At 33.9% G+C, this 56,830-nt stretch overlaps 4 protein-coding genes across 4 annotated transcripts; 2 read left to right on the top strand and 2 right to left on the bottom strand.

Moving 5' to 3' along the window:
* Positions 1–5,094: 5,094 nt before the first annotated feature.
* LOC112001886 (monothiol glutaredoxin-S2) lies at positions 5,095–5,805 on the bottom strand. Its single transcript, XM_024034052.2, has one exon. The coding sequence runs from the start codon at positions 5,638–5,640 to the stop codon at positions 5,332–5,334; it is 309 nt and encodes a 102-aa protein (XP_023889820.1). The 5' UTR covers positions 5,641–5,805; the 3' UTR covers positions 5,095–5,331.
* Positions 5,806–28,217: 22,412 nt separating this feature from the next.
* LOC112001890 (monothiol glutaredoxin-S10) lies at positions 28,218–29,060 on the top strand. Its single transcript, XM_024034057.2, has one exon. The coding sequence runs from the start codon at positions 28,552–28,554 to the stop codon at positions 28,858–28,860; it is 309 nt and encodes a 102-aa protein (XP_023889825.1). The 5' UTR covers positions 28,218–28,551; the 3' UTR covers positions 28,861–29,060.
* A 17,533-nt stretch (positions 29,061–46,593) lies between these two features.
* LOC112030860 (polyubiquitin 11) lies at positions 46,594–47,614 on the top strand. The gene has a single exon (XM_024063527.2). It carries the CDS (start codon positions 46,773–46,775, stop codon positions 47,460–47,462), a length of 690 nt encoding a protein of 229 aa, XP_023919295.1. The 5' UTR covers positions 46,594–46,772; the 3' UTR covers positions 47,463–47,614.
* A 1,984-nt stretch (positions 47,615–49,598) lies between these two features.
* Positions 49,599–53,984, bottom strand: LOC112030858 (MLO-like protein 12). The gene is made up of 15 exons (XM_024063525.2): positions 53,716–53,984; positions 53,539–53,596; positions 53,198–53,439; positions 52,565–52,681; positions 52,434–52,494; positions 51,952–52,040; positions 51,783–51,857; positions 51,599–51,693; positions 51,371–51,420; positions 50,883–50,923; positions 50,618–50,791; positions 50,499–50,534; positions 50,336–50,403; positions 50,197–50,257; positions 49,599–50,059 (listed from the first exon to the last, which is right to left on the bottom strand). The coding sequence occupies exons 1-15, from the start codon at positions 53,836–53,838 to the stop codon at positions 49,637–49,639; spliced, it is 1,713 nt and encodes a 570-aa protein (XP_023919293.1). The 5' UTR covers positions 53,839–53,984; the 3' UTR covers positions 49,599–49,636.
* Positions 53,985–56,830: the final 2,846 nt, after the last annotated feature.

The following is a 56,830-nucleotide window of genomic DNA, read 5'->3' as shown; positions in this document are numbered from 1 at the left end:
GGATGTAGTGAGGTTTTGATGTATCTTTTCTTTTCTATTCTTTATAGATACATTGATCTTGTATATGAGGTCCTTTGACCATTTTTTCATACATTGTATTTATTTTTCTTTATATATGTGGATGTATGTTTTTTTCACCTCTCTCTTCATGTATTGTTTCTTCTCTATCTTTATACACATGTTCTTTATACTTGTATGCAATCTATTATTTCTATTTCACACAAGATGCCTTGATGACTTTTGTTTAAAGTGTTTTAGAAATACAAGTTGTCAAAGTCTACTTGCCATAAACTCTCTTCTTGCAAAGTTTTTCAAGAGTTTGTGTTAGGATAGATTTTATTGTATTCAACAAGTGAATATGAGTTTAGTGATTTATGACTTCTCTCATATGTTCATTTGTTTGTTGTGGTTTTGTCACGGATTGCCAAAAGAGAAGATTGTTAGAACATATATGTTTTCACTTGTTAAGAACATATGTCACTTATTTATGTAAATTGGCTAATCCATTGACAAAACGCACTCTACTTGTAATTGGATAGTTCTAGGTGTTTTTAATACTTCAAGAAATAAGGTTTCAAGATCAAGTGTTGAAGTCATCAAGTCTGTCCAAGAAAAAGCAAGCTGAAGTGCAAATTTATTAAAGCTCGACACCTGCTCGATAGCTACCTCGACACCTGCTATCTGTCGAGATTTAAAATTTCAGATTTTCTGATCTGATTTTCTTGGGATCTGTCACTTATTTATGTAAATTGGCTAATCCTTTGACAAAACGCACTCTACTTGTAATTGGGTAGTTCTATGTGTTTTCAATACTTCAAGAAACAAGGTTTCAAGATCAAGTGTTGAAGTCATCAAGTCTGTCCAAGAAAAAGTAAGCTGAAGTGCAAATTCATTAAAGCTCGACACCTGCTCGATAGCTACCTCGACACCTGCTATCTGTCGAGATTTAAAATTTCAGATTTTCTGATCTGATTTTCTTGGGATCTGTCACTTATTTATGTAAATTGGCTAATCCTTTGACAAAACGCACTCTACTTGTAATTGGGTAGTTCTATGTGTTTTCAATACTTCAAGAAACAAGGTTTCAAGATCAAGTGTTGAAGTCATCAAGTCTGTCCAAGAAAAAGTAAGCTGAAGTGCAAATTCATTAAAGCTCGACACCTGCTCGATAGCTACCTCGACACCTGCTATCTGTCGAGATTTAAAATTTCAGATTTTCTGATCTGATTTTCTTGGGATTCGTGAATATGCTTTTGGGCATTCTTTTCTCCAAACCCTAAACATATAAAGAGATTGTTTTAAGAGCTGTCAAGTGTGACACAAGTTGCAAAAGTATTGAGCAATCTCTGTTCAAGCAAATTGTGATCAAAAGACGAAATTCTTGACCTAGTTTATCTTCTTTGAAGAAGTTGCTGTGTATTTTGCATTAAAGGGTTTTGTGACCAAGCATCTTCCTAATCTTCATCGTGTAGGATAAACTGAAGAATTTTGCAGCCAACCTCTCCTTCTAAGTTGGTGTTTTGAAGTCGCGTACTGGGATCCGCGCATTGGTTAGTCACGTACTTGGGAGCCGTGCATCAAAGGTGGGAATTGTCACTACAGATCAAGTCCAATTGGGTATTGGGGTAAGAGTTCAACCGTAGGTTAGTAAGATACTTGAGATTCCTTTCCTTGTAACCGCTTGATTTGATAATAGTGGAGTTTCGGGAGTGGTGACCTGAAAATCACCCGGTGGAGTTTTTGCCGCAAGGTTTTTCCCCGTTCGTAAACAAATCACCGTGTCATTTAATTTCCACTGCATATATAGTTTTTTGTGATTTGTTTGTTCTTCCATGCAATTGCATGATAAATTGATTAATTAATAATTTGGCTAATTAATTAATTGATTTAATCACAATGGGTCATTCAGTTTGTGGCCTATCAGTCAACATTTTAAAGACTACTCAAAAGAATTCCTCCTTATAATTGCATGATGAGTGAGAGAAGGGAACTACACGTTATCACAAAAACAGTCAAGTATTTGAAAAGCTCTAAAACATTGCCATCCTAACATGACATAAGCATAGGCGGATAGGCCATATACTGATGGGCCTCTAATTTCCTAAAAAGAAAACACAAAACTGAGTTTTAAGTGCCCAATTGGGAATGTACAGCCATGTTGAGATCAGGCCGAGGACCAATGGCCTGCCTAAAGATTCCTGATCAAGCCCAGTTCGCTCCCAACTAATTTCTTTGGGCTGAAATTAGCCCCTTTCATTTTCAAAAGTGGTTTGGACTGAGTTTTGGGCTAGCCCATGATTGATTAGGTTAATTTTAGTTTTATTTTTCCCTCAAATTAATTTTTTCCTTCTTTTACTGCCAGCCTATTGCTCGAGTGAATTTTTATACAAAAAAAGAAAAAGAAAAAAGTCCAATGCATTAATTATATATACATTTGCCATATGCATGGGATGTTGATTTGTGGCATCTAATACATATTTGACATTTATGAGTCTTATACCTAAAGGGAAAATGCTCATAGTGAAGGAGGGACTAATGAGAATTTGATGCACAAATATGTCACTATCATTATACGTACCATAGAATGCTTTGTCATTTGGATAAGAAAGAATTAATTGGGACTATATGCATGAATTTAAAGTCCGAGAAAGCCATATTGATGGAGATAGTACAGCAGGCCAGGACTTGGAGAAAGAGAGAGGGGGAATAAAATGAAGCTAAGAAGGTGTTGGAGGATAAACACCTTGGAGAGTTTCCTTAAATAATTAATATAACACATAAAGACACACTTTAACCATAAATGCTTAAACCTAATGGGTATGTGTTTAATTATATTATATTAACCACTAGTTCTTCTCATCTTTATTCAATGTGAGATTTCACTCATACGTGTAACCCAACAATCTCCCCCTCACATGTAAGTCTCTGCCTCTCTGTGGGTTTCAAGACCTCTCTGTGGGTCATGAACAAATCCTACTCGCTTCCCCTTACCTACTAAGCTTTTCACTTCATCAACGCATCATCCATGGGAATTAACCATGTGTCAACCCCACATGCACATCCATGGAGACTCCGTGCATCCATGTCTTTGTCGCACACCACCACGAGCTATGACACCACTTGTTGAGAAGATAAACATTTTGGAGAGCTTCCTTAATTAATTAATTAATATAACATGTAAAGATACATTTTAACCCAAAAGGCCAAAGCTTAATGGGTATGTGCACAATTATGTTATATTAACTACTTGTTCTTCTCATCTTTATTCAATGTAGGACTCTACTCACACGTATTACCCAACAGAAGGATCAATTTTGTTAATTTCCTGTGAGTTTAGGATAAAACCATTGCTTGGAGCTTTGGAATTGATCTCTATTGTAATTATTGTTATATCTATCATACATGTTGTGCGTCAAGCTTTTGTAATTTTCCTTTTCCAGTTTACCTGACAAATACAAGAACTTCAAAACTTTTCAAGAAGATATGGTAGTTTTAAAATTATATTTTAGATAAACAAGACAACAAAAAATAGTATTTTCTGAAAGGGCATTTTGATAACATTTTTTTAGATGAAATCATATTTAAAAAAAATATAATTTTATTTAAAACAATCACAGCAGGTATTATATTATTTATATAAATTATTAAAATTTATGTACTCCATTATAAAAGCATATAGATGAATGGCAATAAAGCCTGCCAAGTTGAGGCAGGACTTTTCTACTATCTGTAAAAGAGATACCACATGTGGTTTGTCCTTTTATTAAAAATATGAGTAAATTTATATTTTTGCTATCATTTTATGTCTTTCTTTCAAAACATTAAAAAAAAAAAAAAAAAAAAAAAAAATCAAGAGAAAAGAAGATCTAAAAGTTAGGTTTTGTAAAAATTAAAACCTAACTTTTAGATTTTTTTCTCTAACCTTTGAAGGAATTCATTGTCCCACGCTAGAAGTCTAGCTAAGAGTCTTTCATGTTTGAAGTGGCCCGTTCTCTTGTCTGAGGATTGAAGAACACCAAGTTATGATTTTAGTTTACGGGGTCAAAGCAAGTAGTCCTTTGCTTTCTTGATGCTATGCTCTAATGCATTAATCCTGGTTAAAGACACGGATACCCGAGTTCAAAGCCAAAAAGACGGAGAACAAAGTTTGCATTTAATTTCTTCTATTCTGGGCACTATTTTGCTACGTACGCACGTGTGTCTAGAGAGAAGGGAGTTCCCAATCCAAATCACTATGCTCTTAAGGCTTCAAAGACAATATCAAAAACTTTCAGCTTGTAAGGCCTTCCATTGATATATTTGAAGCAGAGAATAAATATTAACCCATGCATTTCGAGTTCAAATATTTTGAATCCACAAAATTCAAATCTTGGTTATCAAAGCATGACCTCAATTCAATGACTTAGAAGGTCCTCGAGTATTTTCTTATCTCATACATGACTAAAGATATTGACACAAGATCCTTGAAGCATGTGTTCTTCGAAACATGAAGAGTACTCTTAGACTTCAAGCATGGGAAAATGAATTCCTTCAAAGGTAAGAGAAAAAAAGATCTAAAAGTTACATTTTAATTTTTACAAAACCTAGCTTTTAGATCTTCTTTTGTCTTGATTTCTTTTAGTTTTTTATGTTTTAAGAGGAGAGAGACATAAAAGGGTAGCAAAAATATAACTTTATCCATGTTTTTAACAGATGTGGATAACTGGAGACAGACAAAACTTACCTCAGGTGGGTAAAGTGCCAATTTTTAAACTACATGTAGGTAAAGTGTTTTTCAGACAAATCACAAGTGGGCAAAGAGTCCATTTGGTTTGTTTTGCGGACTGTGCGATTTGCGTTTTAGGCCTTCTTTTTTTTTTTTTTTTTTTAAGTCTAGCGCCTCTTGCACTGTTCATGGAACATGAACAGTGCAATCAGACATATAAACAGTAACCAAAGCTCAAACAGTAACTTTTTTATTATTTTTTTTACTATTTTCAATTTTCAATTTTTCAGTTTTCAGCAAAATAAGCGGTATCCAAACGCACACAAAGTATAATCTCCCCTACTAAATAAATATTAAAAAAATTGAAGCTAGTTAATCAAACAATGAGCTTATTAAGAACAATATTAAACTTAGAAGTTATGCCATTGATGCAAATTGGGACAACATTAGCAAAAAGCATAACATTACATTATTGCAAAAAGCTTAAAGTACACGTACGTAGTAGACTTTATCGTAAGCTCTCACTCTATAGGTTTAATACATCTGACGGCTATTTCTCATGCATATATTATTATGTTATAGCCACAACATTTATTAGCGCCTGATGATGTTGTAAGTTATGTTAATCAAACCCATATTGCCCCAGCACGTCTAAGCATTGGGATTAAGGATCTCTTAAGGTGAAGACTCATGACCTCATTGGCTCCCCCCACAAGTTCACCTCCAATGAACACAGCTGGGACACTTGGGCTACAACCAAGCCTTGAAAGAGCTTGCTCAATGTCCCTCCCTCTTTGAATCTCATCAAGCTCGTACACAGTTGGGTTCACCCCAAAATCATTGAAGAGGGTCTTGATCGAGTGGCACATACAACAAGAGCTCTTGCTGAAGATCACCACAGGTCTCTCTGATGCCAAAGTTGTCACTCTCTCCATTGCCGCTTAATGCAAAATTTTGAAATGTAGTATAGGAAAAAGACTAAATTTGGACACAATCTAAATTTTGAGAGAAAGGTTTCACTCGAAAATGTAGCTAGGGTTGTGAGGAATGTGAAGGCAATTGAGTTTTGGTGTGGAGGACTTGGCTCCCATGGCCACTTATTTATATAGGATTTGCATATCATACATTACAAGGGGGAAGTTTTGATAGTGAAGTGAAACAAAAATGTTCCTTTAGATATTTTAAATTGGGTCTTTATGTTATGTTCTTATCATTACTCGAAAGCGATTAATATTTGGCTAGAGAATGACTAAAGTTGCACAACAACGAATATTGGCATACAACAATGGAAACTTGTCCTTGGTAAGACTTGACATTTAGTATTATCTAGTGCCTATATGTGCATACTTTTTTTATTGTGTCTTTTAATTCGTGCTCCTTTTTCTTGCAATGTTATCAGTATATAAGGACTTTTATCTATGCAAGACCCGATGCCACTTCTAGATTTTCGTACATTATATTCCAACTCAGTGACAACATACAGAGTATGTGAAAATATAATGGGAGAAGTAGGAATTATTTGGATAAAATTAACTCATTTTGTCTTATCAAGAGTCTGGTTACTCTGTGAGACTGACTACATATATTACCTTTATTTTTCATAGGGTGAACTTGGTTTGTATTTTGGTAATTTGAAGGGGGTGTATTTTTTTATTTTGTTTATTTATTTTTAGCCGTATCTATCTTGGAGGCATCTGTTGAGTTGAAGAAAGAAGTTGGATTTATCCAATTGTGGACCTCTATTTTATAAATAGAATCGCATCTAATCCAAGAAAGGGAAACATAATAAAGCCAAGTGAGGGGAAAGTTTATTGGGAAATATTTTTCAAATAGACCACAATGTTGCAAGAAGGTGAGAGAGACATCCAGCATTAAACTGTTTTATGAAGAGTGAATCTCTCATATATGTATAGTAATATATACTACATTAGGATATATAACCCAATTATGATTATTAAGAGCCTTAAAATTTAGTAGCATTATCTTGATCATCTATATAGGAGAAACTTAATTGGTTTGGAATTTGGATTCCCCTTCCCTTGTTGTAAGGAAGAAAAAAAAAACAAATGATCATGGTAGCATGCATATTATTTCACCAGCCAATTGAAACTGAAGTTTCACGGAAGATATATAATTGGCCTAAGTTATTGAATAAGGAAAAAAAAAAAAAAAAAAAATGAAAGACCATTCCACTCGTCACAAGGAAACTTTCCTAGCAAAAGATTTTTGTTCCCTCTCATTGCTAAAGAGCTAAGTCTCCACTCACTGTCTTTTTTTGGTTAACACCAAAAAAAAAAAAAAAAAATGAAAGACCATTCCACTCGTCACAAGGAAACTTTCCTAGCAAAAGATTTTTGTTCCCTCTCATTGCTAAAGAGCTAAGTCTCCACTCACTGTCTTTTTTTGGTTAACACCAAAAAAAAAAAAAAAAAACACGTCCCATGCCAAGAAAAGTAGCCGTACGTGGAAAGAGAAATATTGCAGATGCCATAAGGACAAGGTCCCCAACATTATCCTCTCTCTTTGTTCATTTTTCTAAGAAGAATAAGAAAAAATCCCCGTTCTGTGGTGATAAAATAATAAGAGTTTTATTTTGTTTATGATATTTAAAATACCTAATCAAATGTGTTTTTAACGGTTGCAAACTGAATATACAAACAGATGTGGTTGGTTGAGACGTAATAGTGCAATAGTATAAGTCCAAACTCAATCTTATTTTGAATGCAAACCAAGTCTTATATTTGTACAACTAGTCTGTTAATCATAGTGTATGGTTAGTCTAGAGTTTAGCTTATTATATACCCAATGTTAGGTTCATTGTAACACATGATTTGTACTTCACTCTTAAAATAAAAATGTAGTTTTTAAGGGGTTTCTTCCGTGAACATAGACTATCAAGTTAAATCACATAACCCTCATGTTCTACTTTTTTACTTCCACTTCCACATTTATTTTAGTATATTTAACAATATGTATAGCATTCCAACATGTAAGCGCTTAATCAAGTATGAGAGAAAATGGCTCATAGGATTAAAATTTTCTAGAGTTTTAAAATTAATTTTATTATGAAAATTTCAAAATCTTATTCACATATGTAGTAAAAATTGATATTTTAACAAATTCCTTAACTTTGTACATTAAAAGAGGAAATTATTTCAAAATTTAGTACATAATTAATCATAAATGAATTTGATGATACAAAATAACGTCAAGTTCCATTTTTATATAAAATAAATGACTACGTCGAAATATGTTTAAAAAATAATTATTTTTGTCTTTTATTATGTTAATATTTAATGAATACTAGTTGATCCAATTGGAAATCTCTATTTGGTAAATAAAATTATTGTTAGGGTCATATTTTTATGTAATTGGCATATCTTATGACAAAACGCATTTTACTTGTATTTGATAGTTTGGTAGATCTAAGTGGATTCAAGAATATCACGAAGTACTTTGAAAAAGTTTTTAAAGTGGTAGTATTGAAGACATGAAGACTGCACAAAAAAACAAGTGGTAAAAGCTGAAAATTGGATTCTCGACACCTAGCTCCATACCTCTATCTATCGAGAATTAATGAAGCTAGACACCTCTCAATTTATCAAGTTTCACTGATATAGAAATCTCAGATTTGTTTTTCGATCCATGATGACGTGGCTTTTTTAGGGTTTCATCTTTTAACCTACTAGATGATATAAAAACTTTATTTTACTGTCATCATCATACACAGAGACTCATATAGAGAAACTACATACTTTTTGTAAAGCTACTACGTTCTTATTCACCTTAGAGTTTTGTAACCAAGTTGCCTTCAATTCTCTACAAGTATGTGTAGTGAAGAACTTTGCATCTAACAACAAACTTCAAGTTGTTGGGAGTTACTCACAGATTATTGGAGATTTGTGTAATTGAAGAAGTTTCTACAAGATCAAGTTTAATTAGAGATTGGCACAAGGGTTTTAATTGTATATTGGTAAGATTCTTTATACTTGTAATCGCTTGTTCTTATAGGAGTGGTGAAATAAAATTTACATGGTGGGGTTTTTGCCTTGTAAAAGTTTTTCCCATTAATCAATAAATCACTGTATCAAATTTATTTTCTGCTACACTCTAGATTAGATTTGTGATTTGTTTGTACCTTCATTGTGTTTGCATAAAATCTAAATAATTAATCAGTTTGGGTAATTGAATTAATTAACTGGAGTCAATCAATAACCCAACAATTACATCTTTTTTTTTTAAAAGAGAAATTGCATCTAATTTAAGAAAAGGAAACCTAAGGAAAAAATTTACCTCCAAACCTTTGTTAGGAAAACTCTTAAAATTGAAAAAACCATTCTCATGTACGTATAATATATTTAATGAATTATATGACTTGTTTAAAACTATAATTAATATATCTAATTGGTTTTGTAAAACAGAAAGTCAATTAGTGAAAGAGAAGATTGTAGGGAAATACTTTCCAAATAGGCCATACAATAAAAAGAATACGAGACATCAACAACATTGATTCAACGTTTGATGAAGATTGCATCTCACATATTTAATTAAAAAAAAAAAAAAACTAAAAAATTTAGATGCAACCGGATCATGGTAGCATGCATACTATAACCATTCAATTGACACAAAGTTACTTTCACCAAGATTCTATAGTAAAAAAAAAAAGTTAATTTCACCGAAATAATAGACTTCATTTTTTTTGGTGGGGTAAATATATACCCAATTATTAAGTTACCCAATATAAATATATAAATGAAAGACCAATTATTATAAATAAATATAATAATAAAAAAGACCATACCACGCGTCATGTAGAAACTTCTCTAACAAAAGAAATGTTTTGTACGTTCTCACTGCCAATGAGCCGAGTCTCATCTCTCATCACACTTTCGAGCACACGTCCCATACCCAGAAAAGTGACCGTACATATGGAAATAAAAGGCAGAGATGCCAATGACTCATGAGGTCCCCAAACATTATCCTCTCTATTCGTCCTTTTTTTTCAAAGAAAAAGAAATTCCCCACTTGTTGTGGTAAAATAATAATAGAAAATATATATAAACTTAATTTTATTAAGTTATAATATAGAGTAAAATATATATTATATATACTCGTGGATGTGAACCATCAAGAGTGGTGCACAATTTAAATATTGTGAGTGGTTACTAATCAATACAGAATTTCTAAGGATAGACTCCACGTCCTACATATGACGCAATAAATTGCAGGGTATATATATATATATATATATATACACATTCATCGCCAAAAGAAAAAACAAAAGTATATAAAAACAAGTGTTGTAGCTATCAGCCAATACATTGTTTGATCGATCACAATGAATGGTTTATTCAGAAAGATCATATGTGATTTCTAGAAAGATGTTATCAAATCAAAAGCTTCTTCACTTTTGTTTTCAACTTTTTGTCAAAAATTCGAATCGTGCTCGTGCAATATTTGATGGTAACACTAAAGTATAAGTGCTTTGTATACATGTATGATATATACTCCTTGTTTGTGAATTGTGAAATAAGAAGTGACTGACTTAATTCCAATTGGGAAGCCAGTTTGTAGGGTTACTTGACCGTACGTAACCAAGGGAGTCAATACCGTACCGGAGGCTGTACCGGTTTGCCCAGCGGTACGGTATATTTCGGATACCGGTCAATACCGGTGTACCGTTTCGGGTTTACCGCTATTTTTTATATTTTTAAATAAATATATATATGTATGTGTGTGTATATATATTATAATAAATATAAAAGTTTACCATAAAACATTTCCTCAATTCAAAACTAATTATTTATAATTTTAGACTTTAGTATCAATTAAAAGAAAAAAAAAAACACACAATATAAAAATAGAAAGCTTAAAAGTTATCATTGCATACTAAGAAAACAAATAATACTAATAAGTTAATGCAAATAAGTTATCATTCTATCCTAACAAAAATTCAAAAATTACAAAACTTAAAAAAAAAAAAAAAAAAAAAAAAAACCTTTTTTCTATACCGGCCGGTATTGCCCAAATTGGCCAGTATGGCCGGTACATGGCCGGTACGGCCGGTATTTAAATCGGTACGAAATGTTAATGTTTCGATACCGGAATGCAACCGGTACGGTATGTACCGGCCGGTACGGCCGGTACCGGTACGGTATCGACTTCCTTGTACGTAACACAAAGCTTTCATACTTGTTAATGCATGCATGCATGCATGCAGATCTAACGGATGTAGTAGCAGTATTACACTATTACTTATGCCTAATCACAACCATTCTTAGAGCATTATTATTGGTTGTGTTAAAAAGTTATTTTGCTATTTTTAGCATCGCCAAATATAAAACTATGCTTACATTGATGGAGTCAAAACTAAATAATTTGGCTCCACATCTGTGCACTGTAACTAAGATGTTAAAAAAAAAAATCATATGTTCATACTACTATGTATTAAAAATATTTATTTTTCTCATTTTTTCTTTTTTTCATTCTTTCCCATTTTTTCTCTTCTCTCTAAAATAGCACTTCCTCTACCCAGCGCCGACCTCACCGACCACTCTTATCCCTTTCATTTTTTTTTCTTTCTTCCTCCACTCAACCATTCCAGATCTTTTTTCTCACAAACATCTTTATCTAAACCCAATCACAGTCAAAATACAAACTCAAATCACAATCTTAAAACTAATCAAATTAGAACGATAAAAAATATTTTTTAAAAAAAAGACAGCAAACAAATCTGACCCATTTGAGCCAATCTCTATGAGAGAGAGAGAGAGAGAGAGAGAGAGAGAGAGAGAGAGAGGGGAGAGAGAGAGAGAGAGAGAGAGAGAGAGAGAGAGAGAGAGAGAGAGAGAGAGAGAGAGAGAGAGAGAGAGCTGAAGTAGAAAAACAAAAATGAGAATAAATAAAGAAAAGAAAGAAACATGTATGAATGAGAGTGAAGAGAAAAGTATACATGTGTGGAGAAGAAAAAAAGAGGAAAAAAGAAAAAAAGAAAAGAAAGAAATGTGTATGGATGAAAAAAAAATAAAGAGATAAATGGAAAAATAAAATTAAGAAATCCTACCATAATATTTTCACAATATTTTTACAATAAATTAATCTTAAGTGGTAAGTTATTACTAGCTAATATTGGTGAGAAAAAAAATTGAGAAAGAATAAACTATTATTTTATTGTAGTGGTGGTGGCGGTTGTGATGGTGGTGGTTATGATTGTGATTGTTGTTTATTGTAGTGAATATAATATTTTATTGTAATAGATATATTATTTTATTATGTTGAAAACTAAAATAAAACCACTGATGTTGGGTATTTTGTAAAGTGAGAAAATAAAATAAATAAAATAACTTTTTGTGGTGCCAAATTGCTAAATTTATAACTCCATCAATATAAATGCTCTTATACATCTTTATTTATGCATCCTAAGAATTTTCAAAGACAATTTTTTTTTGTAGATACTTTGATTGTCTATATTGAAAGTAAAATTACTAAGAATTTTAGTTCGTATTTGATACTTGGCGATTTTAGTTCTCTAAAAAAGCATGGGCTACAACTTAATTCACAATATTGAATTATTTTTTTATAGATTTTTTTTTCTTATTGTACCTAGTTACCCAATATTTCTATGATACTTGATTAGAGATAGATAAAATTGACATAATATTCTTGCTAATCTTAGTATATTTTTAGTGTAGTTTGATAGACACTTTTCTATTATACATTTCTTGGATTAATAAGAAATATTGTATTTTGATTATTGTGTTGAGCTATGTGGAGTTTAGTTGTGCTTAATTTGTATTATGACCCTATATGATATAAAAGTGTTATGATTTTTAATGAGAAATTTTCAGAAACTAAGTCTATGAAATATTTTGGGCCCATTTTTAGCCCATTGTGAATCTTATATGTGGGATATAAATATCATTGTTTCATATTAAAGTTTAATGTATGTTGTTTTGAGAGAGAGAGAGAGAGAGAACATTGTACTACTGCATTTTGTATTTTTTCCTTAAAAATAATAAATCACTACAATATGTGAATGTAAGCAAATTACCGTATCACTTTATTTCTTGTGTCATGTGATTACCTTGTGTGTGTTATATTTTTGTATTTTTTTTATCTCTCACAAATCATGAAATTCATGTATATTCCCAATATATTTTGTTTGTAATTCTCTCTCTATTTATGTGTATATATATCAATCGTCATAATTTTAATTTGGTCTTGACAAGAATTAATTGCCATCATACATACGTAGGTATATATATATATATATATATATATGAAAGAAAATACAAACATGAGGAAGGCATGACTCAAGAGAATGAGATGCACCTAGCTAGAGAAAAAGTGTGAAAGGGCATGGGGATAAGGGTCCACAAGAAATAAAAGAGTGTGGGACGTGCAAGGTGGAGAGAGAATGTCAACTTTTAGCGCAAAAGAAAAAGAAAAAGATAAAGAAGAATGCAAGCACGGATCCTAGCATCACACATATACATTAGCTATATAGGGTTTTGGTTTGATGAGGCGTACCGCATTACAAAACCTCTACAAATTGCTAGCTTATTATTCCTCTCAAAAAAAAACAAAGAGAGAAGAAATGGAAAGGCCAGGGAATTTTTACCTTACATTTTATATTCTTTGCCTTTATTGCTTTTGTAGATACGAAACAGAAAGAATATCTCTCTCCCATCCAAAACCAAAAAGCAAGAAAAAAGAATAAAATTCTCTCAAAAACTTGGGTCACCTCAGATGGATTATCGAACAAAATATATATCATCGACGCGTGTGTGATCGTTTTAATTATTCAGAAACTGATTTTCAGGTGTTTTGTTCTTTATTTGTCTTACTTATTCCACCAAGATTTTATAAATATTTGTTTTGATTCTTGTTGTTCTTGGTGCTAGCTAGCATCTCCTGAACATTGCTTTTGATGTTATACTTAATCTATCAGTAAACAATGTATTACTGTGCGTAGATCTGGGATCCGTTTACAATCTGATTAAGACTCTTTTGGTATACAATTTCAAAATGAAATTAAATCAATTCATTCTTATATGTAAGTTTTTTAAAAAGCCTTATTTTTTTTAAAGATAAAATGTAATTTATTTTAGCTTCACCAAAATAGATTATAGTAAATTGACATTTTGCTCTTCTTGATCTTAAGAATAGAGTAACTTGTGCTATGATCATCTTCTATTATTATTATTATTATTATTAATATTAGGGTTCGGTTAATATATGCCCCATCCATTTTTGGAAACTGTTTATAGAGTTTTGGAAAAACTATATAAAAAAAAAAGTTATTTACTTTTTCATTTTATTATAAGGGTTTTGTTAGAAAATATTATAGAGCGAATAGGAAATTGACTCCTAATGTATTCACTTGAACATAATTTGAAGTGGTGAGAATCCTTAAGTCCCACATAGAAAATGATAAAAAAAATAGGAGTTTTTGGTTAGATATTGAGTTGAGCTTTAAGCATATGTGGACTGAGCCCACTTATCTAATTAATAATAATATTTTATTTTTTTATTTTTTGAGTTAGTAAATCTGTATACAACAGTTATTTCTAAAACAATGTGTCTATTCAGTAACGTATATTTTCATAAGCCCTCATTCATGAAAAACAAATTTTAAGAAACTCTTCTAGAGAGAAAATTTTTGTGCATTCATTTAAGTCAAATAGAGAGAAAGAGACATAGATAGTCCGCAGAGCATGGACCTTGTGTACTTCTTCTCCGTGCTATATATCATTTTATCCTGGGAGATAGACATCCGTGAGTCTCAAAGTATCACAGATTGTGTGAGGGGCGAAATCTGCTTTAAGAAGATTGTGTCAAATACAAGACTTGATTTGAATTATTCATCCTTCACGCATTTGGTCCGTAAGTTTTTAATTATTTGCAAATTTCTTTTTATATATATACAATATTTACTTATTGCTTTTGGCTATCATCTCTATTTGTGTTATTGCTTGTATTTAAATTTATATGTTGTTCCTTTTGGTTAATCACAAAAGTAAATTGTTGAAATATATCCAACAGGTTTTACTAACGTGTGCCGTTAGAGCATACATTAGTAAACTATTTTAGAAAAAAAACTTATAGAAAAATGAAAAAGTAAGAAAATGAAAAATTAATTTACTGTTTTGACAGTTTTTTCAATTTTTAATAAAAAATTTCTCAAAATAGATGGTTAATAATACCCTAAAGACATACATTAATCAGACTCTTATCATAAAAGCTTTCTTAAATAGTTTCCTAACATATACCTTAATCTTTATAGAAATATGTTAATAAAACCCTTATATTATCATCATCATCATCATCATCAAATATACTAATTAATTAGCATTTTTTTTTTTTGAGAGCAAATTAATTAGCATTTGAAACTGGGGAATGTACGCAGTATGCAATATACACACACGCATCCCACATGGTTTATGCGACAGTTGATTTGATTGTCTAGGCTAGACATGGGAATTACAAATTCTTTTTGCAAGTTTAATGAATTTGATTTGACAAGTCGAAATACGAATTAGTGCTGGTCTGAAATAAAATATGTTAATTACGTACCAATAAAACAAAATAACACATTGAAAAGAATATGTTATACTTTTATATATATATATATACACATATATTGCATAAGTATATGTGCTCCTTTGTAAGTGTTGTGAAGGATAGTGAGACATCAGAATTGCCGCACGGTGCAAGCATATCGGCACTCAGTGGAAAATCCTACGGTATTCCTTAAAAAATTAATTAATATGTACCCGCCGTAAATGAATCAAATTATTCATAAACAATTTAACTCAACTTAATTTCTATAAAAAAATAAAAGTTATTTTTATTATTTTATTTGGTAAAGAATCTAAACTTAAGTCTAAAAATATTCAAATTTTAAACACATCAAGCACTATGTAATCAAGCAAGCTTGTAAGTATGTAGCTTATTTGAGGATGTGTTGTCTGTGTGTCTTATGCATATATGCATTAAAAAAACTTATATAGCTCAATTTATTTCAAATGGAAAATATTTTCTTAGACACTGATTCATCCTTTAAAAAATATTTTCAAAAAATTAACTTATTTTCTTGTATTTAGTTACAACCTTGCAATAAGTCAAAAGATATATTTTATTAACTCACACAAAAAATCATCAATATTTATTATAATTCCAAATTACCCCAATACTTTTTTAATTATCAATTAAATCATGTAATCAGGGTTCCAATGATTTAACCAATAAAAGGCACGTCACCAAATTTGGTACCAAGGCAATAAAAGCAATACAGTCATGAGACATCGACACGGTGTCAAGTAAAAACCAATGGAGAACGTATTCAAAAGAAAAACCATTATGGGGTAACGTAACCCAACTAAGGAAATCCATTAATCTAGAAAAAGACCCTTGTTACCTAGAATATACAACTCAATAGATGAACTCACTGTTGCGACCTGCAACAGTTTCAAAACTTTGAACTTCTCGTATAGGGACCTCTTCACGAAAGGCTTGTCCATGTAAACGACAAAAATATATTACTAACTTCAAGGCACCTATTGGAGCTTTAAATAGCAGTGAAATCACTGAGAAACAACACTGTGGTTTCAAGCTCTTGTTCACAACTCACAAGTATGAATACATACTGAAAATGTATCACCATTTTGTACTCACGAAATCACAAGATGGAGGCTCTGATTTTCTCTCTGTGTAGTATTTGGTTACTACCTCTATCAGCTGCTAGGAAGTACATAAATCTATTTATAAATTGCTTCAACATAAATCTAATTACTACCTACTAAAATACATTTATAAATAGATTTATAATTAGATTTGGTTACTACCTCTACCTTTAAATAATTATATGAACTAAACCTTTATTAATGAAATCAAACCTTAAATAGGATTTGAGAATCTCAAATAGGAAAACCAACCCAAAAATTTAGAATCTACACACAAAAAAAAAGTAAACAAGAAAGTAATTTATTTATATATAAAATAAAATAAAAAAAGTTAGTGGATTTCGTAAATGATAATCAATGGTCAGTCTATGGAGAGAGAGAGAGAGAGAGAGAAATTGCCATTAGGGCTTTTTTTTTTTTTCTTTTTTTTTTTTTTTTTTTTTCTTTTTTTTTTTTTTCTTTTTTTAAATGTTGTAGAGTTTATTAATTTGTGATAATTTATTCAGTCTATGATATTTTGAAATAAAACAGGACAAAGAATTTCTAATTTTCAATTAGGATAGAGTGTGGTATAGGATTATGGAAAGGAAGATAAACTCTCTCGCTTTGGTAGGAGAGAATAATGAAGAAAAATTGAGAGGAAGGTAAAACGAGTCTCAAAAGTTAAAACTGATTATCTATTCAAATTAAAGTGGAAGGATTGGAGGAGGAAAGGTTTTCTTCAAAAAATCGTATGAATTCTCAATTTTGGTTTCACCTATCAAATATTTATTTGTTTATTTTTAGCTTTAAACCATTTAATTGAATGGAAATTGTTTCTCTAGCCTCCTTTCTCCTTCCCTCTCAATTCCTCTCCTTTCTATCCTCTTGATGATTCACTTGGGCCCCGGCCCCTTTACTAATTGGTGGTTCACGCCCATGGTTATTTCTGTTTCCACACTTTTTATCTTCTCGAGTTTTGATAGAGATGTGTGCTACAAACATATACATCACATCTAAAGCTCAACAACTTTATGTAAAATTCTAAAAAATGATGCTCAATCTAAGCCATGCACATAAATGGTCTGTGATGCAACTATCCGTGCATGACTTACACGTTGATCTGTCACCTTCTCATCCCACGTTATCATCATTTTTATCCAAAGTTTGACATTCCCCACCTGCACATACCCAAAAAAAATCTAACACCACCAAAATGCACAATTCTTGCCACAATTGTCGATTTATGTGGTAGGTTATTGGAGAGGATAAAATTGAGGTAGACGAATCCGTTCAATAAAGTTAACCGTAGGCGGCGGTATTACAAGTTATGCCCTGGACAGAGAAAAAGGAAAACGAACGGACCCCCCATAGTGGACGGGTTCAAATTAGATGGATGCAAAGGAGATGGATAGTTGAGCTATGTGGCATCTACGTGGCCTAAGTGATCTCCAAGAAACCTCAAATGGAAACATGTTGCGCCCCACAATTAGCCCTAATCAACGAAATCTCTATATGGGAAGAATCTCGTAAAATACGTGTACTTATGAAGATCTTCCCTATAAGGAAACGTCTTCTTCACCAAGAAAACCAAGGTCGGTTCTACATAATTATAAAAACTCAAAGTTCCCAGATATCAAGGTACGCATAACTTACTCCAATTCTGGCACTCTAGAGTGGTGAACTCTAACTTAACCTTCATAGGGTATTTGGCCGGTACCACACCGATACTCTCTGTAAGGTTTCTTCTTCTTTGTTGCGCAAGTTTTGTCTAGAACACGTGAGGACTGTGCAGCTTACTAATGATTTTTGGTATCTTCAGTTGGCGTCGTCTGTGGGAAAGATTAGACCAAAGGCCATACTACCGCTTCCCAAATGAAGAGTTGCATGGTACTTACTCGCTCGATGGAAACCAATAATAACGAAGAGGAACCACAGATTATTGCCCTTGAAAGACAAGTACAGACCTTAGCTGCAGCAGTGGAACGCCTCACTAAGCAAAACCACAACCTGGAGGAACAGCTGCGCCAAAGGGATGCTGGGCCCAACAGTCACGGAGAAGAGCAAGAAGGCACCAACACCAAAAGGAGGGACCGAGAAAGACCGGAAGGCAACAATGCTCTGAGCAGACAAAAGCGACAAGATACCAGCTGTCCATCCATAGCAGAAATAGCACCACCACACATGGTCGCGGTGATGCAGATGATGAAGGAAATGATGGACTTCATGATGAATGCCCTCAGAGGATGGGTGTTAAGCGACCTCGATGAGTTAGTCCATTGGATGGACTTGCCTTTTACCGCACCTGTCACTTCATTCCCTCTTCCATTGAAGTTCCATATGCCACAGATAGAAGCTTACGACGGGTCAAGGGATTCCTTAGATCACCTGGAGTCATTCAAAACCCTCATGCACTTGCAAGGCGTCGCAGACAAAATCATGTGCTGAGCCTTCCCAACTATACTGAAGGGTCTTGCAAGGGTATGGTTCAGCAGGCTGACGCCCAATTCCATCAATAATTTCAAGGAGCTAAGCATGCAGTTTGCCTTGCACTTTATTGAAAGGCACAGGTATAAGAAGTCCACTGTATGCCTAATGAGCATTAAGCAATGGGAGGATGAGATGTTGAGATCCTACATAATTCACTTTAATAAGGAAGCCCTCTCAATAAACGAAGCTGATGACAAGATACTTGTTCCTACATTCACCAATGGATTACAGAAAGGGAAGTTTCTGTTCTCTTTATACAAAAATGACCGAAAGACCATGCCAGGCGTGCTTTATTGAGCTACTAAGTACATGAACGCCGAAAATGCGTTACTGGCTCAGGAGGAGAAATCCAAGAAGAGGGAAAGACAGGAAGATACATGACAGGAAAAGGGATGGAAGATGGCTAGAACCGAAGACCGACGGGAGGATAGACACTCCAAACCCCCTACAGGAAGGTTCACAAACTTCACCCTGCTGACTGCCCCGATTGATTAGGTGTTGATGTAGATCAAAGTCGATATGACCTTGATGTGGCCAAGCAAGTTGAAGGGAGATCCTAGCAAGAGATCTAGAGACAAATGTTGTCATTTTTATCGGGATCACGATCACGACACGTTTGAATGCTATGACTTAAAGCAACAAATTGAAGCCCTAATTAGGTAAGGGAAATTACAATGATTTGTCAGTAAAGAGAGAGCAGACCCACCACAAGAGAAGGCAATAAGAAGGGAGGACGAGCGCCCCAGGCCACCCCTAGAAGTTATAAGGATGATTTTAGGGGGTACCACAACCACCGATTCGTCCAGAAAATTGTGTAAGACTTATCTAAGGATGGTTCAGAACGTCCAGCTGACGGGATTCGTCCTAAAGATGGCACAGATCGACAACCCCGTAATCAAATTCACAGAGGAAGATGCACGACGTCTCCACCACTTACACGACGAGACCCTTGTTGTTAGCATACGAGTGGGGGACTTCAACACTCACTGGGTCCTTGTAGACAATGGAAGTTTCGCTAATATTCTCTACTACCCGGCGTTCCAGCAAATGAGGATTGAAAGAGAATGGCTGATTCCAACCAACGCACCACTCATTGGATTCGGGGGAATAAGGGTATACCCGCTCGATGTGGTCACTTAGCTCGTGATGGTCGACGATTACCCTCAACAGATCACCAAGGATGTCACATTCTTGACTGTTGACTGTTCGTCTGCTTACAATGCCATCTTGGGCCTTCCTACTCTGAATTCATGGAAGGCCGTGACTTCAACTTATCACCTGATGATCAATTTCCCTACTGAGTACAGAGTAGGGAAGGTATGAGGGGACCAAGTGGCAGCACGTGAGTGCTTTGTCGCCATGCTGGAGATGGATGATCATTTACAAACCATGTGTGTGGAAGAATAGCGGACGGTGGCAGAGCCTGTGGAAGGGTTGGAAGAGGTACCTCTAGATGACTCTAGGCTTGAGCGAACGACCATGATCGGCACTTTCGCTAGCCCACCCGTCCGTCAAGCGCTCAGGATATTTTTAAAGGAGAACCAAGACGTCTTTGCTTGGAGCCACGAGGACAGAATCGATCCTTCAGTCATAGTCCACAGGTTGAATGTGTCGTCCTCTTTTGCTCCTATCCACCAGAAGAAGCAAGTGTTCACACAGGAACGAGACAAGTCCATAGCAAAAGAGGTTCACAAGTTGCAGGAAGTAGAGTTTATACGAGAAGTGTACTACCCCGACACTCTCCAATGAAAAATGGAGGATATGTGTGGACTTCACGGACTTTAATAAAGCATGCCCTAAGAATAGCTACCCACTCCCACGAATTGACATCCTTGTGGATTCAATAGCAAGACACCAGTTACTAAGCTTCATGGATGCGTTCTCTGGATACATCCAAATCAAGCTGGACGAAGCCGATCAGGAAAAAACTTCATTCGTTACCAGTCAAGGCCTCTTCTGTTACAAAGTGATGCCGTTCGGACTTAAGATCGCAAGCACCACATATCAAAGGCTAATGAACAAGATGTTCGAATGTCAGATTGGGAGGAATGTGCAAGTTTACGTAGATGACATGCTGGTAAAAAGAATACAAGAGGACAACCACTTGGACGACCTCAAAGAGGCCTTCAACACCCTTTGTTCTTATAACATGAAACTGAATCCAAACAAGTGTGCATTCGGGGTGACGGTAGGAAAATTCCTAGGGTTCATGGTATCCCAGAGAGGTATTGAGGTCAACCTAGATAAAATACAAGCCATAATGGAGTTAACTCTACCAAAAAATGTCAAGGAGGTATAGAGTCTAAAAGATAAGGTAGTTGCACTAAACAGGTTCATCTCAAGAGCAACAGATAAGTGCTTACCTTTCTTCCGCACACTGAAGAAGTCCTTTGAATGGACAACTAAATGTCAGCAAGCTTTTGAAGACCTAAAAACATATCTTTCTTCCCTGCCATTGCTGAGCCCATCCAAACCAGGAGAAGAATTGTTTCTTTACATAGTCGTCTCCCTAGCTGCTGTTAGCGCGACCTTAGTCAGAGAGGAGGACAAAGTATAGAAACCCATATACTTCACAAGCCGAGCACCCCAAGGTGCAAAAAAGAGATACCCTTCAATGGAAAAGCTAGCTTTCGATCTGGTGACCACAGCCCGCAAACTCAAACCTTACTTTCAGGCACACACGATGATTGTTCTAATAGACAAAACCTCTACGGAGAGCAATAAGTAGCCCTGAAGCCACCGGATGAATGGCACTATGGGCAATTGAGTTGAGCAAATTCGACATATAGTATTGCCCACGTACAACCATTAAGAGACAAGTTATTACTGACTTCATCACAGAATTCACCAACATGGAAGGCCAGGGGGTAGAAGAGTGTCTAAGATGGAGTATCCACATGGACAGATCATTCAACAGATAGGCAGGCGGAGCTAGTGTGATACTCCATAGCCCAGAAGGGGACGAGGTCGAATGCATGGTTCGAATTGATTTCCCTACGACCAATAATGAGGCGGAGTACAAAGCTTTAATAGCAGGGATGGATCTCACCAAAGCAATGGAAGCCACGGATGTGGTCGTGTATTGCGACTCTCAAGTAGTCACAAGTCAAGTAAATGACAAGTACGAGTGTAAGGGCGAACGAATGCGGAAGTTCCTGGAGCAAGTGAAGAAACAAATGAGCAACCTCCAAGCAAAGTTTGTTCAAATCTTAAGGGAGGAGAACGAGCAAGCCAACTGTTTTGCCAAGGCTGCATCAGTAGAACATATGGTAATCCCTAGTTAGGTACTTTCCTTTATTCAAATTTCACCATTAATAAACAGCGTCAGTGTGTCGGAGATAGGTTTCGAAAGTAACTGGACTACACCAATAACCTCCTACTTAAAAGATGGCATACTACCTGACGGCAAGGAGCCCGCTAGGAAGTTAAAGGTTCAGGCAGCACGATTTGTGCTAATCAAAGGCGTCTTGTACAAAAAGGGCTTCTCCCGTCCGTACCTGAGGTGTCTTAGCTCCAAGGAGGCAAACTATGTTATGAGAGAAGTCCATATAGGAATCTGTGAAAACCATTCAGGATCACGATCTTTAGTACAAAAACTGATTAGGGCGAGTACTATTGGCCTACCATGCAAAAGGATGCACATGCATACATCAAAGTTTGCGACAAGTGTCAGAGGTTTGGCAACCTCATCAAACAACCAACGGAGGAGCTCACTCTAGTGACGGTCTCATGGCCTTTCACTCAATGGGGGTTAGATATCATGGACCCTTTCCCAACAACAATTAGACAGTTGAAATTCCTAGTAGTTGGTATAGACTACTTCACCAAGTGGGTAGAAGCCGAAGCCTTGGCCACCATCACGGAGAAGAATGTGCGAAACCTTATATGAAGGAACATCATCTGCAGGTACAGTATACCTAGAGTCTTGATATCAGATAACAGGAAGCAGTTCGACAACAACACATTCAGAGATTTTTGCTCACAGCTAGGGATCAAGAATCACTACTCATCACCCGCCCATACTTAGGCCAATGGACAGGTTAAGGTGACGAACCGATCCTTGCTCAAAATCATCAAGACTCGGCTCGAGGGGGCAAAGGGTATATGGCCAGAAGAATTGCTGAGCATTTTATGGGCTTACAGGAGAAACACCGTTTTGACTAGCATATGGAAGCGAGGCAATCATCCCGGCTGAAGTGGGACTCACGAGCTATAGAGTAGGAAACCATGATAAGAGTAGGAATGATGAAAATATACGCCTGCAACTTGATTTGGTGGACAAGATCAGATCAATGGCTGAGCAAAGGTTAGCGCAGTACCAGGACCTTATGACCAAGCACTACAACTCCAAAGTCAGACAAAGAGATTTCTAGGTTGGAGATCTTGTCCTAAGAAAGGTGACATGCGCCATGAGAGACACCTCCCAAGGAAAAATAGGACCTAATTGGGAAGGACCATACAAGATCGCATCATGGCATAGGAAAGGCACCTACCACCTGGAGACACTGGAGGGGCAAAAATTACACCACCCATGGAACACAGAGTACCAGAAGAAATAGTACCAGTAGATGACGATATGAACAACAACACTCCTCATTTCCAGTTTATTTCTTTTTTAAAATTTTATTATCTACAGTACTTATTAAGCCTAAAGGGCAGGTTTTTATTTTTTAAGAATAATTTTTATATGCACATGTTTATCACAATAAGAGGAGTCATTCAGAAATACCATGTGTATGCTATCTACATTCCTACAAAGCTATTATCAAGTCCAATAGTGGACGAACTCATCCCATGAAATGATTCAAAATTATTAAGTCCATAAGTGAACGGGTTCATCCCAAGGGGTGATCTGAAAATTATGAAGTCCAAAAGTGGATGGACTCATCCCAAGGGATGATTTGAAATTATTAAGTCCATAAGTGGACGGGTTCATCCCAAGAGGTGATCTGAAGTCCAATAGTGGACGGACTCATCCCATGGGATGATTCAAAATTATTAAGTTCATAAGTGGACGGGTTCATCCTAAGGGGTGATCTGAAAATTATAAAGTCCATAAGTGGACGAACTCATCCCAAGGGATGATTCGTGGATAGGTTCATCCCAAGGGGTGGTCTGAAAATTATGGTCCATAAATGGACAGGGTCGTCCCAAAAGGTAAACTGAAATTATAATCCATAAGTGGACAGATCCATCCTAGGACTTGATTTTGCAATCATTACTACCGTAAGTGGACAAGTATATTATTTAATCTAAAAAATTAATAAGTTCATATCCACAGATGAACGGATACATCCTAAATGCTGGCCCTAAGACAGATGAGCAAAAACGAATCACAAAAATAGGAAACAACAACCAATAGACAAAATAAGAGACGGTAGATAAAAAGCCCATGAAAGGCGAATGTTTACATCTAAAGAAACCCGAAAAAATGGGCGATGGAAGGAATGGATACTGTTCTCTCAAGTGGTCAAAAAGTTAATAATATACAAGTAAAAAAGAAAAAAGTAAAAAAGTATTGCTGGACGGCGAGGGTCTTTTCATTCTTCTCCTCAACCGTCTGATCCCCTTCAAGTTGACGGGTACCGTTCTCAATGGATTTTTCTTGATCAGCGTGAGTGGCCTCCTCGTTACCTTGAGGGTCGAGGTTGGTATCATTAGCAAATAGCTCATCGGTTCCTTCAAAGTCAACAAGACGGGTTGGAGTCTAGCTTGTGGCATCAGTGGTGATGTGGGATAGGTCCAGATCCAGGAAGGAAGCCTTGACCTGATGGAGGCAGTTGTCAAAGTCATCAACAAAAGAACCGCCTAGCTCGGCTAAGAGAGCATTGGAGTCGTGGTATTCCTTTATTGCGTCCTCCTTAGCCCGACAGAGCTACTTTTTGGACTTAGAGATTTCATCCTTCTTGTCCTTAAGCACTTTCTTCAGTACCTCCATTTGTGCCTCCGCCTCTTCCAGGAGCTTTTTCATCAAATCAAGCTTGTTCTCCTAGACGACTTTCTAGGCCTTCAACTCCGCCTCCATCACCTCTGCCTTCGCCCTCACATAATCCACCACCATTGCCTGGGACACACAACGGTCCATCAGGCCCTTCATCATAAGCACCCCTTGTAAAAATAAAAAACGAGGGTTAGAAAGAATACAGAAACAATATGACGAAAGGGAAAGAAAGACGGACACGCACCTGAGACAGACTGAAAAGACTCATCACCCCCATGGCCTCATTTAAATGGTTGTCCAAGTCCTCGTAATCATCACTCTTGATGATAGATGAAAGCTGCTTAAGGGCATAATGAGGGTCTTCGCGAAGAAGGACGGGGCGTTTCTCGGTGACGGGGTCCTGACCTGTCATTAAGCCCTTACCCTTCCCATGGACAGGCGGAGGAGGCAGCTTTCCTTTCTCAAGAGTAACCCCAGCAAACCCTACCGCCACCTTAGGTTTCTTAGGCAGACAGTTGATCTTGTCCAACGGTTTCCTCTTTATGATAGGTTGGACAAACTCGTTCCCTCATTCTTCCATGCAGACACATGTTGCTTGATGTAAGCCCTCCTCCTTCAGTCTTCCATTTCTGCATAAAGATGGCTGGGAAGAGGGAGTTAGGTAAACTACCAAAAATTAAATAATAATAATAATAAGTATTGAGCAACGGACTTATGTCGGTGCGCTTGACTATTGTGGCGACGGGCAGCTACGGTAGGTTTAGGACCTTCACAATACCAATGGATGGTGTCCAATGTAACCAGCTTCACCTACGTTCTGTTCGACAACTTAATCCTAAAGATCTACTCCAGGAAACTCCACTGCTCAAGAGTAACCTCTAGGCGATCATGAGCTGCAACAAGAAGACAGTAAGGATATCAAATAAAACAAGTAAAAGAAAATGAAGCTTAAGACGGATGGACACCAACCAGACAGGGGCATTATACCTCAAGTTTTGTCTATTAGCATGTACCTTGATCATCGGGGTGACACATCCAGTCGTCCCTTTGAAGGAAGAAGCACTGACTCTTCCAATTTCTATTTGAGTCAAGGGTCTCACACACTAACCTAAGTGACAGTTTCCTTAGTAGGAAACTATACATGCCCCTAGATTGGACAATCTCAGATGGATGGTAGCAGTGGAAGAACTCCTCCACCATCATCCTGCGCACCCCATTAGTTAAGACCCCATATAAGACTTTCGCGCCAAGGAAGACTCTCCAAGCATTCGGAGAGATTTGAGTGACGACCAGTCCTAAGTATTGAAGGAGACGACAGTGAAGAGCACTTAAAAGAAATCTAAGTCACGCTTTCAACATCTGCTCATACACTCCGATGTCTTCAGCATCTTGGTAGTAGCACTTTTCATGTTTAAAGGACAGACGGATTAGGATACCGATGGGAATCTAGTATTTTTCCCTAAGAGTATGAAGTGTTTTTTGCTTGATGGTAGAATGAAAGTCATTTATCGTCCACAATGGAAACAGAATAAACCGCCTAAAGCCATCAGGACCTATGACAGACTGAGTGGGGGGCTCGGCACTGCCTATATCTTCGTCGTTTGAGTCACCCTCTGATCTGTCCACGTCCAAGTCCTCATCCTCCTCCACGGAAGGTGAGTTGGTGGACGAAACTCGTTCATCATGGGAGGTGCTGGGGTTATCCTGACTTGACGAATACATCTCATCGTAGCCCGCCCTTCGCGGACACACAATTGATCACTCGACGCCTCACTAGACATCTGTCACCTACACGTGACGAATAAAACCCCTAAGACTTTATAGGTCTACATAGTGGATGAGCATGCAATATTTAAGAGAAAAGCAAAAAGAGAGTTCAACATAAGGCAAAGGATACTTACAGTTGAATGATGCAAAATGGGCAACAGGGAAGGTGTGGCAGACGGTCACACGAAGCAGACAGTATGTCGGTTTCTGATAGGAGACGGTAGCGCTCTAACTGGAAATTTGTTATGAAAAGTAAAAATGAAGGGGAGAGGCAACATATATATAGAGGAAACGGCACGAAAGATGAAGGAATGCTTCGATCCAAGTAATCAACCACTAAAAATATGACACATGTCCCTCCTGCATTAATGGCCCTAGGACTAGGGTATCAATCAAGGTGCATTCCCCAAGGGTTAAGTCAGACTGTCACTCCATGAGCCCGTCTGCCAAATTAGGCGATAAACCCATAGAGTGAAGGGGCAATTGGAGAGGATAAAATTGAGGTAGACAAATCCGTTCAATAAGGTTAACCGTAGGCGATGGTATTAAGGAAATGGTCGGGTTATGCCCCGGATGGAGAAAAAGGAAAATGGACAGACCCCCTATAGTGGACGGGTTCAAATTAGATGGATGGAAAGGAGATGGGTAGTTGACCTACGTGGCATCTACGTGGCCTAAGTGGTCTCCAAGAAACCTCAAATGGAAACATCTTGCGCCTCACGATTAACCCTAATCAACGAAATCTCTATATGGGAAGAATCCCATAAAATACGTGTATTTATGAAAATTTTCCCTATAAGGAAACATCTTCTTCACCAAGAAAACCAAGGTTGGTTCTATACTACTATAAAAACCCAAAGCCCCCAGATGTCAAGGTACGCATAACTTACCTCAGTTCTGGCACTCTAGAATGGTGAACATTCTCTAACTTAACCTTCAAAGAGTATTTGGCCGATACTATACTAGTACTCTCTATAAGGTTTTCTTCTTCTTTATTGCGCAGGTTTTGTCTAAAACACGTGAGGACTGTGCAGCTTACTAACGATTTTCGACATCATCAATTATGAATAATGAAGTAAAAATAATAAATTTATGTGAATATAACAAACAATCAATCACAGTCTACCACGTATTAGATTATGAATATTAAAGAAAAAATTATAAATTTATGTGAAAGTGACAAAGAATTAATCACAATTTACCATATAAGGTAATTATGATAAAAATTGTGATTTTTTATGGGATACTAATACTAAAATTACTACCCACTTATTCTCACATCACAAATACTGTAGTCTAAGGCATTTTCTTTTTCTTTTTTTGGTTAAAATAGTCTAGGGCATTTTCGTCCACACCAAAGGTTGTGTACCGTACACTGCATTTTTTTTTCCCCCTCATGATCCACTTTCGGCATTTGGCTTATCTTTAGCTAATCTCTAGTCTATAGTGTTGTAGATTCTTGGCACAACTAGGTAAAATAGTTAACAGCAAGCCACACAAGTCGCAATCATCCAGGGTGATTTTGTTTCTAAATCCAAATATCTAAAGGAATCTTCCCCTTTTCATTTCGTTTTCTTACTTTAGAATTAATTAAATGTATATTATGCAAATATATTAATATTATCCACCACCTTTGCTTTCCTAGCAGTAATATATAAGACCTTTGAGAGCTTCATTCAATCACAAACCAAGCCTAGCAACTACAACTCCTCACAAGCCTCGTAAGCCAGCAGCAATATTTGCCAGATTCTCTCACATTCCCATCAAAATTTCATCACTTCAAAGTTCAAACACTACCCAAGATCACTAACTAGCTCTGTTTTGTGCTTTAAAGATCTTTGGTCCCCACATTTTACACTAATCAGCACAAGAAGTTACATAGAAAAGAGTCTGTCAAAGACCCATAACCGAATTCAAAATTTTGGGATTAAGGTCTGATTGTTGTTATTTGTTAATACTTGTTCAATCGTGGTTCTTGAGGCTCAATGGATCGCATTGTGAAAATTGCATCCCAAAAGGCAGTGGTGATCTTCAGCAAGAGCTCATGTTGCATGTGCCATGCAATTAAAAGACTATTTTATGAGCAAGGAGTCAGCCCAGCAATTCATGAACTTGATGAAGACTCTAGAGGAAGAGAAATGGAGTGGGCTCTGATGCGACTAGGGTGCAACCCTTCAGTTCCAGCAGTGTTCATTGGGGGCAAATTTGTGGGCTCAGCTAATACGGTCATGACCCTTCATTTGAATGGTACTCTAAAGAAAATGCTCCGAGAAGCTGGAGCTTTATGGCTTTAGCAACATTTTCCTTCACAACCCTAGTACTAAAAGTTCCAAATAAGGTTAACTCAGTTGGTTTTTATTTTCTTTTCCTTTATTTTCTTCTTACTTTTTTCACTTAGACCCGGCGGCTCCTGCAAGTACATTGTATGGAAAATAATCTATATGTAGAGTCTGAACTGTAGTTTCTATATAAAATTCTCAGTTTTACGTGAAAACTTGGGTTAAGTGGCGCTTTTATTTCACTAAAAAGATATGAGCTTTAATTGACACTACATCTAGCTCCTGAGTTAATGAACATGAAAGACATAAATTTATAAATTTATCCTTTTTCTTTTTCATATTCTGGGTACGACTTTTTTTATGCTGTGACACATAATAAAATGCAATCTATATGAGGGAGTGCAATAATAGGAGTTGAATACCGTTGGTGGTAATTAAGCATAGTGGTATAAACACTTTTTTTTTGTTAGTACTGTGAAAACGGAGGTGTGGGGCTAAATGGTGTGATTCTGACCTAGCTAGCTAGGCAAATGAGTGCATGTCACATAAGCCTGTGAAATTCCTTGGCAATTGTATGTGGCATAATTAGCCGAATTATTTGATAATATCATTTCGATAAAAAATGGATATATTCTTTGATAGTTATATAAAAGTGGATCACATTTTAAGCAAATATATTCTTATTAGTGTTGTTCCATCAAGGAAGGTTTTAAGATGCTGAGGGGGTCATCAGTATGGTGTCACAGATTTCTGTTCCCATATTCCAAATTTCCAATAGCACCATGGTACCCCTTGTTTTGGTATTCTAGAGGTGTTGCTCTATCTTGAGAATATTTGGGAGTTAAAAGCAAGTATTGCAATATGATAAAGCTCCTTATGTTCCACCATCTCACTTTTAAGTAGGTTGATTGCGCGGCCATATTGTCACTAAACAAAGGGATTCCTTGCATTTTGTGGAGGGATTATCTTTGTTTAATAATCTATCTTAATGGAGTTTTTGTTCTAAACAGTTCATCATTCTTTGTCTAAAGCCTTGGAAACCTTACTATAGCTCTATTGAACCATCCAAATTATTTTAGTAGGCCATATGCATGTGGTCTCAAAGTTTCTTATTTGAAATAAGTGTCTGCTCCCCTCCATGCAAATTGTATTTTTTTTATTAAAAAAATAATTTGATAGTTAGAAGAAGGAAATATATATATTGTTGGTTGGACATTTTATTATCTTTAGCAAAAGAAAAGTTTATTTTTTGCAATATCCAGTTGATTGAATAATATTCGTCACTTTTGGGGTCTTCTTCTCAAAAAAAAATTATTACAATACCCTGTATATATATGTAGCTTCTCTCACTCCTCTCATGCATAAGTTTATTTTTCAATTTACTTCTTTAACTTCCATTTGTTTACAATATTATTATGGTTTTTCATCTAACATTAAATTCACCGAATGACTTCAATTGGAAAGTTCAAACAAATTGATCGGAAGTAAATAAAATGACTAAATTAAAAACACATTAAAGTCAAAAAGTCTGGAATGAGGGGAAAAAAACCTTAAAGGAACAAATTAAAAACATATATGTCAAAGTTAAATGGTGTAATTTGTAATTTAGCATACTTCTAGATCTAATTCTCTCTTTTTACTTTTATTTATTTATTTATTTATTTTGAGATAGCCAATCTTCTACTATAATAATATAATAAATTATTAGTAATCTGAAAAATTAAATTATTATAAATGGAGAAATTATTTATCCCTAGAAGCTACAAAAAGATGAAATAAAGATCCATATTTTGATGTGTTGTGTTTAACTCCTGCACATTATGTCTCATCAAAAAAAAAAAAAACTCCTGCACATTATGAGTGGAATTTCTCAAGTAGTATTTAATAGGACAACAAAATGCAAGAAACCTAGATGTTGGACAGATGCTAATTATTGACTCTCATTATTTGATGGAGTTAATCACTCAAGTATTTAAAGCTGCTTTTATAAGGGAATTCTAAAATGTACTTGGAGAAAATTCAAGTAGCATTAATCCTGAGAATAAGTTTATTAGATAGACCCGCACGTAGTATCACACTTCACCGAAAGATCTATCTCTTTCATGAATGAAATTGATTTGAGAATGTAAAAGAAGAAGAGTTTCAGCCACCACTTTGAGAATTCGACTTTTGGGGTATACATCCACAAAAGCAACATTGATAATGGAATGGATACTATATCAAATGCTGAGACAATCAAGCCCACCCTACAACCCCATACGCATGCTTACCTCAGCCATAAAGCCCAGAGAATATTTAGGTTCTCATTTTGTTTGTGTGTTCAAAAATACAACTATATGGTAATCAGGACTCTTCTAAAAATCTGTGGAGTGCCTTTTGCATTAGAAAAAGCAGCCACATCCATAACAGGACCACTGGACAGCAGTTAATTTTTAAGTTTCATTAAGTCTCTTTTGGATTTGTTTGTTGTATTATGGTAAATGCTACGTCAGTGACATACCCTTTCATTGTTAAATAAATATTACAAATCTAAAGATTTTTCAATGTCTATCCAATAGATAAAATGTTAATAATGAAGGGATTCTTATTTCCTGTTCAATATGCTAAATTGTCCTGGCCTTAATTAATTAGAGATTCATCACTTTTTTTTTCCCTTTTCATCTCCTATCTAGAACAGGGAATGAAGCACAAGTATGTCAGTATATTTAATTCCTAGAACTTGTGATAAGTAAATAAAAAATAAAGAAGAATATGCAAAGAACAATCGCCAGACATAAAAATTACATGGTTCAGCAATATTCCTACGCCCACGATGTTATAACGATTTTCAATATGTCATATAAAAAAATATTTATCGCTATGTCCACAGAGTTATAACAATTTTCAATATGTCATAGAGAATAATATAAAGGCAACAATATAGTACAATGATGCAGCAAACCCTAATTCTAAAACAACATATATATACCCCAAACAACGGGTTCAAAAATGGGCCAAAAAGTTCTAAGCCTAAGCCTCTACTTCATGAACTAAGCCTTACCCAAAAATAAATAAATAAATAAAAACTTATTTAAAATGTAAAAATTCCAAGTCGGGTTGTAACACAAACCGAATTGAACAAAAAAATAAAGTCTATATAGCCCAATAGTTTATATTTATGGCATTACTACAAAAAATAAAAGTTTTTAGTATTAACCTTGATTGTGCTTGAATCAAGGCAAATCAAATAGTCCTAGATTCAGGCCTCATAGGTCAATTGTTTTAAACGTTTATACATAAAAACATACAGTAACACTTAATACTGTGAAATACTGAGATTTCATCATTTAGAACATAGTTTTTTCTGTATTCCTTTTGTTATTTATACAAAGCAAATTAAAAGATATCGCTTTCTTTCTCAAAAAAAAAAAAAAAAAGAAAAGAAAAGAAAAGAAAAGAAAAAAATAAAAAGAAAAAGATATCGCTTTAATCACTGGCCTAGAAGATATATATTTGACTGTTCTTCGATAGGTACACAACAATCACACACTAGCATTTACCTATTATTGCTGCAATCTTCAAGTGTTGCTTATGGATATTATGTGGCCAACCTGAGATGCCAGTGAAAGACAAAAAGAGAGCTAGCACAAGAAAAAGAACGAAAAATATAGAAAAGGAAGGTGAAAGTGATACTTCAACTTTTGGTGTCACTCTTGTATTCTTCCATTGCCAAAAAGCTAGATAGGTAAATATTCACTTTGTCTTTAATGTGATGGAATTGATTCTACTTTATCTTATAGCAGAGAAAGCCATTACTACCCTTCCATAATCTCATATGCTTTTTTTTTTTTAATAATTTAGTCACATGAAAAACATTAACATTTTACGAGTGATTAATACAGCTTTGTCTCTGGTAAGATATATATAAGCACAAAACTCCATATCTCCTCTCTATATAGAGTCATCGACCCAAAATTACCAAATTAATGTTAGAGATGATATGGGCTTTATGGCATTATTAGCTCATTCATCCAAGACTGCCTTCTTTATCCAACATATACTTTGTCCTGGACTTTAGCTAGCGTGTATTATTGGGCCGAATCTGCTTAAAAGCCCAAAGTTTCATTTTAGAAATTACCAATCATGCGGGTTGGGCTCTTTGTCCACAAATTCTTCACTTCACGAATTGGGCTTACAAACCATATTTTTTCTACTTCACAAATTGGGTTCACAGCCCATAATTCTTTTGCTATATTAGGTAAGGCTCACAACCCGTAATATTTCTTCTTCTTCTTCACAAATTGGCTTCACAGCCCATAATTCTTTTGCTATATTAGGTAAGGCTCACACTTAGTTAAAATTACTTTAGTTACTTTTTAATCATGTTTATGTCACCTGTCATCTTGTATTGGTTCAAGTCCTCTTTGTTAAGTTATTATCAAATTCTAAGCTTCAACTCGAAGTCAAGCTCAACTCAAAGTCAAATTGAAGCCTTAGTTAACCTCGGAATAAAGCATAGGGCAAAAAATTTTCACAACAAAATTTAGGTAGCGTGATGTTAATAATAGGTATAAATATATATATATATATATATATATATGATATAAGTAGTAGGCTTATATGAGAACCAATAACAAATTATTACCTCAATTTGTTGTGAAGTTATTGTGAAAAATATTATGACTATAACACTGTTCAATCTTAAATTTTAGAAAGTTTAATTTTTAATTTAAAACCACCCAAAGCAGGGTTTGAAATATAATTTGGCAAAGGAAAAAAAAATATATATATATATATATAAAATATATATATATATATATATATATATAAAAATAATAATAAAATTAAAATTAAAAAAAAAAAAAAAAAAAAAAAAAAAGGCAAGGCAAAGAAAGGGCCTGAGTTACCACGTCCTGATAAATTCTCTCAAGACAAGAGACTCCAACAACCTGCGTAGTCACCTTCGATAAGGTTGTCACACTTTTTATCTTCTTTTTTTTTTATACTTTATTATAATTATATATTTATTTAATGCGACATATACTTAAATTAAATAACCAATCAAATGGTATTAATTGATCTTAATTTGCACAAAACGATCCACGTGTCAGCTGCTCAGAACAGAAGTTTCCACTTCGTATTCTGTGAATGATTTTTTTGATTATTATTAAGGTGACGATAATCTTAATGTTGGTCCAAATTTATCATCTTCCAAGGACGGCATGATTGGTATATTCTTTATTTTCTATAAAGATTAATACTCAATGATTTCGTCAAAGATCACTGACCTCTACTTATCCAAAAAAAACATAGATCATTAACCTTTATCACATCGCCACGTGTCTGTCAAGAACTGGATGGACGGTGGTCATAAACACCCCTAACTTACCACGCAAATTTTGCTTTATTTTTGCTTTATAACAAGGTATAGAATAGTAGCTAGAATTTGACAAAAGTGGGATGGGGTAGTGGATAATTATCACATACGGTCTCTCATTCATTAAAATGCATGTACTCCCCACCATCATCGTCGTTAATATAATTTTTTATTGATTGAGTTGCAAACTTGATGTTTGATACTTGATACCATTGAACAACTTGCATTAGATCATAGAAAGGAAATAAAAGGGGTGTGAGGCATGAATGTTCGCCATGCAATTTACCTACTCGATTCGTTCGTTTTGAAATTCATGTCATCTACTTGATTCAGCCATTGTAAAGCTAGCCCATAAAATAATCTTAACTCGATACCTAATAGCCTTAACATAAGAAACTAATAAATGTGCGAACCGATTACTTGGAAATCAACACTAATTGTTACCGACCATTATTTCTCATAACTCACAGTAGCAAAAATTAAAGAAAACCATTTTTCACAATTAATTTCAAGAAAACAACTTTAAAAGCAAAGAGTGACTAGGGGAAAAATGTATGTGGTAAAACTTATCTAAAAGTTACATCGATTTCTCATTCAAATATCGAGTAACAAGTTTAAAGTATTGGCGCACTAGTGGACATTGCATCGATGTCCTTTAATTGACTCTTTATATTTATCTTGAAATCTATTCTCCCAATCATAAAGTAAAACCAACTAATTTATTTGGATGCATTGCTACGATTTTTGGGTAGAATGTAATTTTCTTTCAAGAGTTGTTTGGGTGTGTTATATTCAATTTCTCTCTCTCTCTCTTTTGGGGAGTAAGTGAAAATTGAGAATATTTGACTTGCAGATCTAACTTCACAGATTTGTGGATGAAATGCCAATAATAGACCACATGATTATTGGCATGCTACATGAGATTTCAAACGAACAAGGATGGTGACTTGGGTGAAAATTTGTGTATTGTCTTTTTAGAGGAAGGCAGACTAATAGAGTGATGGGGGCAACACCATATAAATATGCTCTGTATGGAAGAAAGTACTTTTCTTCTCCAACTATTAATTATTGTGATTTAATTTCAGAGAATATATATCAACTCATTCTTCCTCTCCCGCCCGGTATGCAATAGCCCAATATTAATTGTTAATAGTTAATACCTCAACTTTCTCCATGGTTTACAAATATTTATTTATATCCTTTTACTTACATTAAAATTGATATCATTGGAAGCACTTAACCACCATAAAGACCAAAAAAACAAAACAAAAATGTGGAAGCAAAGCACCTTAACAAACAGTACAGGCATCAATATATAAAGTGACCATGAACCATTTTAAAGATTCCAATGCATTTCTAATGTTGCATTTTAAACATGTTAAAGGTTTTTTTTTTTTTTTTTTTTTTTTTGAGAAACATGTTAAAGGTTTATAGTAGAAGTTTGTACAAGGAGTACCAATAATTGAAAAGCATAATGGTGCTCATACACTAGCACAAACTTCAAGGAGGAAATTAAGCCAGACTTGTCAAAATTACAATCTGAAGAATGACAAGTCCCGCCAGATCCAAGCAGACATGGTGGTACGTTTTTTAATGAACTTTGAAAAAAGCTTGGAAAACCCACTTTATATATTTTTATCAATATGTATGCAATTTTTTTAGTTTTTGTTAATTGGGAATTTGGAAAGACAAAGTTTAGAAAATTGATGGTTGTGTTAGGTAAAATGCTTGAGACTAACCGACAGACAAGATTGGACACTGTAAATATTGTCATTGAGGAGTTGAGGACCGACACTGGCCCTTGAATTTGCTTTGTCAAATTTGTTATTATATTATTGTACTTTACCATCTTTAAGCTTTAGTGCCACATGAATCATGTGAGAAATTTCTTTCGGCATTCATGTTTGAAAGACTAGAAGCATGTAATATGAAAAAAATATATGTATATGTATATAGACATAATGATCATACACACTCATTTAGTAAATAAATTAAAATAAAACAACAATCAGATACACTCAGAAAATAATATTAAACAGCCATCAGTTGGCTTTTTTTAACTTCTCACATTTGCTTCTTTTTATGGAATGCTGATTCATTGGGGTCTGAGTCTATTTGATTGCCTTACCCATTTGTTTCATTGATGAATTACCTTTTCTTAAATAAATACTAATATATATGCATATACTTTTAACAGTTTACCATGAGTTTTCTCTTTGATCATCACAAATTAATCCAAAATTCAATAAGTTTCAATTGTTTACGTGGTAATTGATGGTGCATTGTTACATATATTATGGGATAATTAAGAAGCTATAAAATTGTAGGTGTTGTTCTGCTTTGGACCCATCGTTTAAAAGAACAAAAAGTTTTCATGTGATTTAAAAAAGAAAAAAGAAAAATGACATTGGAAATTTAGTCAAAGGCACACTAATAAGAGCATTTCTATTGGCAATTATAAATGGTATATGTAGGGAAAATTTAGTATAAAGGCACAAAAAGAGTCTAGCAATCGAACTTGTAAAATCTTACAATTGCAAATATTTTTGCAATTGTGCTACAGTGTCATCCGAAATGTAAGATGGCACTTTAGCACTTTAGTAAAAATTATAATATATTTTAATTGATAAAGTGGAAGAGAGATGGGAGAGAAGAAAGAGAGAGTATTGTATTGGAATATATTATATTATTTTAGTGGGTAATATATATTATTTTAATGAGTAGAATAGGAAAATAAAAGTTTGGATGTTGGTTGTGTTATAAAATAATATGGTATAATTAATAAAGTAACTTTTTGAAATGGTAAAATATAATATGATGGAAGCTACAGAGGCGGCTACTCTAAGGTGGAATGAGTTTGTTTATGATCATATCAAGGAATATGTGTGAGGATGATACTCTCCATTTGGCAAACATAGTAAATAATTTATATACTTAATAACATCAATTAACTATAAATAGACTATAATAAATTAATAATTGAAAGCCACAAGCAATGAAATATTAAAAAATTCCTTGGATGAGTTTATTTTAATTAACTTATTTTGTCTAGGTAGTGTAATTATTTAGTTCTTTTTTTTTTTAATTATTCATAAACCAAATGTGAAAATAAATTGAAATTAAGCTAAAACAAACGAAACTAATTTAACTTTGAGAGCAATAATTTTCTTTTTTCCTTTCTAAGCAACACATATATAGTAAACAATATTCACACCATTTTCCTATCTCATTTATTAATAATAATTATCTCATGTATAATATATCTAGATTCAAATATGCATTATATCTCTCATGTATGTGAGACTTACAATTATGTAAGCCTCATAACTACATGGGATATGTATTATTACGAGAGGAATGAATGATACATATATCAGATATATAAAATAATTTGTTCTTATAGGTTCTAGTCAATTCAATTAGTAAAATCTCTTATTCTCAAATAAGATATCTAAGATTTGAATCTTGCATACACAAAAAAATAATTGATCTCTTAACATGATAATAAAGATAAATTATTACTAAGCAAACAGAAATTCTATGGTGTGTGTATATATATATATATATAAATTAAAAAAAAAAAAAAAAAAAAAAAAAAAAAAAAAAAAAAAAAAAGCTTCTTCTTCCTCAATCACATTGATTGATTGAAGTGGGTGCTTGAGTACATTTTGAACTAACACTACGGAAGCAATGTACCACTTCAGAAACTGGTGGTGAAAACTTATCTGATCCATTGCAATATAGACTGGCTAAAATCCATAATTTCCTCCACACATTATGCTCTATACCAATCTCAATTTTTATATGTATATATAATAAAAAAAAGGGGTCCAATTGACATTATGTGGACTATTTGGGTTGGATGCTATCACGTGGTGGTTTGACAATGGAAAACTGCTGACCCAACCGTGTGCCCATCGCATTTTCTTTCTTTTATTACAGGACACAGGCATATGCCTTTGTGCGTGTGTCCGGTTTTGTCTGCAAGGTCTCACTTCAATCTCAAGCGTAGATAGTGGCAATGGAATCAAATTTTTAGATTCAAAACCTTAGGTCCATTGAACCCATGGTTGAGAAGTCTAAGTAGATGAGATAGCATCTAATTGCTTTTGTCTATTGGAGCAGCCTTATTAGTGAGTGAGTGCAGAGAATATATATATATATATATATATATATTCCACTCTCCAAGTCCCAACTTTTATTAACATGTAAAAAATAAAATTGTGGATTGTAATATTTCACATATTACATGCCTTTTTTTTTTTTGATGTGATACTTGCCATTTACTTCGTACAGAATATTAGATGCTTTGGTACAATGGTACCTACCTAAATGCATTGAGGCATAACCTTTATTAATAAAGATAAATGAGCTTATAATTTCCTATATATGTACAGTACAATTGAAATAAACGCGATCATGAGGTCTACGGTTTGATTCTCTGCCTAGTTTAATGTAACCATAAAGAGAGAGAAAGATTTAAATTTAATAAATTTAAATTTAGTCTTTTAAATTTTTTGTGTTTAAATATATTAATTTACATGTAAAGCTACTCAAACACAAAATTATAATATCATTTGTTTGGGTTTCTTGATAAGGAGGAGAATCTGGTTTAAGAGCCTCTTATATAGATAAAGATGCATTACTGTTGGAGATTTTTTACCAGGGTTTTCATTCCAATGTGGAAGCAAAAGAATATGCATGACATGCAAATAGAAGTTTCACATCCAACAATAAATAGCCGCATTTAAAGGTTTACTTTCCCATATACTCCTATATGATATGACTAGGAATTATGACCAAATTTTGGGCATTTGAAATTTTTATCAATTTTTTTCTTTTGTTTGAACTTTGAATTAGAAGTGCTGAAAAGAACCTTGAAATCAAACTCAGATTCAAACTATTCACCAAAATACAGCCACCTTGGATCTAAAAAGAAAAGAAACTTGAAAAAAAAAAAAAAAAATCTTTTACATTTATTTACCATGGTGTTTGACAAATTCTCTGAAAAAGGCAAAAAGCCCAGTGCACTGGGTATGCATGGATTTATATATACATTTTTTATTCTTATAAAAAAAAATTACTTACCAAGAAAAAGGAAAGGAGGAACGAACTTTTTCAACAACAATTTGAAAAATTCAAATTCTACTGGAGCCCTCAGGTCTCAAACACGTTGGATCAAGCACCGTGACGTGACACCTAACAGAACCATCACCATCCCAATCCAACGCCTCCAAAGCCAGATACTACCCATACTAAATCACTGCTAACCACACACAATCTTTACCCTTATCAAGCTCATAAACTTTCACAACTTTTTTTCACAAACTTAATGAAAAAATACTACGGTAACAAGTGTTTAAACAATAATTTTCAGTATTTAAATAATATTATATGTATTTTTATATATTTTTTCATTCATATATATCTCCAAAAAATACAAATAATGTTATTAGAAATCTCTTACCAAATGAGTTTTATGTTACTGTTTATAAATGTTTCTAAGACCATACCTTAGTCGTAACTTATTTGTCGCAATTTGCAGTAAATAATTGTGACAATGGTGTGATTATCGTTATTGTTAATATATATTGACTACTACATATTATCTTAACAATGTAAAATTTGTTGTGCCAAACTTTTGTTGTTTTATTTTTTTTCACTTGAAAAAAAAAATTTGTTGTTCATAATTTACAGATGGATAGATAAATGTTATATTTATAATATTTTTCATAACAAATTTTAAATGGTAAATTGTTAAGGCTGTTATTGGTGGGTAGAAAAGTAATTTAAGTAGTGGGATCAAATTATAATCAATAACAACTTATTGTTTATGATTTAAAAAAAAAAAAACAACTTATCATCTATAATTTGTTGTGAAAATATTATGCGCATAACATTTCTCTTTACGATAAGTCACTTATAACTTATAATTTTTTTTTTTAAGAGAACTTATAATTTCTTTTATTATCACAACAAAAAATTCCATTAACATTTTTATAGCAAGTTGAAGTGCAACTTCACTATTGTCAAAATAAACTAAAATAAGATAATAGGCCTATGACTTAAAATAAATTTGTTGCAAAAAATATTATAGGATTTAGTTGTGGTATACTTTTTTGAGAAAGTTTACACAAAAAATTTGATAATAGACTTCAAAATTGTTGTTATAGTATATTATTTATCCTAAAAAAATGATTTGAGACAAACTTATTTATAAAAATATAAGTGATTTTTTTATTATTATAGAAATTAGTGAATATTTTTTTGTGCATATTAGATTAGATCGCTCATTCTCTCCTATTACAAGTGTGGACCATGACCATCTATAAGGTGGGACCCGTACTCCGACCATGATGATTATTACCGTAATTTTCTCGCATTTCAAAGGGTAAAAAAAAAAAAAAACAGAAGCAAAAGTTGTAGTGGGTATCTTACTTAGTATTTTTCACTTATTCCGTGTTATCTAATTGTTTATCAAATAATTAATTTATAATTTAATTTCACTTTTAATTTAAACCCCTTTACTCTTTAGTCAGCCTCTTTTATATTTCCTTAAAATAATGTTATTTACTTAAAAAAATTTCCTTTTTAATTTTTTGGTTTTGGTGTGTTTTTTTTTTTTTTTTTTTTTCTCTTTCTTTACCTTCTCTTCCACCACATCATCAGTTTCTTCTAAATAATTGGTACTACTCTCAACCCAAACTTGGTTTTTCCATTCTTAAGTAGGTACACTGAATTGGACCGAAGTGATTCAAAATAGACTAAATGGACCTAATAGACCTAAGTGGACCAATTAGACTGTATTGACTGAATTGGACAGAATGGACCAAATTGGATTGAATTGGACGTAATGGACCAAATTGGCCTGAAATGACCGACTTGATCAAAGTAGAGCGAATGAACAAAAATAGACCGAAGTGAACCAAGTGGACCAAATTGGACTGAATTGACCGAAGTAGATTGAATGGACCTAATTGAATTGGAGCGGACCAAAATAGACTAAAATGGACCAAATTTTGATTTGTAATTAGCATAGCCAAGATTGTGTTTTGTTATAAACTCAAATTCTTACTTCCAAAATAATTAAGTATTAAATCAAACAAAATAAAATTGAAACTATAAAAATTACAATGATTCATCAATATAAAGTAGAGTTGCAAGAAAGAATAAAAAATTAAGAGAGAGAGAATATGAGAGAGAATTGTAAGAGATTTATAGAAAATAATATGAGAAGAAAAAAGTAAAAATTATAGTTAAAAACACCAAATTATTCAAGTCATGTTATATTATGTAATAAAATAACAATATATTATTATATACTATCTTTATAATGCAATAATATAGCATCTATGAAATCAAAGAGAAGAAAAAATATAACAACTTAAAAACATAACTTAATTATATCAACCCAAAGTAGAATTTCAAATAATGCAAAAAATTATCAACCAAAGTAGAGATGCAAGAAAAATAAAATATTTCACCAAAAAATGAAAGACAAAATTTTGAGAGAGAGAAAGAGAAAGAAAACAACCTTTTATGTGTGGGAAAATATGTATAAAATGAGAGAGGGAATTGTAAATTTATAGTAAGAGGAGCGAATAAGAAAAGCCAAAAATAAAGGAAGGTAAAAAGATAAAGGAAAAGTCATATTAAGGTATATAGTAGTGGGAAGATGAAAAAGTAAAGGGGGGGAAGTTGGAGAAAGTATAATAATAAGTTGAAAATTTGATAAGAAAAAAAAGTTAAAAATAAGAGAGGGAATGTCGAACATGGGTGGATGATGTGGCTCAATAGATATAAATTACTTAGTAGGTTATTCGGGATCCAAATAGTTGGGAAAAACAAAAGTTGGAACTTTTAGAGACTACTCGAATTTTATTTGGTGAGTTATGTATCTTTTTATGCTGATTGTATACTAAGCATGCTGCAATGGCAGCTCTGAGAATATTTTCTAGGGGGTCATTGAAATTCATGTTGAAGAGGTTGATAACGACCTCTAATAATATTTCTCATTTCATTTTGATCGTTAAGATGATAAAATGAGATATTTTCTCGTAACTCATAATCCGTAGGAAGAATTTTCAAGTCAACACGAGTTCTCTTAAAAGATGAATTTTAGATAGGAGGTGAATCTTGTGCTTTATAGGGGTGGCAAAATTGGACACGACTTGCAAACCTGACACGACACAAAATTAACAGGTTATGGGTTGAGGCTTAATGGGTTCGTGTCATATTCTGGTTGACACAACAAACTCGTTTGATAAATGAGTTGGGTTAGTGTTCAACATATGAAACCCGTTTGACCCATTTAATTAAATGAAATTTTACCAATATAGCCTTCAAACCCTAGATATATAAACTTATTAGTTATTGTGGTTTATTTTCTTTGACATATTGTGATCGATTATTTGTGATATTGAGATATGCTTTAATTTTGAATGATTATTTTTGATGCAGTTACTCATTAGTTTTTAATTTTATATTTAAAATATTTATTTGTTTGTTTTTTCATAAAAAATTTTCTTCGTTTTGATAAATCTGATAAACTGGTCAACACGACTGACCTGCTTAATAAATAGGTAGTGTTAGGGTTGAGGAATATTGACCTGTTTAATAAATTTGTCGAGTTAGTGTTGACTCATATAATTGGATACACATGAGTTGACACGACACAAACCCGATACACGAACATGAATTGCCACCCCTAATGCTCTATATGGTTGGCTGGGCGCCATGAATTCAGTGGAAGGGAAGATGTTGTTCATCCCCATTTTATTTTTCTTTTTTCTTTTTTTTCTTTTTTTTTTTTTTTTTTTTTTTCATATGAAATTAGCTCTAAACACCATTGTTTTTTTCTTTTTTCTTTTTTTTCTTTTTTTTTTTTTTTTTTTTTTCATATGAAATTAGCTCTAAACACCATTGTGAACTTTGATAAAGCTGATATCTTCAACTAGAACTTGGATGGCTAGGCTATATCTTTCTAGAAAACATAAAGCTGAGTTTGTCATTTTTTAGTCTGTCTATGATTGGTGTTAACTATAAAGCAATGTGCCATACCCTAGACTATTTGGAAGAACACACAAAATTATATTTGAGGAAAAACTTCCATACCTCCATCAAGCCCTTCATACGGTTGTTGTCCAAACGAGCTCCAAGGACAAAAACTCTTTAAGGAACTAGGACCCAACCTCAACAAGAGTACACTAAACTACAACATTACTTTCATTTAGGGAATAGATATTACATGGTAAATCCTAATACTTGTTGGAAGTAGTCATCTAAGATTTATTAACTATTAAAAAAAAATGTAGTAGTCTAAGATGAACAATCTGGGATGGCTGCCTTCATAATAAAATATTGTGCAGGCCAATTGATAACAAAGGGATGCTTCGATCTCCTAGTACGTTCAGAGGAAGGACAATTCACACTACCTCCCTACTGACAAGAAAAGGAATACTATACATAGCCTGGAGACAGGGATACAGAGAAGCCTTGTATTGGTAGAATTTGAGAATCTAGCAGCCACACTCAACACAATCAAACAGAGCACAAGGGATCATGCAACTACCCTGAAAGACAGATGGATCCAAATGGCCATGCTCCACTATGTATACTTTTGAGGGCTCCTCGACCAACAATCAAGGAAGTCCAAAGCTGGCAGGAGAGAAGACCCAAATCTACACTCGCAACATATGGCCCTAATTCTATCCCTTTGCTAAGTACCAAGAAGAAAAAGAAAAATTATATATATGGCATTATTCCTCACATTTATGTCTTTCTTACATATAATTAAAGGTAAATAATTTGATACATAAATCAAATTAAATTTTCTAAAATAATTGTTAAATAATTTTGAATTATGTTCAAGAAGTCACATTCGGTGAAGTAAAATTTAACATTTAACACTCTAAAAAGTTACTTTATCTACTTTTATACATCACGTAAAAATACACCCTACATCTCATCCTCTATTTTTGCATGTAAAACATTAAAATAATAGAAATAAACAGCATTTTAAAATCAATCATACCACCGCAATAACCACAACTAACCACAACAACCACCGCCATTGCCACCACCCACAACCACATCTGCCAACCACCGCAATCCATACAAAGTCACAACCTACCACACCCAAAACATAATGGCCATCCAAAACCACCACCACCATGACCACCACCCAAAATCAAATCACACACCCACCAAACCCACATTACAACCACTAATCCAACCTAGCTACAACTACCAACCACCATGCAACCTAGCAAAACATAGAGGTCTCACTCACACAAACTTATATTGGTGGCAACAGCAAAACCCAAGTGAGCCACCAACGAGTGATGATCGTCACCACACCCAAAATCACAATGACCAACATCAACCCAAACCAAATCAAACTTGAGGCAGGAGAGGAATTTAATGTGGTGGAGAGGTGGGTTTGCTAATCTAGAGTAGAAATCTAAGATGGCCTTGGTGGTTCGCAATGGAAAGGAGGTGGCGAGAGGAGGAATAAAGAGAAAGGGGTGACATAGGATGGAGTATAGAGGAGAGAGAAGAGTCTGGGAGAGAGAAAGAGAGAAGCACAATAGAGACAAAGAAATAAATTAAATAATAGCAATAAAGATCATTGTAGCATGCTGCTTGTTTTTTTAAACTTTGGCACCTTTGATGTAGCAAAATTTTTGGTGTTTGGGGTGCCAAAATAATTATTTCAAAATTTTATTTTTAATAGCTTATTAGGACATCATACCTTGAAAATCAAAATAATTTATTCCCTTCAAATATTTAAGTGATTCCTAACAGGAGATATAAATAGAAAGCTCTCATTATAGTTGTTCCAAAAGTGTGAAATTTAAATTGACATCATTAAAATTAATTAATGAGTTTAATTTGTCATTGTTAGAGCTGCCTAAAAGTTTAACTATGGTCGTAAATGAGCCTAACTTTGTCGAATAGTAAATGTTCAAGCTCAGCTCGACAATAAAATTAGAATGTTTAAACTTGGCTTGAATATGAATCAAGCCTACAAATAATGTTCAAAAAATTATTGAACATTAAAAATCAAGCCTACAAATCATTTTCACGAAGATCTGCATTTGGGTTTAATAAACAAACCTAAAACATGGGTTTTAGTTAACTCAACTAGTAAAATTTTTGATAGTTGAATAAGAAATCTGAGGTTCAATCTTCGCCTACACCAAAAACCAATTAGTGTCTTGGTTTGATAATAAAAAGTTATCATCGGGAGCGGACACGATAGGGAGAAATTCTCTTTAAAAAAAAAAAAAAAAAAAAACCTAAAACCAAAACGAGCATCTCTAGTAGCTTCTCTGTATTTTTATACTGTTTGAACAGTAAACAGTAACATTTACCTTTTACCTACCTACTTTTTCAAATACATATTCTAACATATTCTTTATCATTTCTCTATCTAATTTAAATATTATTTCTTCATTTATTATTTATTTATTTTTTAACACATGATATCCCCATACCCCCATCTCCACTCCTTTCTTTGCTAATTTTTTATTCTGTTTTATTCTTTACTATTGAACAGTAGCACATCGGGTTTGGAGAATGACTGTTCATCAGCAATTTTTCTTTTTTTAAAAAAGTTTTAAAGAAGCTGTTGGAGGACTATTTTATGGTTAGAATCTCTAAAATAAAGATGATTTTGTGTTTGCCGATGCTATTGGAGATGCTCTTAAGCTTGACTTATTTATAAATAAGCAAATATGAATAAACTTTTTATAAAGCCAAGTTTGAACTGTTTATAAATATGACTTGGTTCATTTACAGCCCTAAATTCAACCAATCGGGTGACTTGGTGAAAATTTCAATCAGTTTCACCCATTGATTTGGTCAAAAGCAAGTTGTCATTTATAGATGTATTAGCTTATGTACTCTGTTAGATCTTTTTTTAGAGAAGTGTTACGTCTCTAATATTTTTACAACAAATCATAGGTTATTAGTTATTATTGGTTCAAATTTGAACCTAACACTAAGATTACTTTTTTGTCCTAACAATAATAATCAGGAACAACCTCCCACTTAAAATTTATTGTAAAAATATTATAAAAATATTATAAATATATCAATTCTCCTCCCCGTAAGAGTCAACCTAACTATTTGGTCGACATTACTCGTGGTTGTAGGTATTCAGGCAGCAAGTCAATTTAAACACCGCTCCTTACCTAATTTAAGGGTTTTATTTATTTTTTATTTTTTATTTATTTTTAAATTGCATTTGACAACGGTACACAACCAAGAAATTTCTAGAACTTTATCAAAAAATTGAAAAAGAATAAAAAATTTCTAGAACTACTTGGAGGGAACGTACAATATAATTTCCTAGAAATGCTAGAATACCGCTGCTTTGTCGTAAGTTCCGGGTCGGATCACACGCATCCCATTACGTCAGTGAGTCGGCTTATACTACGTCTTCTATATAAATCACCTCTGCTCTACTTCCCCAATTCTCTCATACAAATATCTCTCCAATTTCATCGTCTGCCTAATAAATCTCTCTCACAATCTCGCTTTTTCTTTTACTCATATCCATCCAAATATGCAGATCTTCGTGAAAACCCTAACCGGAAAAACCATCACCCTGGAGGTGGAGAGCTCCGACACCATAGACAACGTCAAGGCCAAGATCCAGGACAAGGAAGGCATTCCCCCGGACCAGCAGAGGCTCATCTTCGCCGGTAAACAATTGGAGGACGGCCGTACCCTCGCCGATTACAACATCCAGAAAGAGTCAACGCTCCACCTCGTGTTGAGGCTCCGTGGAGGCATGCAGATCTTCGTCAAAACCCTAACGGGGAAGACGATCACCTTGGAGGTGGAGAGCTCCGACACCATCGATAATGTCAAGGCGAAGATCCAAGACAAGGAAGGGATCCCTCCGGACCAGCAGAGGCTCATCTTCGCCGGAAAACAGTTAGAGGACGGTCGTACCCTCGCCGATTATAATATTCAGAAGGAATCGACTCTTCATCTGGTGTTGAGGCTCCGTGGAGGTATGCAGATATTCGTGAAGACTCTGACGGGGAAGACGATTACTCTGGAGGTGGAGAGTTCTGATACGATCGACAATGTGAAGGCGAAGATTCAAGATAAGGAGGGAATCCCTCCGGATCAGCAGAGGCTGATCTTTGCGGGGAAGCAATTGGAGGATGGGAGGACTCTCGCTGATTATAACATTCAAAAGGAGTCCACTCTTCACCTTGTTCTTCGTCTTCGCGGTGGCCAGTAAAAGATTTTCTCTGAAACAAGAAGGTTTAATGTGTTTGAATTGTGGCTTTCTTAATAAGTGTTGTTGAAAGTTATTTTAAGAACTCTGTGTTGTGGTTTCATCAATGTATTTATAATATCTAGTTTAAATAATAGTACCTTTGTTTGTTCAAATTTCTGTGTTTTCTATGCCTTAATTTAATATGATTAATAGATATGTTCGATGAATAGAATGGACATTCAAATTGGTCCTCAAATAGCTAGGTGAAATGCCTCCCTAGGCATATTGGAATTATGATTTGGATGGTTAGAGCTTTTTACTGCCAAGAGTGTTGTTGAAAAGATTAGCAGCCTCTCATCACAGATTTCACAATCACCACTGTGTTATCTGTTGCTAATGTCGAGATTGTTCCTGTAATGCATTCATAAGTGAAGTGAAGTGAAGCATTTTAGTTAGATCTTTTAGTTCTGTGCTCATGTGGTGTGGGTATGGTTATATATTGTGTTTTATTTGCTGTATTCTTGAGGGGGGTGGGGGGTTTAACCTGGACATCTTCCTGGGAAACATCAATTGGGTACAAGCTTATTTGTGATATCGTTTATGTCGTAAGGTTCCTGTTCTAGTTCTGTGCTGATAAATCAAATGATATGATAGCAACTAATGGGGCGTTAGAAAAGCCATTTTTATATAGTTATATCTAGTTTTCTAGATTCTGGCAGTACATATAATAGTATGCTACATGGATAAAACTAGTAGTTTGGGTTATGGACTATTTGGTTCCTATAAGAAGTGGTTTTTAAGTATGCTTTCCTTAGTTCTTTCGTGAATCTGTTCTGCTTTAACTAGTTATTTTGATTCTGAATAGAAGCATGTTTAATTATCTGTGTTTGGTTCAAGATCTTTTATTTGATGAAATTTATACTTGGTGCTTTTAATGTCAAGAATACAATTATATGATATTTCTTATCTATATAGCATTTGTCTCCCTTCCCTATTCAATGTGTTAAGTCACTTAAATTGCAATTTCTTTGAGCTATTGCTCTGCTGACAGCCACATGCTACTTGTGAGACTGTTGGTGAGTGTGATTGATTGGTTTGCAGTGTGTTGTTTTAGTATGTACATATGTATTTGGTTTGCAGTGTGTTGGTTTGCAGTGTGTTGATTAAGTGTTGAAATTGAAAATGTTTTCTAATCTTCCAAATCCAGTAGCTTTCAATATTATATTGTTCTAGAGAATTGTTGAATTCATTTGGTCAGGGAAGAATAATTGCTTTGGTAGTAGAGTGGTGCTTGATGCTTTCATTGTTAAATAAGTGACTTCCTAGCGCTAGAGGAGAATGTCCTGATCTTTATGATTCTCTATTGTTATTCTTTTTTGATAAGTTATTCTCTATTGTTATTCCTAAAATGACTTATGAAATGTTTTTTTTTTTTTTTTTTGGTATGTAATGAATTTGGCTTGTCATGATTCCAAAATTTCCTCTGTTATATTCATTCAGTACCTTGGATTTTTGGCACTTATTAGTATAGCTGTAGGAAGTCTGGATTCGGCAGTTACTTTTATGTGTGTACACTCTTATGTTTCTCCTCCCTCACTTTTATGTGTGTACACTCTTATGTTTCTCCTCCCTCGGGTAAAGTTTAGCTCCAAACTGGGATGGAGCTATCACCTCCCCACTACATGGTGATTTATAAGATTATGTATGTATATATTTAAACAAGTCTCATAACTTATTAAAAAAGTTATGTGATCAAAACTACACGAGTGGTTTCTTCAATCGCCACATTGAGTTGGAGCAAGATAGCTCCAAACTAGTTTGGAGCTAATTCTTTCCTTTGCTCTAAGGGGTGGCTGAGCGCCATGAATTGAGTGGAAGGGAAGAAGATGGTCTTCCTTTTTATTATTCCTCTCCTGAAACAATCCTCTAAACACCATAGTGAACTTTGATGGTGCTGATATCTTCAAATATAAATCTTTCCAGAAAGTTTTATCATTTTTTAGTCTATGATTGGTGTTACATAATGAACAAAGATACAAAGTGTTGCCACACCTACAGAATGGCTGCTAGGCAGGCTGGTGACTACCTTCTGGTTCCAAAGTCTCTTCAGACCTCTAGATCTCTATCTCTACATTACCTATTTTCCTCTTTATTTTTATATAATTTTTTTTTTCACTTATCTGTAATTTTTTAATCTAGGTATTGTCAAATGAGAAATCTATTGAGTGAACGTCACTTTCATGCTGAACATGAAATGAATGACGAGATGAAGGCGAATGTATGGAGCTTGGCTCATGAGAACTGCTCTCTTCTTGTCCATGGTTTCTCTGGTTCTTGGGCATTGATATCTGATCATGGTGGTGAGAGGATGAATGGGGGCCATTCATATCCCAACCTTCATTATTGAAATTGGACATCCTTTGCGTTTTATGAATGCTGTCTAGTTCACCTTGGTAGTGATGAAGAAGATGGACAGGAGACATGGAATGCATTGGGGTTACTGGCGTACTGGTTGAATGTTGATTCTGTTTTATGTTTTTCTTTGCTTTGTGGTGCCACTTTCGTAGTGCATTTGCCACTCTTTCGTTGAAGATTGTTGGCTTCATGGTCGAACCCATCTGTCAATTGTCGTGAATCATTTAGATTTCTTCATGCCAATGAATAAAAAGATTGACAATCAACATGGAATAATACTTGGTTGATGAATTATTGAATTTTTTTATTTCCTCTGCGTATTTAGGGCAGCAAGTCTTACCTGTGTTACCAAAGCATATAGAGGAAGAGTCACATAGCTGCATAGAATCTGTATGAGGACCCTGCTCAAATGGCAACAATCACCAGCATCATTAAATTCAAGTTTCATTCGTTTAGGGAATTGTCAGTATGAAACTCACCCCATAGATATCCTGATGATCACATCTTCCAACTTCTCATGGAAGCAAGATTTTAAGCCAAATTGATGCTGGTTACATGGGAAATAGTAAAAATCAATTTTGGGATTTTGTTAGGAAAACCAGTCAATTTTTTAAAACTAGAGTTAGTAGCTGGATGGTTTACCCAAGTCCACACAAAGAAGGCCAGTTGAAAGGCATTCTGCAAGAACAAAAGAATGATCAGTAATGGATGAAAATATAAAGTGGATTAATGGCATACAATACAATATTTGATAGTAGTACCTGAAAGAGAACAAAGTGGATAAGATAAATAATGAGGCGAGGGCGATTGAACCAAAAAAGGTCATCACCAGGCTGAACTAGTGGAGTTCCTTTAACTACCCCTCCCCTCTCTTCAATTCTCAAACCCATCATGGTTATAATGACTTGTAACTTTGTCCCAACCAGTAAAATTATCTACAGATCGAAGTACCATATCAGCAATTAGATGCGTTTGCTGGAATGTTGAACAAAGTGAATATGTGAAATGTGCCAAAATGATGCTTACAATCAGTGGAAGGAAGGGCAGCCACAGATAAGAATACCAACCTGTAAATTAAAAAAAAATAAAAATAAAAGAACAAGAAGAAGAAGATGACTAACTTTTATTTTTGGGGGTTAAAACGGGTAGGGGGATTTGAAATTATCTACGTAGGGGAGTTCAGGTAGTGTCACTAAACTCTTGGCTAAGTTCTATGACTAATATAACATGATATCTTTGTTCGTTTGTTTCGTATCCTTCAAAGGGTAAAAGATTTTGGACTTAATAAGTTTACATTTTATTAGTAATGTAAATTTAAATTGTACACATCTTGGTTCTACACTATAATGTAAGTTTACATTTAGTACAGTGTAAACTAAGAACTTTCCAAAGATTTTTATTAGGAAACTTCTCCCTTCAAATTACTAGCTCCTGTGAACGAGAATGTTGCACTCACCATGCTCTTGCCCTCCCTCAAAAAACAATCGAAAGTAGAAAAAGAAAGGAAGGCTTACCATGGGTATTAAATAGTAGAAACAGTACGGCAAAAAACCAAATTGCTGGGCTGCAAGTGTGAAAAAGAATGTCAATTGTCCTAATTAGTGATAGTTCTTTCACAATGCACACAAATATCAAATGCTGCATTTTATTCTCTACAAAAACATAAGTAGAATTCAATCTGTACATGATCCAGCATAACATTTGTAAATTATTTGGATGGCTCAACAGCTAAGAGCACGCACCTTATACCAACAACGACTTTGAAATCCTCTTCAAGTGACCTCTTGATGTATCTCTGGAAATTAAACTTTGTTCGACTCTCAGGTGCTAGATGTGCCTGAAGAAATCGATTATCAAATGAATCAGGAGCTCTTGGCAACAACAAAAAATGGCATTGTAGACTGCAAGTATAGGAGGCTAGCTTACAACAATAAAACCATGGCGCAGGGTCAAGTAATCAACTTTGGGGACTGATCTAAAAAACTGTCGGAAGAAACAAACCTGCAAATTTGGAAAATGCAAATTGTATGTATTTTTTTTTTCTAGCTTTTAAAAAGTAATATGTAGACAAGCCTTTTGGAGTTTTGGTGCTCACTGTCCATAGGAGGACTGATGATCGGCTCCAAAAGCTTAAGTGCCGCCGCCCAAACGATGTGTCCCTGGCAAACCTAAATCTTTCTGGATCTGCATCAAAATCCTCATTTTTTTTAATCACACATGCAGTATCATAAGACGTTCGTGTAAAAGCTTGATACTAAAGCTTGAGCTTTAATTTTGTGACGAACGGTTATCTAACTTAGTATCATTGTATTGCTAATTATCTATGAAATCTTTTGTTAGAAGTTCATATTTTGGGACAATCTCTAACGATCTCATCTAACATTAGAGGAACGCAGAATAATTTATAACTAGGGATAAAGGTACATACAATATGTTTGCAACTTTGTAAGCAAATGCTTGTTAGAGGTGTTAAATTGTAATTGAAAACATTATTTTCACATGAAAAATATTATAATTTTTTTTTTATATCACAAGACCTATTATATGTTGCTCTCATGGTACGTAGGTGAAACCTACCATTGGAGAAATGGTAGTCAGCTGTCCTTGTTTCCATTTCCCATGCCTTCCACTTTCCCATCTGCAAAAGGCAAAAAAGTTCAGCAAAATGTTGCATTGATGAGAGAACGATTCAGATTGATTATTGATACCTTTGCTTTGCCTAAAGCCATAGTGATTATACAGTAAAGCACGTGGAAAACCGCAAGCACAAAGATGAAGATATGGAGTTGGTGGATGCCTTTCGCTGAGACAAAAGAAACTTTACCCTGCAAATATTCACCCAAAATGTTTATATTATAAATGATGTGGTTGATTAGTATGCTTAGTCCCACATTTAGACGATAATAACAAAAATTATTGATTAATATTTATTATTGAGTCTAAATTTATTAACTACATTGGATTAAAAATAAAATGGTGTCCTGACATATTGTATTAGCAACTTACAAAGAAATATGAGAATAAAAAAACTACATAAAACGTTTGGAGTAAAATGTTGTTTTTGTCATATTGTATTAGCAACTTAATTACAAAGATAAATGAGAATAAACTACATTAAATTCTTGGATTAAAAAGGGTGTCTTTGATATATTGTATTAGCAACTTACAAAGAAATATGAGAATATATCAAAACATGAGGAATGGTGACCCGCATGAAAGGGGGAAGAAAAAAAGGTACAAGTATAACTATATCGACTCGTACAAATTTCAGATTAAATATTACGGAGGCAAAATATTTCATGCAAAAATAATACTATGAGGAGGAAAATAATTCAACATGCCTTGTCTGCGCATTTGTCATATCCTGCAGCGGCTAAAACACGTCGAGTATTACCACCGCCGCCAAAGTCTGAAATTGTTAGAAGCCTCCGGTGGCCATTCTCTTCGTCCTTGTTTAGTTTTTTTTCTTGAATTTTATTACAGGGATGCCATGCTGCCCCAACAGCCTTTGTTATGCATATACTCGAAATGGGTCCTTGTCCTACTGTTAGGAGCAAGGATATGAAGCCCAATATCATAAGCTCTGGGAAAGAAATCCTTGAGTTAAATATATACTAGCTGACTCAAACTACAAAATATTATGTTCTAAATTATATGTTTGATAATTAGAGATCTAGCAAACCTGATTTTATCTTTTCAAGAGCTTCATAAAGAGCACTTTTATGTCTCTTTGTTAACCACTACAGGGTGCAAAAGGCACATTATCATTCATTACCAACCCAACTAATTACACTTACAAAGAAAAACAATATATAATTGTATAAGCACTAGCTAGAGAGACTTCTAATATAGCCTTTACCTTTCCTATTAAGTGAATAGCATGTTCAATGATGATAGAAACTACAACCAGCACAAAACACACTACTGCTACTGCCCAAGTTGGCGTTTGCTCCAAGGATTGTCCTCCCTCTGCTCCTGCCATCTACTACTATATTTCCTATTTCTTTTGGCTTGTAATAAGTTACCGTAAAAGAAATTGAGAGAGCTAAAGAATTGGCCTTTTTACCGATTCAACGAGTTGGTTGAGCAAGAAATAGTGAAATAAATGTAGCAAGAGAGGAAGCTATAGATAGGTGACCACTGAAGCTTGCATTCCAATAGAGAGGTGAAGACTAATATATAGGGAAGAGTCCAAGGTGGGGCAGTTGGGAGACCTTGACTTTGACGTTAGCTGCGGGAATGGAAAGGAGACTGGGATTGAGACGTGGAAATAATATGATTTTTTTCTTTTTTCTTTTTGAATTTAAGATAAATGAAATTGATATTATATCAATCACAACTAATGATCTCAACAAAACAAAAATGATGTCTTTCAGTATATTTTATTTTACAATATTTGTTGACTAGTCTCACACCACATTGGAATTTGTAATATTTTTTTTAATTATAAGTCCTATTCCTTTTTCTTTCCTTTTTTTTTTTTCCTTTTTATTTCTTTTCTTTTTGGGCTTAAATAAGCCTTATTCCATTTGCTTGATAAGTTCGTGTGGTTATTTACGATATAAATACATAGCTTTGGGTCATTTTTAGCATTACATTTTACAGTATGATTTAGTCAAAAATTATCACCATATCGTATCTCAATTATGTAATCACATTTGTAGTGTGGTGCAATTCCATTCAGTGTAGTGTATAAAATGCAGTTTGATCGGTTTTGGGTTGGTATATTTTTCAAAATTTTATGGCCAATTGCTAGTTTATTATTAATAACCATAACAATAAGTGTAATAATAATAATAATAATAATATGTGTAACAAAAAAAATAACATAAATATATACAAGACAAAAAAAAAAAAAAAATTCATAACAGATTAACAAAAAACTAAAAGTACCACAAGTATATACAATAAATAAATAATCAATGACGGTAAATCATACACAATTATACACCTGAAAGTGAGAGGGTATTGGGAGAGAAGAGTGAAAGAGTGAGACAGAGAAGTAAATGAGGTTTGAACTTTTGATTTTGTATTTAACTAACTTCATATGATATTAAATTATTAGTATACATTTAATATATATATATATATTTATATGGGTACGGTGTAGTGCGGTGCGGTTCACTACCACTTGCGGTGTGGTGTGATTACTCCATTTTGCAGGCTATTTTGGTCGGTTTTAGTGCAGTTGTATTGTTTAAGTGGTATGGTGAACACACTTACACCTATCGTAATCAACTTTTTTTATGGTTGGATTACATTTTTTTTTTCTCAACATACCTATCAAATTTCATATTATTCATATGTTATTTAATATTTAATTCATAAACTCATGTTTTAAATATTATTTTAAAATTAAAAAGACTTAAAATTTAAACATTTTATGATAAGAAAGTTATTATCTCTAATTATCTTGATATTTTGTAAGTACGAATATAACAAGATCACTATCGATTTTTTAAAATACTCATTTAATTAAAATTATGACATAATTTAACATTGAAAAGACGATATATATATGATATGGTGTTAATTTTATGAAATGGATCACAAGTGCGTTAATTTTTCATTTGTATGCATGAACAAATTATGGTATGGCATTCCCATCAAAAAAACAATTATGGTATGGTACTATCCCATCAATATGATATGATATGGTGTCAACTATTTTTATATAGATCGATAAGTGGTTAGATTGCTTGTTATCCAAATTGTTCAAATATATCTACCATTCTATATATAAATCATAATACTGAACAACTTTCATTTTTTTTCTTTGTTGTGCATATATAGAAAGGACTTTTTTTAAATAAGCAAAGAAAAAAAAATGATCTCATCATAATTTATGCCTTCCATATGTATGTCTTATTCTTCTTCTTCTTCTTCTTTTCTTTTTTTTTTTTTTTTTTGGAGAATCATATGTATGTCGCATTCAATTAGTCTACATGTGAATAATTTTGAAACATATTTAATCTTGCTTTGCATAACTTCGAAGTGGAGAAGCCAAATTAACAAATGATCGATTGAATTGCATTCTTTCTACCAAAAAAAGAATTGTATTCCGATCAACTAATTTGTACTTGGCGTTTATATGTGCCGGTGTCCACCCGTGACCTTTAATAAACTATGATCATTTTATTCTAGATGAATACCATATCATATAAAAGTACAAATTAGTCTACATATATATAACTTTTACTAAATAATGTTGACCGGGTAGGGATGTAATGAAAAAAAAAAAAAAAAAAAAACAGAGTATTTTATTTCATTCGTAGAAACTCTCCAAATTACATTTCTCTATTAGTCAAAATTTGATGGTGGACTCAATTATGGACAATACAAGTAAATAAGGAAAAGTTGGAAATTGTAAAAAACGAAAAGTGAAAGAGAAGTTGCAAGCCAATTTACAAAAACCAAACGTTCTTCTAGGGAAATAAGACGTGATTTTTGGGAACAAGACCTCCCAACACAACAGATTGACATTTGACCTTGTAATTTAAGACTGTCTCAACTCTAAATTTAATAAAAGTACTTACCAATAGCGTATTCATTAGTACTAATATATTCCACCATGTGATGAATGGTTTTTCCTCGTAGCTACGACTAAAAATTTATTTTTATTAATTGTGTAAAAACTAAAAATACAATTATATCTTATAAATATGATTTTTTATAAAGCTTGTATGTTCCTTTTGAAATGAATTTAAATTGAACCAAACGATTAGTCCTCAAAGAGCTTGGTGTCAAAGACAAACCTTATATCATCATGTCTACGTGCCTTCAATTCAAACATGTCATAGGTTCATAAATTAGTTTAGTACTCACGTCTCTTGACTTTTGAGTTTGTTGGCCAAGGAAGCAATCAAAATAATAGGTTTTTTTTTTTTTTTTTTTTTTTTTTTTTTTTTTTTTTTTTTTTTTTTTTTTTTTTTTTTTTTTTTTTTTTTTTTTTTTTTTTTTTTTTTTTTGTCTTT

This window comes from Quercus suber, unplaced genomic scaffold, assembly GCF_002906115.3.
Source record: "Quercus suber isolate HL8 unplaced genomic scaffold, Cork oak 2.0 scaffold_63, whole genome shotgun sequence".
Classification (NCBI taxonomy): Eukaryota; Viridiplantae; Streptophyta; class Magnoliopsida; order Fagales; family Fagaceae; genus Quercus; species Quercus suber.
This window is presented reverse-complemented; position numbering and strand designations above follow the sequence as displayed.

Excerpts from the sequence above, each read along its gene's own strand:
- LOC112001886 (XM_024034052.2), bottom strand. The coding sequence starts at position 5,640 with ATGGAGAGAGTGACAACTTTGGCATCAGAGAGACCTGTGGTGATCTTC.
- LOC112001890 (XM_024034057.2), top strand. The coding sequence starts at position 28,552 with ATGGATCGCATTGTGAAAATTGCATCCCAAAAGGCAGTGGTGATCTTC.
- LOC112030860 (XM_024063527.2), top strand. The coding sequence starts at position 46,773 with ATGCAGATCTTCGTGAAAACCCTAACCGGAAAAACCATCACCCTGGAG.
- LOC112030858 (XM_024063525.2), bottom strand. The coding sequence starts at position 53,838 with ATGGCAGGAGCAGAGGGAGGACAATCCTTGGAGCAAACGCCAACTTGG. Across the intron at positions 52,682-53,197 it reads ATGACAAATGCGCAGACAAG|GGTAAAGTTTCTTTTGTCTC; the intron begins GCATGTTGAATT and ends GAATATTTGCAG. Across the intron at positions 50,924-51,370 it reads TCTACTATTTAATACCCATG|GTTGGTATTCTTATCTGTGG; the intron begins GTAAGCCTTCCT and ends TTTAATTTACAG.